The sequence below is a fragment of the Miscanthus floridulus genome, chromosome 9 (assembly GCF_019320115.1).
Source record: "Miscanthus floridulus cultivar M001 chromosome 9, ASM1932011v1, whole genome shotgun sequence".
In the NCBI taxonomy this organism is placed as follows: Eukaryota; Viridiplantae; Streptophyta; class Magnoliopsida; order Poales; family Poaceae; genus Miscanthus; species Miscanthus floridulus.
Window position 1 is genome coordinate 79,073,051 of NC_089588.1, and position 72,089 is coordinate 79,145,139.

The 72,089-nt window shown below is 46.2% G+C and overlaps 2 protein-coding genes across 3 annotated transcripts; one reads left to right on the top strand and one right to left on the bottom strand.

The window, feature by feature from the left end:
* Positions 1 to 2,865: 2,865 nt before the first annotated feature.
* LOC136482220 (bisdemethoxycurcumin synthase-like) lies at positions 2,866 to 4,083 on the bottom strand. The gene has a single exon (XM_066479451.1). It carries the CDS (start codon positions 4,069 to 4,071, stop codon positions 2,866 to 2,868), a length of 1,206 nt encoding a protein of 401 aa, XP_066335548.1. The 5' UTR covers positions 4,072 to 4,083.
* A 26,176-nt stretch (positions 4,084 to 30,259) lies between these two features.
* LOC136482221 (glucan endo-1,3-beta-glucosidase 8-like) lies at positions 30,260 to 32,223 on the top strand. 2 transcript variants are annotated; one of them, XM_066479452.1, is made up of 2 exons: positions 30,260 to 30,794; positions 30,874 to 32,223. In XM_066479452.1, the coding sequence occupies exons 1-2, from the start codon at positions 30,448 to 30,450 to the stop codon at positions 31,994 to 31,996; spliced, it is 1,470 nt and encodes a 489-aa protein (XP_066335549.1). In that variant the 5' UTR covers positions 30,260 to 30,447; the 3' UTR covers positions 31,997 to 32,223. The 2 variants fall into 2 exon arrangements, with proteins under 2 accessions (XP_066335549.1, XP_066335550.1); XM_066479453.1 differs by having other exon boundaries at positions 30,260 to 30,764.
* The last annotated feature ends 39,866 nt before the right edge of the window (positions 32,224 to 72,089 follow it).

A 72,089-nucleotide genomic window follows, 5' to 3' on the forward strand; every position in this document is an offset into this window, starting at 1 on the left:
ATGGGAATGATGCTTATCAGTATCGTATTGCTATGAAGACGGAGATTCTGAATCCGCTAACTCGCGTGGTGGCTTAAAAGAGTGATGGACGGAGGGCTTGTGAAAGGGCCTTTGAGTTTGCTGTCCGGTTTAGCAGTGGCCGCAACCTGGTTGTGGAGTTTCTTGCTGCTGTGGTTTGGCCTCTTGGAACTGACAAAGACATCATTTGATGGGTCGAGGCCCTGTCTGTTGAGATGCATGGCCACCGGAAGTGAATGAAGTAATTGGTCAATAGGCGGTAGCACTAGTAGAGAAACGGCCTTTGATCCCGCCTTGAAATTTGGCTTTAGTTCCGGTATTTTTCGCGTCCGGGACTAGAGAGACCTTTAGTCCCGGTTTGTAGATCCAACCGGGACTAAAGGTCCCTGCCCAACGGCTACTGCGCCAGGCTTTTGCTGGAGGAGACCTTTAGTCCCGGTTGGAGCTACCAACCGGGACTAAAGGTTAACTTTTACTCCCGATTGGTGCCTCCAACTGGGAGTAAAAGTCTACTCCCGGCTGGAGGCTCCGTCCGGGACTATAAAGGGACCTTTAGTCCCGGTTTCTGTCTCCAACCGGGACTAAAGGTACCCTCCTATATAGCCCTGGTTCCTCCCCGGGCTCAGTGTTCTCTTGCTATCGCCGGCCTCTCTTCTTCCTCATCACCGGTCACAAGATTTCTTCCATTCCTTCATCGGTTCTAAAGGTTACCAACTTTATACTCTCGTGTTTCATCTGTAGCTTATTTTATTTTATGGACTAGATATATGTGGTTTTTTTATGGTAGATTTTTTTTATTTGTAAGCCATTTAAGCTCAACATCACTTTAAAGTTTGCGTATTTGGATGAAGGAAGGTTAAAGTAGTTATTCAAAACTAGTATTGAGCTTTTATTTCTAGCATGCATAGCACACTTCATGCTTTAGAGATATAGAGAATTTTAGAGTTTTTTTAATTTTATTTGTTTATAAAATGAGAAATTTATATTATATTAAAAATGAGTATAGAGAGTAGATGGCAACTGCTTCCGGGTCCTCGGCCTCTCATCGGGTTACAAAGCGACTGAGGCCGGACCTTCCTCTCATTGCATGCGGCAAGTGTGAGGAGAAGATTGTGATGGAGTACCGGGTGAGGAAGGAGTGTCCCAACAAGGGCCGTATCTTCTACAAGTGTCCGGATCGCAATGTGAGTTATTTTGTCGCATTTGATGATTATGGTTAATTTATACTTATTTTCATGATGATTGTAATTAAAGTTCTAATTTTTTATTTTAATTTCAGTGGGATGGCACTGGATGTTCAGGCTGGTACTGGGAGGAAGAGTACGTTGAACACGTGCAAAACTCTCTTGCACAGGCGGCTACGGCGGCTGATGAGACAGTGATCCTGCGGAAGAAGCCTATAGATGTTGAACAAACGCATGATCTGTCTGTTTTAGTTGGGATTGGTCGCGAAATCCTTATGCTGCTGAAGTGCATTTTAGCTTTAGTTTTTTTAGTGGTAGTTGCGATTGTCTACATTGTAGCGAGACTTTCATAAATTAATACCTTTTGTGGTGGCATGCATGTCGTATAATTAACTAATTTTGTTCTAGGTTTTAATATGGTATGTATGTCATGTAATGCAGATGAGTCGGCATTGGATGTACAATGCTGATCGCCGCTCACAAGAGTTCATTGAGGGCGTGCATTCTTTCTTACGTGTGGCCGAGGCCAACAAACGCGATGGTTTCATGTGCTGCCCATGTGCCATATGTAAGAATTTGAAGGAATATGCTAGCTCAAGGAGTCTTCATTCACACTTGTTGAAGTCGGGTTTCATGCCAAACTATATTTGTTGGACGAAGCACGGAGAAACCGGGGTTGTAATGGAAGAAGGTGAAGAAGAACAATGGGACGATGACGACATTATTGATGAATATGGTGCCTTCAATGATACTGCAATGGGGGAAGCTGAAGAAGAGGTAGTGGCAGAAGATGAGCCCGCTGATGATCTTGGTCAGACGATTCGTGACGCACAAAGAGAATGCCCTGTCTGTTGAGATGCATGGCCACCGGTAGTGAATGAAGTAATTGGTCAATAGGCGGTAGTGTTCTCTACAGTGCATAGTTTTGATGTATAGCACATCTTGTAAGCATTAATTCACGATATGCCTATCAAGATATATATATGGTTTAGGACAAAAAGGTTGATGTCTAGTATCATTTAATAAAATGCACGTCACATATAATAGCTTCGGTACTCTAGATTCAGCAATCACTGCCGGTTCGAAACCCATCATCACTGCTGGTTCTCGGTTCAAGAAATCAAACTAGCAGTAATAAGATAAGGATCACTACCAGTTCAAGGATAGACCCAATAGTAATATGACAGTGATTACTGTGGGTTCTACCTTCTACCGGACTGTGATATTGCCACGACCCTAGATGGTTTGGTGGCTTGTGGACTCCGTCCTAGCATGCACGAGATTGTGCGGTGCTCCAGAGTGAGATCACATTGTTGAGAGATATTGACCTTATTTTAGCTAGGGCAACCTCTATACCGCAGGTTTTGCTCTTAACAAGAGGAATCAGACCGAGGGACGCAAGAAAAGAGGTGGGAGTGAGGAATGGGCCGATAGGGAAGAAGGAAGTGATGACGAAGTGATAATTTTTTCTCCTTTCAATATTATATTGTACAGGCACAAATACAATTAACACAAATTTTACACACCACCTTATATGGTCCACGAATTAGCCATATGGAGCTTATTTTACTAGGGCAACCTCTATACCGGGTTTATAGTTTATACCATGCATGCTTTATACTCCCTATATAGAAGTTAGTCTTTTTGGTCGATGTTTGAATTGTCAATTTCCCTCCAGTTCCAGGTTGCTAGGGGCGTGGAGCACCATGGTCTCGATTGTGATTCCCGGTCCAAAAGCCATCATCACTCCCCACTCCGGCGCATCCCCTCCCTGCTTGGCTGCTGCTGCCCGACGGCGGCGCAACTCATCGAGCACGAAGATCACTGTGGTGCCACTCATGTTGCCAAACTCGCTGAGCACGTGGCGACTCGCCGCTAGTTTCCCATCCTCCAGACAGAGCACTTCCTCGATGTTGTCCAGGATGGCACGACCGCCGGGATGGATCGCCCAGAAAAGGTCGTTCCATGCGGCGCTGACGCCGAGCGTGCGGAACGCGTCGACAAGGCAGCGTTCCACGTTGCACCGCAGCAGGCGGGGCACCTGGCTGGAGAGGTGGTACACCATTCCGCATTTGCTGTACTGCATGGAGATGGCGTCCTCGGTCTCCGGTATCGTGGTCTGCGACGCGAACGCCATCTCGAACAGCGGGCGCTCGACAGGGGCGACGGGGTCGGCGCCGACGATGACGGCCCCGGCACCGTCACCGAACAGGGTCTGGCCGATGATGTTGTCGATGCAGCCTCCCTCGGGCCCGTAGAAGGCGATGAGCGTGAGCTCGGAGCAGGCGACGAGGACGCGCGCGCCGCGGTTGTTCTCCGCGAGCTCCTTGGCGAGCTGGAGCGACCGCCCCCCGCCGTAGCAGCCGTGAAGGTTGAGGATGGTGCGGGACACCGTGGGGCGGAGGCCCAGCAGGGAGGCCAGGCGGCGGTCGGCGCTCGGGGCACGCGCGCCGGAGTAGGTGCTGAAGATGAGGTGGGTGATATCGGTGGCCGGGCGGCCCCACTCCGCGATGGCCTTGGCGGCCGCTTTCGCAGCCAGCTCCGGGACGGCGGCGGAGGCGATTTCCACGCGCTCGTCCAGGGACGGCCGCGTGGGGTCGATGAAGCCCGGATTGGCGGCCAGAAGCTCCTCGTTGAGGTGCAAGTAGCGCTGCCTGATGCCGGACTTCTTGTTGTTGCAGATCCTGCTGAGCTTGGCCTTGAGGTCGGTGAGGTGCTCGCTGTTGGTGACGCGGAAGTAGTAGTCAGGGTAATCGTCCTGGGCAATGCACGTCGGCGGGTTCGCCGTGCCGATGCCGAGCACGGCGGCCGGCCCATCCGCGCGCTGCGCACGCCTCATCTCGTGGACGGTGGCCGGTGCGCTCCCCATGGACGTCGACGACGACACCTACGTATGTACCAGCAGGTAGCTAGCTGTCGCACTCGCGCTCCCGGGGATGGATGGTTGCGTGCGTCTTGGTGGTTTGGAGAAGCAGGAGGTGCGTTCTATTTATACCATTACAACTGTATTATGTACGACGTGCTGGTCTCGATCACTTCGCAGCGTTCCGCGGACAACGACGTGCGTGCGTGCGTGCGTTTTTATATACAAATTATATAATCGCATGTGGATTACACTAGTATATATATACACACACAATGCAAGAAGTACTTTTTCTTTCTTTTTTTTTCTTTCATCACTTCTCTATTGTATATCTTTTCTGATGATTCTTTTTTATTTGTTTTGATCTGTTTTTGTACACATAAAACAATTGGTAGACGTGCCTGCAATTAGTAATGTATCCCTTGCTGCTCGCTACATATATATTTCATTTTTAACCGTTTATTTGTGATATTGAGATGAGATCCGATCCGTTCACACAACTGTTACACAGCTCAAGCAAAGCTTCCCGTATAAAATACACTAGCACGATGATACGCCTGACAAGTGTCGCATACACACGGCCGGGTTTATATACAAGTATATATATGGTGTATATGTGTGGGTATATATCAATGTACCATATATATTGCTTCGTCTGTGGCTTAATTATTTTTGTTTTTGCATGTGTGCGGTGTTCGACGACCTGTGTGGTATTTAGGTGTTATATAGATGGAACATGGTGTGTGCTCAAAATTTGATCATGCTTTTAAGTGCTGGTTTGTAGCGTAGCATGAACATTTTCCAGTGAATAGACGTTGTTCTTTGGCACAGTCTCAGTATTTCAAAGATGCCCATAGGGATAGAATAGAGTGTGTATGCATGTATTTCTACAGAGTGAGTGAGCGCATTTGTGTTGGAAAAAGCATATATTGAAGTTTCGAGGCAAGAGTAACCATATCTGTTAGAGGTATAGGAAGAAAATACAACAGAACACATTGGTGCTCCATCTTTACAACGAGGAGGACACCGATCAATAACTATATATACTAACAATAGTTTGTCTGTCCTTTTCTTGGATTGGAAACTATGAACGATATTCTCTATTGCTTTGTTGGATTTGATACAAAGAAACAACGGCCACCAATATGTGAGCATGCCCATCCTTGATTGTTCAACCATTATCAGGAACGTCTTCTGCAAACAACAAAGGCGCCTGAAATCAACGAAACAAATGAATTGAGGAAGCGTTCACTTGCAATCCATCTGTTGTAGAAAGCACTGAATTGACACGCAAAAATTAATCGCATGTGCATTACTAGTATATACACAGTAGTACCTCTTTCTTTCTTTCTTTCTTTCTTTTTTCTTTCACTTCTATTGTGTATCTTTTCTGATGATTCTTTTTTATCTGTTTTGCTTGTTTTTGTACACATCTTACTATTACTCATTAGCGGCCCCAAAGAGGCACCACGTTAATTCTCCCCAGACCCGCTAGGAAAAAAAATCCTAGAAATTCTCATAATAATCAGAAACATCTGGCCCTTGATTTGGTAGACTCTAATCATCTTCACCAATAATAGCCATTAGATCTATCATAGTTTTATTAAAAATTGCCCACCACTGTCATTATAAAAAATACATAAACTAACCCCGAATTTTCCATGTAAATGTCCTACCTCCGCCATTACAAAAGATAATTCAAAATACCCCCCTAAACTTGCATCTAAATTACCCACCTTGGCCAGGAAACATAATTTAAAATTAACCCCTATGATTGCGTCTAAATTGCCAAACTTTATCATTATGAAAGATAATTTAATCCTCTAACTTTGTATCCAAGTTACCCGTATCTACCATTATGAAAGATAATTTAAAATAACTCCTAATAATTTTATAAATTATCCACCTTTGTCATTATGAAAGAAAATGCAAAGTAATATTCTAAGTTAGCATTTAACATACCCATATAGGTCATTGCGAAAGATAATATAAGGTTTTACCTTTATATTTGTATGTACCTTAGCTATTATAAAAAAATAAACAAAAATCTCTAAAATCTACATGTAAATAGTAATATATATTATTACAAAAAATCAATATCCATAAAGTACGATACATATATATTTCTAATTTACATACTCCTATAATCATGAAATGAAATAATTATAATGCTAGATTTTACCATGTATATTAAATAAACATGTATACATTAGGATAAATATTTATTTTAACAACTTATGAAACATGGAAAAATATTCACTTAACAAACCACATAGCAATAAAACTTTATATTAGTACTCCATGATTAAAAGTTTTATAAGTTATTTTTTAAATAAGTTTTTATATATTTACTGAAACATTATGTCATATCAAAATTATTAATTTAATTTTATGCATACTATGGTATATAAATAATACTACACATATAATACTATGATATAACAGATCCAACATTTTTAGCGTCGGGATGCAAGCCGAGTTTCAACTTATGTGGAAACAATATTATGAGGGCCTAGAATCTTTTTAATAAAAATACAATTTTTGAATAGAACATAAAGAATACTAGAATTTCTAATTAACATGTGCAAAAATTGCAACAACTTGATTAAAAGTTAAAAGATAAACTATAGATTTACTAAGTCACAAAAAGAATTGTATCAAGAGTTTACTAGATCTACTAAGACTAGATTTCAACCTAATACATATCACACTAGGAAAAAAGATAAATAGTAGAAATTCTAACTAGAGGTACCTACAAGAGCTTGCATGTTAATCATCACAAGACTTGATAGGAAAACAGAAGATAGATCCTAAGAAATTCTCATAAAAATTAGAAACGTCTTACCATTAGTTAGGTATAACCTAATCACCATTGATAATAATAATAGTAATAGCTATTAGATCTATTTTATTTTAAAAATAATTATCCACTTAATTCTGCTGTTGTGTAAAACAATATAAACTGACTCATGACTCTAATTTATACTGCCCACATATGTCATTAAGAAACATGATCTAAAGTAGACATAAATTTGCATTTAAGTACTGACGTCCTCTTCTTACAACTGATAATTTACATAACTCATTTTTTCTCATTATTAGAAAAATTAAATACCCTCTTAAATCTACATCTAAATTATCAACTTCTATTACAAAAAAAAATGTTTAGATAACAAAAGGAGCATATATAAGTTTCTACATTAACCCACCTCTATCAATATTAATATATTAAAATTTGATTAAAGTAAATATATGTGTCGTTCGAACATAAATGAGCAATAAAATATCTATGTTATGTTTTATCATATAAAAATATTTTCTTAACAACTCATATACTAATGATACTAAAGTGTTTAAACCATATAATATATGGATTGTTACTTTAGATATATTTACGTAATTTAACTAAAACTTTTGACATATCTATATTGATAATATAACCATAATTGTAAATATAATTCCTTGATAGGAAAATTCAATCATCTTGAGAAGTGACCTCTGATGGCTATATTTTTTGGGCCATTTAAGAATACTTTAGAGTAAAAAGTCGATCATTATAAGGTATAAGTATTCATGGCTTATGCTATTGTTTTCCTGGCCCTTTAAGAATACTTATCTTAAGCGATATGGTGCATGTTTCAAATAATGACTTATGCTATTGTACTACTTAAGAACATACTCTATGGCCTAAAATTCTTTTTTAAAATATGCAAAAATAAGAGTTAATGAAAGATACAATAACCACAAGAGTTTGAACTTAACTTAAAGAGATAAAAAAAACCATAGCAGTTGATAAGAAAAAAAATTGAAAAATCAAAATTTAGATTCATGGATTCATAAGATACATATTGGAACAAGAGCCACCATGATTAATGATAATGATAAGGTTTCAAAATAATTTCATATTTAAAATATATAGAGGTGTCATGCAAACAAAAAATATGAGTATGGATAAAAAAATATATAGATTAATTCCTTAAAAATAGTAGTTAATAAGTTCATGGTAACTAGATATAGACTATAGAGTATTAGAAAATAAACAAAGAGAAAAAAAATATATAATCCAATATAAGTAATTCTTTATTAGTCGGATGTAACTTGAACCATTACAAATTATAATACGTCTTGAGTTTTCTAAATACATAACTTTTGTTATAAACTTAAATGTACTGTTTAGATACATAGTAAAAACAATATATCTACAAGAGTCAAAACGTCTTCTAATTTATAATGAAGTGATTATTAAATAGTAGCTAATACTTCTATCTCCTAAACTTCACGGGTTGATGGCCTATTAAAACAAATGGCAGACGTGCCTGCAATTAATGTATCTCTTGCCCCACGCTACATATATATTTCGTTTTTAAGCGTTTATTTGTGATATTGAGATCCGATCCGTTCACACAACTGTTACACAGCTCAAGCAAAGCTTCTCGTATAAAATACACTAACACGACGATACGCCTATGTTTCGCATACACACGGCCATGTTTATATACAAGTATATATATGCTGTATATGTGGGTATATATATCAATGTACCATATATATTGCTTCGTCTTGTGGCTTGTTTATTTGTTTTTGCTTGTGTGCGGTGTTCGACGACCTGTGTGGTGTGTTTAGGTGTGGGACGAGTATCACTATATAGATGGAACATGGTGCTCGCAGTATAACTTGATCATGCTGGTAAGAGCTAGTTTGTAGCGCAACAGGAACATTTTGAAGCATTTTTACGAGCAGCTGTAATCCCAGCCGCCACTAAAAATTGGGCTGGCTCGGGAATCATTTTTAGAGGAGGATTTTGATTGGGCTGTCTCTACTAAAAAATGTTTCTGTTACAAAAGATCATTGATGTAGTAGTGTTTGAATGTCCATCTATGTAAATGATTAACAAAGGCAATGGGCCGGGTTACGATGGCCATCTCTGTTAATGTTTTTAATACAGGCGTGCAGCCTAAGGCATGCACCTCTGTTAATACTTTTCATATTCTGTTGACACTCAAAAATGTCCCAAGATGGTTTTGGGCACCATGAACAAGTTATAAACATCATGGACATGTAGAGGTCAAGCGGCACGACAAAATAATGAACAAAACACGCGGAGAAGACGGTGAGCCATGGCAAGCTGCAGCCAGTTGGCTTAGCCGACCCAGTCACCCCCCAATCGGCTTAGCCGACTGCTAGAATCAGCTAAGGCGACCCACCTTCACCACCCGCCAAGCACCTGCCCGAGCCCGCAAAAGTCGGCTTACCCGACTCCCTCTCTAGACTCAGCCGACTCATCCTGGATTCCAAGTCAAGTTTGTTTCCAAATTGATTTTTGGTATGTTTTTGACGTGGGAAACTTGGAGAACGCATTTTGGAGATGTTTCCTACTGGGATAAGACCACCCCTTCTATATATGAGAGATTCATGGCCGATTGAGTTCCCATCTATCCAATCATCAAAAAACACATCTATCAACTCCTATCAGCTCTTTACCCCCTCTCTCAACCCCTCCTGCTGTTCGTTGAGTTTTCTGATGTGATTCAGCACCATCCTAGGCAGCCTTGCTGGTCCTAGAAGACCCTCCATGTGATCCTCCCCAACGGGTCTTCTCGGGAGAAGTTCGGGAGCTTTTCCAGCCAAGAATGGGCTCTACATCGGCCTTATCGGTCGCTAGATCAGTTTGGTCGATTATGTTGTGTTCTTGCTGCGTTGCAGGTTGATCTACAACCTCCTTGGGCATCCAAGGCCCTGCTGGTGTGTTGTCTTGGAGTCATCTTCAACATCAACATACTTTTTTTATGACTCCACTGGGAAAGCGAAGCGAATCAAAAACCAATCTACTAGCAACATGGGAGGCAACGATGGTGCTGCCACCGACAAGGGTGACAAGACCAGCCCCTTCAATGAGGCTAATATGATATTTCCTAAAAATATGGACGAGCTTCCAGATGAGTTGCGCCAAAAGCTTCAGGCCATGCTCGATGCCGATGTCAAGGCTTTCTTAGAGAGTTGCACCAAGAATCGGCACAACAACATCACTCAATTCTGTGAACCCGCCTATGGCGATGCTACTGCTTCCACATCTTCAAGTGCCAAGGAAAAGGGTGCCGAAAAAGCTAAGTACGATGAAGAGGTAAATACTAATTCTTATCCTACCCATGCTAATTTTGCTCAGATGTTGATAGATGAGAGGAAATTGCATCATAATAATCTTCAACATCTTTCTAATCTACTTAATGCATGTATGGATAAGTACGAGGGCAAGACAACCAATTGTGATCAATTGGGTGGCGTGCAACAACCTCAATTAAGTATGCCTTTAGATTTTTATGAGCATCAAACCTCTCATGCGTCTACTAGCCAATTTCAATCGGCCCCTTCGGCGTCTGAAACCAATAAGACCGGTCAACTTGGTGCTAGCACATCTACTCGTACAGCTGCCGGTGCACAAAGTTTGGGTCAATTTCTTCGAACCGTTTATGGAGCATCGGCAAATAGAACTTCGACGGGGCATAACACAGTTTTACCAAACCAACCGAAGTCACCTAGTCAAATTCCTACATTTAATGTTACTCCTAATGCTCCTACTACCGATTTTGATGATGCTTTAAATCGGTTTAAAGAAGAACTGTCTAAATGTCTTGAGAGTAGTTTAGGTGTACAACTTAAATCTAGTAGGAATACATATCAAAAGCCGTACCCTTCTACCTTTGATTTCATGAAAGCACCTGATGGGTGGAGGGTACCAGATTTTCAGAAATTTAGTGGTGATGATAGTAAATCAACAATGGAGCATATTAGTATGTTTCTTGCACAATTGGGTGAAGCTAGTGATTATGACTTTATGAAAGTTTATAATTTTCCTTTGTCTCTTACTAGCACAGCTTTTGCTTGGTTTACTTCATAAATATCTTGTTCTATTGGTTCATGGGCTGAATTAGAAGAAAATTTTCATAATCACTTTTATAATGGTGCTCATGAAACTAGATTGTCTCACCTTGCATCGGTTCATCAAGGGCGTGATGAGTTTGTCCTTGATTTTTCAAACCATTTAGAGGGATTAAGAACTGATGTTTTCATTTAATGATTTCTGAAAGAGATTTAACTGATTTATGCTTTGTTGGTTTATGTCCTAGCATTAGAGAGAAAATTGAGCATTATGAGTTCAACAATGTTAATCAACTCATGCAAAAGGCCGTTTCAATTGAATCATGCCTTAAGGAGTCTCGTGATGCTTACAAGTCTTATCATTAGAATGTGCATGTTATTGATGATCGTTCTGATGATGATAATAAAGAATTTTTAGCTGCTGAAATTAAATGGCCAGTAGAGAATAAATTGCTTACTTGTCCTTCTCTCAAGCCGATTCATAAGAATCAGAATGAGGAAGTTAAATTTACTTTTGATTTCTCTAAATGTGACCGAATCTTTGATGAACTGCTTAAATTTGGATACATTAGAATTAATTATACATTACCTTCAGTTGATGAGTTAAAGAGACGGGCTTATTGCAAATATCATAACTCTTTTTCTCATGCCACTAATGATTGCAATATTTTTCGTCGACAGGTCCAATCGGCCCTTAATGAGGGATGACTGAGTCTTACTGAGATGCAATTTGATAAGTCCCCTTTTCCTATACATATGGCTGAAGCAGTGGACCCCGCTATTTTAATTTGTCCAGAGCAAGCTGATAAAGCTCAAGGCAAAAATGTGATTATCAGCGAACCACGTGTAGCACTTAATGTCTAAAAGAATTCGGGGTGCAAGGTGATGCTTGAAAAGGATGATGATGGCAGGAACGAGCTCAAGATCACTGCTGCATCAACACAATATTTGAGAAGGCAACGGTGGTATGAATCAGTGGCGGCACAATAGAGGCCGGCTAGGCCGACTCCTCCACTCGGCCAAGCCGATTCCAACGTGCAAGGCTAGTCAGCTCAGCCGACCGAGGGGGTTGGCTTAGTCGACTCCATCATAGTGTCAGCCAAGTCGGCTTAGCCGACTCCCCTGATTTCAGCAGCCCTGGCGCCTCTGGTGTTCATGTTTTGCGCACATTTGTTCCACAGTGGCTGGAGATTGGTACCTAGAAGATGATGGTATTTCTTAACGCATACAAAAATAATCTGCAAGCGCACGGAATTACCATTGTAGCATTTCACCTAAAAGTATTTAGGGTATCGTATTTCCATGAGGAACGGATGTGTAAAAGTCTCTTAGCTAGTTCACCTAATGATAACAAGAAGAAGGATAGGTCAGGTAGCGAGGTTTTCTAAGGATAGAGATTCTAAGCTAAGATAGCTTTGCCACTAAAGACTTGCTTCAGGCACCGGATAACACTTGGTCTGCCATGCGTTGCCGACCTATGGCTCTATGCCATACCCTCACAGAAAGCACCAAACCGACCTCCAAACCACCATCTAGGTGCACTAAACCTGGACGACACCCTAGGAACCGACGTGGGTAAGGCGACATCTGCCAACACGAGAAAGATGGGTCCAAGAAACCTAGTGGTGGTGCGGCCACACCGCAACTAGGCCCAAATGGCCCCATCTTTGGTGGTATGCTTCCTCTGGACCTCTAGGTGGGTCTTGCAAAGTTTTGCACCATTTGGAGTTGATTTGATATGGGTTTTGGCCTTTTTTCTCCACCTGACTGGGCCCTGATTTGCCTGGTAAGTGGGCCTTCTCCCCTTGGGCTCATGTCGGGTAATGTTACGCCTTGTTCTTTGTGTACTTTTGACACGTTTCTGGTGTAATCCCGACATGTCCTCCTGCAATTGATGAATCACCAAAACTCATGAAACTTTGTTAGTTATGAGCCCTATTTCTAAGTTTGGTGTTCATTTGGATAGATTTTATATTAATGTTGGCGGATAAATATAGGCGAGGCGGGGCCCCTACATCTCCCTCGACCTCATCATCAAGGTCGTTTGGTGGGGTAGCCCCTCCCTCGTGGACGCTTTCGACGTGTCCGTCGGGGGTACCTACCATAAAACATTCTCGTGAGGGGTGATGGCTCCCCCTGCTAGAGTCAGAGTCGGAGGGAGACTCTGAATCTCCCATGAGAAGGTCGTGGAAAGATTTCACAACATATTTGGTCATCCCCATGAACTCATCATTTGTAGGGGATGGGTGCATGAGCCGTGCCTTGAGGTGGCCAACGGTCCTTGCGGCGTTGCGTAGACCGAACGGGAACGCTGTCGGGGCGCTCCGGATTAGGTATTCTAGGGAGAGTGGTTCCCCCAGCAAGATGCGTCATGACATTGGTGAATGAGAAGGTGAGGCAATGCAGGTCCTCCCGGGACTGTCGGGGTCCCTGGAAGGCGTTGAGCTAGTACTCTAGCCTCCCATAATCGAAGCTAAGGAGCCGGTCGCTCGTAGGGACATAGGCCTCTGGCGCATCCAGCTACAGCTCCTCAAGTATCTTGACGATCGCATCGAGGCCAGCGGAGTGGAGAGGCTAGATGGCAGTGGGAGCCTGCGCCAACTCTCCCTCCATCGTGACGATGAAGTCCAGGTTCCCGAAGTGCATGTGCACACACGGGACCCAACTGACGTCGTGACTAGCCATCCGAGGCCTGCTTTGGATGTCGAGACATGCAAAAAAGCCCCTACCTGGCGTGCCAACTATCGATGTTTCATATCATCAGCTAGTAAATTTGTATCTGGCATGTGGCCGGATGGTGTGCTCAGAGGACACAAGGATTTATACTGGTTCGGGTGGAATATCCCTACGTCCAGTCTGCTGCTACTTATGTTATCGACATTAGTTTGTAGTAGGGGCTACAAACGAGTGAGAGAGGGAGAACTTCCCAAGTCTCTAGTGAAAAGATCGAATGGAGTCGAGTCGTGCTGAGCTTGTTCATTTGTGTGTTCATTTCACCCTGTCCTTTTTCCCCTTGGGGCGTCCTGCTTCCCCTATTATAGGTGAAGGGGAAGGCACAAGTTAGAGAGTGAAAGAAGGAGAAAAGTAAGGGAGAACAAGGCCTCCAGGGCCGTTGGGTCCTTCTTCTCCTTCATTCAGATCCCACCAACGCTGTAGATGGTGATAGGGATGGCTTCATGTCTGTGTCCTATTCACCACTGGTGCCATGCCCTGACGTCATCAGCTAGTCATGGTATTCCATCCTGTCCTGACGGATGGCGTGGCGAACCAACATGCCGGTCAATGGGTGTATGGGGAGTAGGCAGCACAGCAATCACGCACCCATCACTATTGGCGATGTGAACCCCTGGTCATGGCCTGATGTGGCCATGTGTCACGTTGAGACATGCCTGCTTCCCACCTAGTGTTAGAAGTTTGACCCCTGGGGTCGTACCTTCAGACCCGTAGTGGTTGGAGGCAGTATGGATTCCCATCAGGCGAGACGGAGCCCGTGCCCTAGGGGTCGGGCAGGATGGAGCCCATGCCCTTAGGGTCAGGCGACATGGCTCCTGTTCCCTCGAGGTTGGACGACACGGCTCCCATTCCCTCGAGGTCGAGCAAGATAGAGACCATCCCTTTAGGGTCGGTCGAGACTAAAATACATCCTTGATTATCTAGGTGAGTCATCATCCGTGGTCCTTGGATCCCTTCTTCGGGTATCCCTAATACTGATACCCGACAGTAACCCTCGAGCCTACGAAGGAGTAGGATACTCCTTCGTAGGATATTTTGGATGGAAGGACTTTGAGGGCTTCGATCTTCTGCTGCCCGCGGGATGCGTTGGTGGGTTGTGATTCCCTTCTGTTGTGATTGGATTCCTTGGGAATGTGTAGTTGCGGGATTTAGGGGACCGGAAAAGATTTCTCTTGATTCTGATCCCTCCCTTGGATCTGATCGATCCGCCATCGTCATGCGACTATGTATTCAGTTTCCTGGCAAGTCCAACTTCCCTTGAGCCCCCATGCATAGCAAGGGTATGGTCAAGGGGTCAGCTTGTCTTGTGATCGTCCGCCCTCAAGCGTTTTTTTGATAAAACAGAGGGGCTGAGCTGTGCCATGTTTTCCTCAATGGATAAATCATGGAGCTCGGTGAGCTGTTAACGAGTCAGTCTGAGTGGGGCCTCAGCTTCCCATTCATGAGGGTTCGGCATGGATTAGCTGGTGACTGACTCTAGATTCTTGGCGGCCAATCCATATTGTTCTTGGGTCCGTTCGACCGGTCCCAAGGGCTCGTTGCCTTTCTTCGAGGAAAAACCTTGGACTGGGAACCGACCAAGACTCGAACGCAGGCTGGGATGCCTATGGCACTCGTGCACCCGGGTACTGGCCTCTAGCAGGCCCATCCCTTTCCACCCCTCACTCTAAAGGTGCCTTAGAATAGTTGTGAACCGGTCAGTGGGCCAACCTTCGAACTCCTAGGCCTGAATGGGCCATGGGAGCATTTTTAGCTCTGTATCCTTCCTTACCTATGGCGGTTCTCGGCCATCAAATGGGGCGAACTATCATCCGGCGCATCCTTTGAGGGAGCGGCCAGAGGTGGCGTGCGCATGTTTCTGAAAGAGGTGATGTGACGTTGTGCGACGGGCGCTTAGATTTAGGCAGATAGTTCGCCTCTCACTTCACCTGCCTTACAAATAGCGGCCTCCTCCTTCATCTTTTAGCACACTAATCCACAACCTTGCCTTCTCCACCGTCATTTGGATTTGCTGCCCTTGCTAATCCACTACCAGTGCCCTACATCCATAGCCTTCGCTTCACCGCCACCGCCTTCGCCTTCCATGGAGTCGTGGTACCGCTCCGACGTCCCCCATGCATGCATGGAGGGCCTCGTCAAGCATGGTCTTCTTTGTGGGAGGACCAACGCGATGGAGTGGCTGGTTCCTAGTGGCGAGGATGTGCCAAAGGCACCCGATGGTTACATTGTCTCCTTCGCGCCCTTCCACGAGCGTGGGTTCACAATCCCCCCTCATCTGTTCTTTTGGGGACTACTGCACCACTAGCAGATCCAGCTACAGCACCTCAACCCCAACGGGATCCAGCATGTCGTGGCCTTCATTGTGATGTGTGAGGGATACCTAAGGATCGAACCCCACTTCGAACTGTGGAGGTACTTCTTCTCCGTCTCCCTGCTTAAGAAGAAGGATAGAGGTAGGGAAATCCCCATGCCGATGTGATGTGTGAGCATCCACCTCCGAGGGCAGCAGGTGGCCAAGTACATGCCCTGCTAGCTGTCCAGATCCAACAAGGGGTGGCATGCGCAGTGGTTCTACCTAAAGAACGACCCCGTTGCATGCCCCCTTGCTGGTCTTCACTGGGCGCCTGATCAAATAGGGGCCGCCGACGTGGCCGTGGGGACCACCCATCAAGGAAAAGAAGAGGATGCACGACCTCCTCAAGACCGTCGCATCCTAGAGGAGCTATGGCCTTCGTGGGCCTAGTGTAATTGGGGCATACCACGTGAGGAGGGTGGCGCCGCTGATGGTGCATGCCCTCCCATTGTATGGGATGACGCCCGACGCGAAGCTCGATGGAACGGCGCTCGCCCAGGGGCCGCTCCATGATAGTGAGATTGTGCAGCACATCAAGGCGGTGATGGATGAGTCCGACGCCATGTTCCCAATCCCGAGACATCCTATGATCCGGTCAGAGCTAGGCTTCATCGAGCTACTAGTGGGGTTGGGCTTTCGGGATTGCATCATGCCGCTGCTAGAGCACGCGGCCATGAGGGCGGTGAACCACACTGCAGATGAGCAAAAGAAGAAGGATATTGAGACAAGGAGGTGAGGCAGTAGGAGAAGTAGTGGGCGAGGCTACACCGAGGAAAGCAGCGGCAGGGTTCGAAGGAGGAAGAGGAAGAAGAAGAAGATGGTGATGGTTCCGGGTCACCCATTCAATGGGATGAGCTGGGCAGCAGCGACGAGGATCCATCTCTTCCGCAAGCGAGGCCTTTCCCATGGCATGCACTAGGCTAGGAGGGGGAGGACGTACCCCCAGAGTCAGTGGGGACCGGCCGCTCTGCTCCAACCGGACCCTTTGAGCAGAGGGAGGGCTCTAAGTGGTAACATGCCGACGAGGAGCAGCCAGGGTCGGGCGGGCCGGCCCCAAAACATCATTGTCCGGTGGCGTCAGGGTGAGTCAAGAGTTTTTTCGTCCTTTTATTCTAACGAACCCTTGGAGGATGTGGGACTCTCCTGAGGCTTACGCTGAAGAAGAGCCTCCTCCGGCAGACGCGCCAGGAGCCGGTTGGCGCCACACCAGAGGTGAGCTGGAGTGGCGCTGGGGCGGCCATGTCATCGACTAGGGAGGCACAACCGATGGCTGCGTCCATGGGAGAGTAGATGGAGGAGGCCACGTCTAGGGAGCCCGTGGTGGGCGTGGCATGGCCGAGTGTGGCTCTGATGTCGCAGGCGAAGGTGACATAGCCAGAGCCGTCATCCGTGCAGTTGGCCGCACCTACGGCAGAGTAGACTTAAGAGGGTGCACCCGAGGCATCCTTAGCAGATGTGGCAATGGGGTAGGCCTCTGCATCCATGTCACCTGCCCCCTCTACTACTAGAGGGTCCGCTCTAGAGGAGTTGTTGCCGCAAGAGGGGTCGGCGCCATTGGAGATCAGCATGGAGCCATCCTGGTCTCTAGTCCAGGTTGTTGCCCTTGATGACGTAGCGGAGGAGAGGGAATGGGGTGCATCCACACAGAGGTTGGGACCGCAGATCATGCCCTGACCACCGTGTTGAGCTCGCTGCACGATATTGTCACCCCGGTTGCCCAGGTAGGATATGACCATGCTTTCGACCCTCATTTTCCCTTTCTACGCCTCTAAGTATTGTCCCCTCTGCAGTCCCTTATGGTCCACAGCCAGGAGAAGTCCCAATTCCTCACTGAGGAGGGAGGGCAAAGTGAGGGGCTGGCTACATAGCTCGCTGCCACCCGTCAGGAGGTGGCTGAGCTTGCCCCCACTGCCCAAGAGCTAGCCGACGTCCGAGTATAGGAGAAGGATGCTCACGATGATGCCCGTGAGGCCGAGGAGAAGCTCATGACCCTGCTCAAGAGGACGCGCACGGAAGCCGTGGAGGCCAAGCGGCTACGGAAGGAGCAGGATGATTTGCTCTAGGCCATAGAGGGGCTCTGCACGGAGCATGACTTGGCTCGCCAGGAACGCCCCGACGCCTAGTAGCAGATCGACCTCCTCGAGGGTGACCTTGAGGCGGAGAGGGACCTAAAGGTTGCTGTCGAGGGCGTGTCCACCAGGCTTGCCACTGAGGTCGATCAACGCTAGGAAGAGGTCCGGTGCCTAGAGGCCGAGGTGACCCGGCAGCACAATGAGGTGCGTAGGCTTTGGGTGGACATGGACAGTAAGCCTCCGGTTTCCCTTGTTGTCTTTCTCTCTGGAATCAATGGTTAGCCTTTTGACATGGTTGGTATGTGACTTGGATAGGTCTTGACAATAAGCTTTGGGAGGAGGTGATGAAGAGTCATGGCATAGAGAAGGAGCTCGATGAGGTGATGGCCTCCCTCCTAAAGGAGAGTGACGAGCACAATGCCCTATGCGTCGCTGTTCAGCTAGTCTTCGATGACCTCAAACTGGCCCCAGAGGTAGAGACGAGCTCGTACATGGTTCGCGCAGTCTAGATTATGGATCGAGCATGTGAGATCGTGAGGGAGGCGCTTCACTTCAGCATTCACCGATCATTCACGATCGCTCGTTCTCACTATGAGAACATCAATCTAGCGACGATGAGCCAAGGGTTCATGGCCGTCTACACCGATGCTGAGCTAGAGGACATCGAGAAGGAGGTGGCCCCTCTAGCATAGGACTTATCTACCAAGATAGAGGATGAGATTATCCCCCTAGAAATTAGTTAGTCAGATAGGCTAGGCGGCGAACTTGTAATAAGTGGACAAGTTCTTAACTTTTGTTATGGCCAAACAGACTTTTGGCTCTTCTCCCCTTTTTTATATAATAAGGTTAATTCATTCTGATCCTTTCCATTGTTAAGATGGTAAAGCCCGAGGTGCGGGTGAAAAAACTCTGATCACGCTGGTGAGCAAAAACGTCGTAGCCACTGGGGCATAGGTTTCTTGCAGTCCGACCAGTTTTACTCAGCGTTTATTTCTGCAATCCTTGCTTCTAGATCTTAACGTAAGAGAGGGTCGAGTGCAGAGAACATTTTTAGGTACATATACTCTTATCAGCCCCTGAGTGATGCCCGACCCCTTACCATTGTTGGTGTCGGGTATCACTTAAAGATCAAGGAGACGATTGCCAAACCGATAAGTATGCACATAGATTAGGGGTAAAAGCGACGTAGTTGCTCGATGTTCCAGGTGTTGACGAAGACCTCGCCATTGACGGTCTTGAACTTGTTGGTGCCCGGTTAGAGCACCTCTGCGATGACGTATGGTCCCTCCCACGGTGGAGAGAGCATGTGGCGGCTCTTGTTGCTCTGGATGAGGTGGAGCACCAGGTCCCTGACGTTGAAGGCCTAACCCCACACCCGACAGCTGTGGTACCGGCGCAACGCTTGCTGGTACTTGGCCGAGCGGAGGAGGGCAACGTCACACGCTTCATCAAGCTAATCCATGGCATCCTCGAGGGATGCCTCGACTCCCTGCTCGTTGTATGCCTTGACCCTCAGTGCTCCATAGTCGAGGGCGGTCAGGAGGATAGCCTCGAACCATAGACCATGCAAAAGGGAGTGTAGCCAGTGGCCCAGCTGGGGGTCGTCCTTAGGCTCTAGAGCACCGCGGGGAGCTCCGTGACCCATCATCCACCAAACTTGTTCAACCAGTTGAAAATCCTAGGCTTCAGGCCTTGTAGGACCTTGTCATTCGTGTGCTTGACCTACCCATTCATGTAGGGGTGCGCCACAGTGGCCCAATCGATGCGGATGTGGTATTCATCATAGAATCGGAGGAACTTTTTCTCGGTGAACTGCGTGTCGTTGTCCATGATAATGGAGTTTGGGACTCCAAAGTGATGGACGATGTCAAGGAAGAACAACATGACTTGCTCAGACTTGATCATGGAGATCGATCGAGCCTCTATCCACTTTGTAAACTTGTCTACGATGACAAGCAAGTGTGTATAGCTCCCGTGCGCTCTGTTAAGAGGTCCGACCATGTCGAGCCCCCAAACTGTGAATGACCATGTGATTGGGATCATTTGGAGTGCTTGGCCCAGCAGGTGGGTCTACCGAGCGTAGTACTGACACCCTTCGTAGGTGCACACAATTTGTTCAATGTTGGCTACTGCGGTCGGCCAGTAGAAGCCCTATCAAAATGCATTCCCGACCAGGGTCCTAGGTGCGGCATGGTGCACGTAGACCCCACCGTTGATAGCTCTTAGCAACTGCTTCCCTTGTTCGATGGGGATGCAGCGCTATAGGATCCCGGTGTGGATTCACTTATAGAGCTTGCCCTCAATAACGATGAAGGACTTGGCGCGAGCCGTCGAGCCTCCGTTTTGTCCATCGGTAGTCCCTCACGGAGGAGGTAGTCGAGGTAAGTCATCCTCCTTTTGGCTAGAGGGTTGGGCTTTGCCACAGGATCTTTGTCAAGCTCTATGACTTTGGGGTCAGAAGGAGCCGACGATCGGTTAGCACCCTAGTCTAGGGTAGTCGGCCCATCACCGATCTATTCTAGCTCATTGTAGAAGACCGAGGGCTTGTACTAATCGCTAGCGAAGATGCCCATCGGCACTGGCTCTCAGCCCGATGCCATCTTTGTCAGCATGTCGGCTGCTTCGTTTAGCCACCTCAGGATGTGATTGAGCTCGAGACCGTCAAACTTGTCCTCCAGCTGGCGGACTACTTGGCAATACGCAGCCATCTTGGCATTGTGGTAGTTTGACTCCTTCATGCTTGGTCGATGACCAGCTGGGAGTCACCCCGGACATTAAGACGCCGGATGCCCAACTCGATGGCGATGCATAGGCCATTGATGAGTGCCTCATACTCGGCCACATTATTGGAGGTGGGGAAATGGATGCAAACCGTGTACCTCATGCGTACCCCAAGGGGCGAAACAAGGATGAGCCCCATGCCGGCGCCTTTCTTCATCAACGATCCATCAAAGTACATCATCTAGTACTCTTGGTTGAGGGCTGCTGGCGGCATTTGGATCTCATTCCATTCCACAACGAAATCAGCCAGCACTTCAGACTTGATGGCCGTCCGAGGGGCATATGAAATGCTCTGTCTCATCAGCTCGAGTGCCCACTTCACGATTCATCTTGTGGCATCCTAGTTTTGGATGACCTCACCGAGAGGGAAGGACATCATGACCATCACTAGGTGCAACTCAAAGTAGTGATGCAACTTCCTCTTAGCGATAAGGACGGCATATAGGAGTTTCTAGATTTGGGAGTAGCGAGTCTTGGAATCGGCCAAGATCTCACTAACGAAGTACATGGGATGCTATACTTTCAGGTTGTGTCCCCCTTCTTTTGGCTCTACCACCAGGGTGGCACTGACCACTTGCGTGGTGGCCGTAATGTAGAGCAGAAGCGGTTCCCCATCAACTAGGGGCATCAGGACTGGGGCCTTTGTGAGGAGCTGCTTAACCTTGTCAAGTGCCTCCTGGGCCTCAGGCATCCATTCGAAATGGTTGGCTTTCTTTAGAAGCCGATAGAGGGGGAGACCTCGTTCACCGAGGAGTGAGATAAAGTGACTGAGCACGGCGAGGCACCATGCAACTCGTTGTACTCCTTTATGTTCTGAATCGGGCCCATCCTTGTGATGGCCGAGATCTTCTCCGGGTTGGCTTCGATGCCACGCTCGGAGGCAATAAAACCCAGCAGCATACCCCTTGTGACCCTGAAAATGCACTTCTCAAGGGTGAGCTTAATGCCGTTTGCTCAGAGTTTCACGAAGGTCTGCTCTAGGTCGGCCACAACTCGGTCAGCCTATTTGGACTTTACCACGATGTCATCTATGTAGGCCTCAATGGTCCGCCCAATGAGATCCCTGAAACACTTGAGCATGTAGAGTTGGTATGTAGTCCCATGTTCTTCAGACCGAACGGCATCGTGATGTAGTAGAATGATCCAAATGGGGTGATGAAAGACATTGCGAGCTGGTCGAACTCTTTCATCGTGATTTGATGGTACCCAAAGTATACATTAAGGAAGCAAAGGGTTTCACACACTGAGGTCGAGTTGACACGCTTTGTTGAGCCCCATGTAATCAACACATATTCTCCATTTTCCACTCTTTTTTCTTACAAGAATGGGATTGGCTAACCACTCATGGTGATACACCTCCTTGATGAATCCGGCCGCCAAAAGCTTCGCAATCTCCTCACCGATGGCCTTGCATTTCTCCTCATCGAAGCGATGCAGGCTTAGTTTCATAGGCTTGGAGCCTGGCCTAATCTTCAAGGCATGCTCGGCAACTTCTCTTGGAATGCCTGGCATGTCTAAGGGTCTCCATGCAAAGATGTCTCTATTGGCACGGAGGAAGTCAACAAGCGCGGTTTCAATTTTGGAGGAAAGTGTGGTGCCGATGCACGCCACTTTGTCCTCAGAGCCGCTGGGGTCTATGAGGACCTCCTTGGTGCCCTCCAAGGTCTCGAAAGACCCGGCTGACTGCTTGGGGTTAGGCACTTCTTCGATGATCTCCTCCCTGATGGTTGTGAGCTCTTTGGAGGCGACAATCGCCACAGCGTGTTCGCAGCACTCGACGTCGCACTCGTAGGTGCACTGGAAGGAGGTGTCGATGGTGATGACCCCGCATAGACCCGGCATCTTCAACTTCAAATAGGTGTAGTAGGATGGCATGGTAGGTCCCATGGAACCCGACCACCTCAAAGGTAAGGGTCTCCGTCCTGTAATTGGTTAGATTCCCAAAGGTGACGGGCAGATCAATCAGCATGAGCGGCACAACCTGCTTTCCAGGCAAGATGCTGTGGAAAGGCGCCTCGGTCGAATGGATGCTTGACTGGTCAATGCCCATGGCGTCGAGCGTCTCAGCGTACATGATGTTGAGGCCGTTGCCTCCATCCATCAGTACCTTGGTGAGTCGCTTTGTGCCGACGATTGGGTCGACCACGAGCGGGTATCTTCTAGGTTGCGGGACGCTTTCTGGGTGGTCGGTCCAATCAAAGGTATTGACCTCGCAGCGCGCAAGCTTCTAGCGGCGCTTGGAGTAGTATGCCACTGACCCTCCAAAGATCATAAGGCAGCCATCCGGCATCGGAAAGCCACCGTCCTTCCCCTCGGCATCGTCTGCCATCGGCTTGGGTTCCTTCCTATGCTCCCCCTTATTGGAGCCACCGGACAGGAACCGCTTCATGTGGGCGAAGTCTTTGTATAGGTGCTTGATGGGGAAGGAATGGTTTAGACATGGCCCTTCGAGCAGCTTCTTGAAGTGGTCTAGGGTACCCTCAGCGGGCTTTCGACCCCCCTTGAGGTTGATAGCGGCCACGAGCGAGCCCTCGCGCAGCGGCTTGTTCTTCTTCTTGTTGGGGAGGTTGGAGGCGCCTTTGTTGGCATCCTCGTCCCGCTTTGCCTTGCCCTTGGGGTGGTAGAAAATCGCTCCGACTGCCTCCTCGCCCAAGGCATGCCTGGTGGTGATGTCAAGGAGCTCCTTGGTGATTCGCGGGCCGTTGCGTCCCAGCTTGTGAACCAGGGACTCACAGGTGGTCCTGGACTGGAAGGCTCCTATAACGTCGATGTCAGCGATGTTGGTCAGCTCATTGCACTGTCGGGAGAAGCACCGGATGTACTCACAAAGCATTTCCTTAGACTTCTATTGGTAGTTTTTGAGATCCCATGGGATTCCAGGATGCATGTAGGTGCCCTGGAAGTTTCCCACGAAAATTTCCTTTAGGTACGCCCAACCTTGAATCTGGTTGGGTGGAAGGTGCTCCAACTATGTTTGTGCCAAATTGGCCAGGAACAATGGAAGGTTGCGGATAATGAAACTGTCATTATCCGCTCCACCGTCTTGGCAAGCAAGCCAGTAATCTTTGAGCCACAGTCCAAGGTTCATTTCCCTAGAGTAATTTAGGATGTTGGTCGACGGTCAGTACTGTAGTGGGAAGGCAGCGTTCAGGATGTGTTAGCCAAAGGCCTAAGGTCCCGGCAGGTCAGGACTCAGGCTCTGGTCCTCACCGCTATTATGATAGCCGTGATGAGGGTGGTAGCCACAGCCGACTTCCTCTCTCTCACCACTTTGTCCACGTCTACAGACATCGAGGGTGTTATGAGCGTCATGGTGGAGGCCGAGACATTCATGCACTAGGGCTGTGGCATGCCCCCTACTGGCTGGCGTTGAGCTCGCATCCCGAGGGCGTGCGTTGACTGTCGTCGAGCTCGCGTCGCCGAGATAGCGAGCTTTTGGCCTGCTGCACCGCCGCGCGCTCGAGCAGCGTGCGGATCTCATGATAGGCCCAACAATCCTCGGGTGTCATGGGCTCCGGGAGTCCTCAGAGCAAGACCACCACGGCAGCGATGTTCTGGGTTGCCCGGGCGAAGTGTGGGAGGGCTCCATCATCTTCGATGATCCTCCGGTTCATATCGCGGGCCATGGCATGTGCACGCCTACCGCCTCCGTGGCACTCGATTTCTTGCTCGAGCTCCGTGTGCTCCTACTCTAGCTAGAGTCACGCATCCTCGATTTCCCTATGCCATGTCATCAGCTGCTCCACCCGTAGGCGAGGCAGGGCCCCTGCATCTCCCTCGACCTCATTGTCAAGGTCGTTTGGCGGAGTAGCCCCTCTCTCGTGGATGCTTTCGACGCGTCCCTTAGGGGTACCTGCCATAAAACATTCTCATGAGGGTGATGGTGCCCCTGCTAGAGTTAGAGTCAGAGGGTGACTCTGAATCTCCCGTGAGAAGGTCATGGAAAGATTCCGCGATGTATTCAGTCATCCCCATGAACTCATCATTCGTAGGGGATGGGTGCATGCGCTGCGCCATGAGGTGGTCAATGGTCCTTGCGGCGTTACACAGATCAAACAAGAACGCTGTCGGGGTGCCCCAGTTGTGGTATTCTAGGAAGAGCGGTTCCTCCCCGGCAAGTTGCGTCATGACATTGGCGAACGAGAAGGTGAGGCAACATAGGTCCTTCCGGGATGATCGGGGTCCTAGGAAGGCGTTGAGCTGGTGCTCTAGCCTCCCATAATCGAAGCCGAGGAGCCGGATGCTCTCGGGGACATGGGCCTCCGGTACGTGCAGCTGCAGCTCCTCATGCGCCTCGACGATCACGTCGAGGCCGGCAGAGTGGATAGACTGGACGGCGGCGGGAGACTATGCCAACTCTCCCTCCATCATGACGATGAAGTCCAGGTTCCTAAAGTACATGTGCATGCTCGAGACCCAGCTGACGCCATGACTAGCCATCCGAGGCCTGATGTGGATGTCGAGACGTGCAAAAAATCCCCTACCTAGTGCGCCAACTGTCGGTGTTTTAGATCATCGGCTAGTAAATTTGTATCCGCGCGTCTAGCCTGAATGGTGTGCTCGGAGGACACAAGGATTTATACAGGTTCGAGCGGAATGTCCTTACGTCCAGTCTGCTGATGCTCATGTTACCGACACTAGTTTGTAGTAGGGGTTACAAATGGGCAAGAGAGGGATAAGTTCCCAAGTCTCTGGTGAAAAGATCAAATGGAGTCAAGTCTTGCTGAGCTCTTTCAGCTATGTGTTCATTTTGCCCTGTCCTTTTTTCCCCTTGGGGCATCCTACTTCCCCTTTTATAGGTGAAGGGGAAGGCACAGGTTATAGAGGGAAAGAAGGAGAAAATTGAGGGAGAACAAGGCCTCCAGGTCCGCCGGGTCCTTCTTCTCCTTCATGCGGTTCCCGCCGATGCTGTAGATGGTGACGGGGATGGCTCCACGTCGATGGCCTATTCACCACTAGTGCCATGCCGTGACGTCATCAGCTAGTCGTGGTATCCCATCCCGTCCTGGTGGACGGCGTGGCGAACCGATGTGCTGGTCAGTGGCCATACGAGGAGTAGGCAGCACAACGATCACGCACCCATCACTGTTAGCGATTGGAACCCCCGGGCGTGGTCTGATGTGGCCATGGGTCATGTCGAGATGTTCCTGCTTCCCGCCTAGTGTTAGAAGTTTGACCCCGGGGTCGTACCTTCTAACCCATACTGGTTGGAGGCGGTATGGGTCCCCATCGGGCAAGACGGAGCCCGCGCCCTAGGGATCGGGCGGGACGGAGCCTGTGCCCTCAGGGTTGGGCAACACGGCTCCCGTTCCCTCGAGGTCGGGCGACATGGGGCCCATGCCTGAGGGGTCAGGCGAGACAAAGCCCGTGCCCTCAGGGTCGGATGGGATGGCTCCCGTACCCTCGAGGTCAGGTCACATGGGGCCCACTCCCTCAGGGTTGGGTGAGACAGAGACCATCCCTTCAGGGTCGGTCGAGTCTAAAATACGTCCTTGATTATCTAGGCGTGTCATCATCCACGGTCCTTGGATCCCTTCTTCAAGTATCCCTAATACCGATTCCTGACACGCACAGAATTACCATTATAGCATTTTAGCCGTAAGTAATCAGGGTATCAGATTTCCACCGAAGATAAACACAAACCTTATACTCCAAGTAGTATTTCAAACATAGAGGTACAGGTGTAGAAGAGCCAATGATTCCCGGCATTCCTTCCGCTAAGTGTACAAGTGGCCCCGAGTACACTAGTGGAGGTCGCCGACAACTCCTGTACTTCTCCACTCTTACTGTCTCACTCCCTACACTAGAACTAGGTAGAATCTAAGATAAGAGTGTGACTCTTCTTCTCTTCTTGCTATGTTGTTCTCTATTGTGTTATGTTTCTTCCTTGATGATGATGAGGAGGAGGGGAGAGGATTCCTTTTATAGGTGGAGAGGAGGGGTTCATTGGAAAATGCTTAATCCCCTCATAGAAAGCACCAAACCGACCTCCAAACCACCATCTAGGTGCACTGAACCTGGACGACACCCTGGGAACCGACATGGGTAAGGCGACATCTGCCAACACACGAATGATGGGCCCAAGAAGCCCAGTGGTGGTGCGGCCGCACCCCAACTAGGGAATGGCCCCATATTTGGTGGGATGCTTCCTTTGGGCCTCTAGGTGGTTCCTACAAAGTTTTGCACCATTTGGAGTTGATTTGATATGGGTTTTGGCCTTTTTTCTCCACCTGACTGGGCCCTGATTTGCCTAGTAAGTGGGCCTTCTCCCCTTGGGCTCATATCGGGTGATGTTACGCCTTGTTCTTTGTGTACTTTTGACACGTTTCTCGTGTTATCCCGACATGTCCTCCTGCAATTGATGAATCACCAAAACTTGTGGAACTTTGTTAGTTATCAGCCCTATTTCTAAGTTTGGTGTTCATATGGATAGATTTTATATAAATGTTGGCGGTTAAAAGTTTGAGTTAAGGACCGCCAATAGAAGACCAATAAAAAGAAGAACCAAGGAGAGATTGTGAAGAAGCAATGCACCTTTGACAGGCTCATGAGCAAGTATAAGCAACAAAAGGCTGATTCCAAGAATCGACCGTTTAAAAAAGAGAGTCTACTCCGCCCAAGCGAGAAGATGACAAGTCTAAGCAATTGACAGTAGTCCAACCAGCAGCTCCACTTCAGAGAGTTGCTCCTCATGTATCTCGCCGGGGTCCCTCGATTCCACCTCCCATTACACCACAATGGGGTCCCTATGGAGTTTGGGTGCCATATCCTCCGGCGGCGCCTATCCATCATCAACAAAGGTGGGGAGAGCCTGCTGGTCATATTCCAAAACCTTCCATCTTTAGCCGATTGAACAATGGTCAATCGAGCTCTAGCAGTGTAGGTCAAGACCACGTGATCACCTCTAGGACTTTGACTCCACGAGAATCGGGAAAGGCACCAATAAAGCAAGTTTATGTGCCTAAGAAGGTTGAGGTTCCATCGTTTCCCCACCAAGAGCTAGGCCTCAATCGGTGATCACAATCGGCTCCATGGAAGCTCCCATCACTAATCATCATGGGTAGATTGTGATTGAAAATCCTCTAGCACCTAAGCAAGATGAAACTCCTAAAGATGTTGCTGGATTAAAGAAGAAGAAGAAGCGCCGAGGGAGATTCCAAGTATAGGCAACCCATATAGTGTCCTCATGGATTGAATAAGACTCAACGACATAAATTGCAGTGTGCTTGGCACAAGCAATAGAAGAGGCAAAAGCTTGCCAAGATGGAGGGTGAAATCTTCAATCCCATGCACCCCGAAATCCCTCCAGAAGGTCAGATTCTACTGTTGGCCAGTCGTCTCAGCCAACTTCAAAGTCAGCTAAGATGACTCCTATCCTAGACTAATCAGCTAGGCCGACTCTTGAGTCGGCTAAGCCGACTGCCCCTGCTCTTGCCGCCCTAGGTGCTCCAGAGTCGGCTAAGCCGACTCCCCTTGCTGTTGCTACTCTGGAAGACCGAGAATCAGCTGAGCCAACTCCCACTGTACTGGGTGCCTCCGAGGTGTCCTCCGATGATTTCACTTCCACCATTGCTGCCTTTGTTGGCATGGAGGTCCCTGAGGTTCCCGATGAGGAGATGGTTGATTATGAGGCCACTCCGGATAGGGTGGAGGTCAATGTGGTTTACATGTCCATCGATTACTACATTCTCGGAGATGATTCGGCGGCGATGGAGTTTAACTTTGCAATGGAGAGTGCTATATTTGAAAAACCAGATGACTCCGTCAACCATCTCAAGCCTCTACATGTGAAGGGCCATATCAATGGCACTCCAGTTCATAATATGTTGGTGGACAGTGGGGCAATTGTAAACTTAATGCCATGTCCGCTTTACAAGAAGCTCGCTGCACTAATGAGGAGCTGATCAAGACCAACAAGATGATCAGCAGTGTTGGAGGAGGCGCTCCTATTTCGGCCAGAGGAGTTGCTAACATGGAGCTCACCATTGGAAGCAAGACTTTGGCCACGGCGTTCTTCGTCGCCGATGTGCAAGGTAGCTATAACTTAATACTTGGGCATGATTGGATCCATGCCAATTGCTGTGTACCATCTAGCTTGCACCAATTTCTTATCCAATGGGTGGGAGATGCTGTTGAGGTTGTGCCTTCAGATTCATCAGCTGACGTTGCTACAGCCGATGCTCCTACACTCAGGGGCACGATGCTATTGCCTGCTTGTCTGGTAGAGATCTTTCTATCTATGAATTAATTAGTGTTACCAAACTAGGCGTTGTTCCTATATCTCTGAAGCCGATAGATAATCGGCTCAATATCATCGTGTAATCATTTATTGTAATGGATGCCAACGTTGAATGGTTAAACATCGTGTTGAACAATAAATGCAATGCCTTGTCTATGGAAAGACAGTGCAGTTTCATTTTATTCTTAACTATGGAAACGTATATAATAAATGTAATGCCTTGTTTTTATCTCTCCGTTCATGTCAAGTGATTTTGAAGTTTGTTTTTCCTGACATTCTCTAGGGTACCATTAGTTTATCCAATGTCTTATCGTGTTAGCTAAAGAACTTTCATTGTTAAGTGCTATGGAAACAGCTTTGACAAAGCACAATTAGCTAAGTACTTTAAATTTTGATATAATTAACTTTGAACTTAATGTGTCCCGTAGTGTAAGCACGAGCAATATACTGGTGTTTTTTAGAAACTGGAAAACTCTTGTAGCCTCTACAGCCACGCCCACAGTCAAGTCTTACAACGTTGTTAGCTTATTTGCTGAAAAAAATAAAAGGGGCAGAGCACACATAAATATAGAAGGAAAACATATGTAAAGTCTGTTATCTACTTTTGCAACACATAAATGAACATACATTAACCTATGCCTTAGAAAAGCATAAAACAACCCCGTCCATTCTTTTTCCATGTTTTGAACAAAGGTCCACACACATGACATGCAAAATGTACTACTAAAACAATCATCATGAAAGATATATCTGTAAGTATTCTGCAGAAATTTATAATTATACTATTACCAGCGATTTACTATATTCAGCCACTCCAAGCATAATCACAGATACAAATCTCATGCTACAAATACGGGGCAGTTGTCCAATTGCTTGACTGGACTGTTCTTTCTCAATCAAGCATATGAGTTTCTTCTTACTTTTCGTAGTGCATCCCTCATTCACGCACTACTTCGATTCATGCAAAACGCCTCCAGTCACTGTTCTGCGCACGTACCCCTGGGCATTAACCGCCTCTCCTCCATCCCGGCCTCTCGATCGTCCCTAACCTCCGTCCTCCCACTTAACCCCCCGGCCCAAACCTCCACCATTATTGCTCCCGCCAATCAATGCCCCAGCGGCGATCTGCTTTGCTAAAAAGCTGCAGTTGTTAAGTTTCACCTGCAAAAAGGGAGGTCGGTCGGATCCATTCAACTCGTAACAGTACTCCGTCCTGCGCTGTCGTCGGCGTGGCGACCGATCCATCGACCTGCTTGCTCCTTTTAAGCCCGCGAGGCTCCGGGCGTTTCTTGCTCGTGGACACGGAGGAGCACGAGAGGTTCCATGATATGGCGGCGCCGGCGCCGCGTGTCCTTCTCGCCAGCTGGTTCGCGGTGGCTGCCGTCACGGCGGCCGCGGCGGGCGTGGACGCGCTCGGGGTGAACTGGGGCACCATGTCCACGCGCGGGCTCCCGCCCAAGGTGATGGCGCGCCTGCTCACGGACAACGGCTTCCGGAAGGTGAAGATCTTCGACGCCGACGAGCGGACCATGAAGGCCCTCGCCGGGACGGGCATCGAGACCATGGTCGCCGTGCCCAACGACATGCTCGCCGCCGTCGCCGACTACGACCGGGCCCGGCAGTGGGTCAAGGACAACGTCACCAAGTACGCTTTCGACGGCGGCGTCAACATCAAGTGCGTAACTGCGTATATACTCCCACCGTTGATCATCCGTTTCTCTTCTGAGATGCTCGTGATCTGACCAACCTGCTAGGTTCGTGGCCGTCGGCAACGAGCCGTTCCTCAAGGCGTACAACGGCTCGTTCGACCACGTGACGGTCCCGGCGCTCAAGAACATCCAGCGCGCGCTGGACGAGGCCGGGCACGGGGCGGCGGTCAAGGCGACGGTCCCCGTGAACGCGGACGTGTACGACTCGCCGGCGAGCGACCCGGTGCCGTCGGCGGGGAGGTTCCGCGGCGACGTGGCGGGGCTCATGACGGCCATGGTCCGCTTCCTCAACCGCAGCGGCGCGCCGCTCACCGTCAACATCTACCCGTTCCTCAGCCTGTACGGGAACGCCGACTTCCCGCTGGACTACGCCTTCTTCGACGGCGGCGGCGCGGCGAAGCCGGTGGTCGACGGTCGGGTCACCTACACCAACGTGTTCGATGCCAACTTCGACACGCTGGTGTCGGCGCTGAGGAGGGTCGGCTTCGGCCGCCTCCCAGTCATGATCGGCGAGGTCGGCTGGCCGACGGACGGCGACAGGCACGCCACGGCGGCGCTCGCGGAGCGCTTCTACGCGGGGCTCCTCAAGCGCCTCGCGGCGAGGCGAGGCACGCCGCTCCGGCCCGGCGGGCGCATCGAGGTGTACCTGTTCGGGCTCATCGACGAGGACGCCAAGAGCGTGGCGCCGGGCAACTTCGAGCGCCACTGGGGCATCTTCACCTTCGACGGGCGGCCAAAATTCCCGCTGGACCTGCGCGGCGACGGGCGGCCGACGATGCCCGTCCCGGCCAGAGGCGTCGAGTACCTGCCCCGGCGGTGGTGCGTGCTGAACCCCATCAGCGCCGGGGACGCCATGGACGGCCGGCTTGCGGACAACGTCGGGTACGCGTGCTCCCGCGCCGACTGCACGGCGCTAGGCTACGGCTGCAGCTGCGGCGCGCTGGACGCGCGCGGGAACGCGTCGTACGCGTTCAACGCCTACTACCAGGCGCAGGGGCAGGTGGAGTCGGCGTGCGACTTCCAGGGGCTCGCCGTCGTCGTCGACGAGGACGCGTCGCAGGGTGCCTGCAACTTCAGCGTGCAGCTCGTCGGGTCAGGGGCGCCGGTGGCCGCCGCGGTCACCACGGTGGCGGGCGTACTGGTGCCTCTGTTTCTTGTGTTGCTTTGAGCTGACGCGAGGTGTGGTGGCCTGAATCTGGATGATTGTAGATTTGTAGGTAAGGCGACGCCATTACAGCGTGTACTAGGTACTTTCATGTTTTAATTGACCATCACGTGGGACGAGTCATGAGCGTTAAGTTCGTAAGGGCTGTTTGGTCACCCCTCCTATCTCACTTTTAATCACTAAAATGTCAAACACCCTCACTAAGGCCTTATTCAAATTTAGCATGTAAAGTTTTTGGTGTCACATCGAGTATTACATGGAAGTGTCGCATGGGATGTTGGGATACTAATAAAAAAACAAATTACATAATCCGTGAGTAAACCGCGAGACAAATTTATTAAGCATAATTAATTTATCATTAGCACAGGTGTTACTGTAGCACCACATTGTCAAATTATGGACTAATTAGGCTTAAAAGATTCATCTCGCAAAATAGTCGCAATCTATGCAATTAATTATTTTTTAGTCTATATTTAATACTCTATGTATGTGTCAAAACATTCGATGAGATATGATCTAAACTTTTGGGAGGAACTAGACAAGGCTTAAAAGGGGTCACTAAAGTTTAGTGGCTTTAGTCACCAAGGGATAGCTAAAAGTGGTCTGAGGTAACTTTACTTTCTTTCTCTCTCCTATTCTTTTCACTTTTAGTCTACTTTTAGTACATGAATCCAAATATAAGGTCACTAAACTTTAGTGGAGCCACTGAACTTTAGAGGGTTACTAATGAAACCAAACATATCCTAAGTCAGAAAAATCTAGGCTAAGCATGTACCACGAGAAGTTATAAGGACACTAGCTGGCTACTGATTTGTGTACGTCTTTTCAAAAAGACTAGTAAACGTGTCCATTAGCAACGAGATAAAAAGCTATAAAATATTTATAAGAAACGATGAGGAAAATGATACTCTCCTCGTCCACAAAAAAATGCAATTTTCGTTTTTTGTGAAGCCAAACAGTTTGAACTTTGACTGAATTTATAAAAAAAATACTAATATTTTTTATACAAAATAAGTATCATTCGATTAGTTATATAATATATTTTTATAATAAATTTTGAGGTACATAAATGCTAATAATATTTACAATTAACTTGGTTATACTTGAGCAAATTTGACCGTCTAGGACCCTATAGTTGTATTCTTCTGTGGACGGAGGAAGTACATGTCTATTTTTCACATAGCAACCCTCGTCAAGATTGCAGAGATACATTAATTTACACTATTGGAGAATAAACTAATCAAGATTTTAGTTTCCTGGTTAGTTGGACTTATCGGCTGATCTAGGTTTTATGGCCTATATGTGACTGCTCTGCTCCATCAGCTGCACTTTGGGGTTGCGGTTTCACACCGGAGACGATGGACCTTTTTGACATACAAGACTAAACCCAACTCTAAGTCTAGTATGCCCCTATATAATGTTTGATGTACATGTACACTCCACCTGTTCAAAAAACAATGCAATTCTCACTTCACGAGAGTCAAATAGTTTCAAGTTTGACCAAATCAATACGAAAAATTCCTAACATTTATGATATCAGATAAATATAAATTAGTTATAAAATATATTTTCAGAGTAATAAAGCCATTCGAAGTTATAATTTTTGATATTATGTTCTAAACGTGGTTACATTTAAGAAAGTTTGATTTATCCTAAAATTATAATTGCATTCTTTTTTTGGAAGGAGGTATTTATGAGAGTTGATGTTTTTTTTTTACCAATTGGAATGATGTAAAATTTTACGATTACAATTAATTTAGTCAAGAAAACAAAAAAAACAAATTCTTTTATTAAAAATATCCAGACAATAGACCATCCTTACTTTAGGATATAACATGGCTAACAGAAAAAGTGCGTGCAATGTTTTGATGAGTAGCTATTTTTTTCAGCGCCAAATTCTCTAAGTCCTTTTTATATTTTGCTTGAAGTTGTGCAAAATAAACAAATACTTCCTCCATTTCAAATTAGAAGACGTTTTCGTTTTGCTTGATATATTGCTTTTAATATGTATCTAAACGTACATAGCGTATATATCTAAGTGCGTTGCAAAGCTATGAATCTAAAAAGACAAAAGCATTTTATAATTTGAAATTGAGGGACTATAGATGAGACAAAGAGGAAAAGAGACCAACAACACACCAGTCGTCGGATTTCCATAGCTGCAGCAAATACCATGACACTTTTACATCTTACATGGTTTGATTGAATATTAATTGAAACTGGTAGAGATTTTTTTATATTATAACAGGTAGAGAATTAAAAACAGGCTGACGTGAATATATAATATATAATTGAAAGCAACGTGGAATAAAACATCATCAGTGAATAAAAGTCTAGAACTGCACGCACTACGGGATAGAGTCGTTTCGTCGAGTGCCAGGGGCACTCGGCAATGGCCCAAAAATACTTGGCAACTGCTTTGCCGAGTGTAACATTCGGCATACAATATACGGCATCTTTTTATCGGCAAACAGCTATTTGCCGAGTGATTTCTGTCAGGCACTCGGCAAAGCCTTTGCCGAGTGCCGAAAAAGCACTCGGCAAAGATTTACACTCGGCAAAATGAAAATACGAAAAAGAACCCAAAAATAATAGTAATTTTTTTTTCGGGGGAGGCCGCCACCAGCCAGTGCCCGCCCGTCTACATCGAAGTTGGTGCATTTTTTGCGCTAAATTCATGGCTCACGCGGCCAGCGGGATTCAAACTCACGACATCTCCCTCGCATGTCTGCTGCTCTACCACTACACTACACTATCACTTGTGTCTACTTTCCGTTATCTATCCTCATATATTATACTAAATCAAGAGTAAATTACTTATTTGAGGCCCTAAACGAATTCAAATCAAAAAGTGGTCAACTATAAAGTTTCATAACTTTTCGACATCTACAATTTTCATTTAGGAAGTTTTTCCATCTGAGGTCGTTTGAAAAATTTGACTTTCAAATTTTAGAGATTCAAACGTAGTTTTGCATGATAAGATGATTTCAAATCAAAAAGTTATCAACTACATAGTGTCATAACTTCTGGAGATCTACAATTTTCATTTAGGAAGTTTTTCCATCCGAGGTGTTTTGAAAAATTCAAATTTTAAATTTTTTAAATTCAAACATCGTTTTTGCATGACAAGATGATTTCAAATCAAAATGTTGCCAACTACAAAATTTCATAACTTCTCAAAATCTAGAAAGTTTATTTTGGTCATTTGTTCATCCGACATAGTGGTAGTAACATTATTCACAAATCTTATATATCTCTCTTCTACTTTCATGAAACTAATATGAGAGATGTAGATTTTATGAACAACGTTATTGTCGTTTTGTCAAATGAAGAAATGACCAAAATAAAATTTGTATATCTTGAGAAGTTAAACAACTTTGTATTTGAAATTTTTTTTCATTTGAATTCATTTAGGGCCTCAAAAATTGCTTTGAAAAACTGATTTGCTGAGGGCCAAAAAAATACACACGGCAAAATGTATCTTTGTCGAGTGCCAAAACAAAGGCACTCGGCAAAATACATCTTTGCCGAGTGCCAGAAAAAGGCACTCGGCAAAGACGCATTTTGCCGTGTGGCGAAAAATAGCACTCGGCAAAATAAATATTTGCCGAGTGCTAGAAAAAAGGCACTCGGCAAAGACGCATTTTGCTGTGTGCCGAAAAATAGCACTCGGTAAAATACATATTTGCCGAGTGCCAGAAAAAGGCACTCGACAAAGACGTATTTTGTCGAGTGTTTTTTTTGTCGAGTGTATTTTATTTGGCACTCGGCAAAGACCGTCTTTGTCGAGTGCCCGATAAAATACACTCAGCAAAGCCTCCAGCACTTGGCAAAGTGCCGGTTTCCGGTAGTGACGCAACGGTGTCTCTGGACCTTGAATTGCGTACGTAGCACTAGTGGCAAGAATCGATGGGTCGAGAACGAGGTCCGTCATCTGCACTTCTACTGGTATCCAATGTCACAGTGTGACATTAGCAGAACCGTCCAATTTATAAGAGCTCAAGTATAATAGCAGCCCGTAAGCGGTCGCACTGTCATACATGAACCCATATAAATTCGGTGGTCCGTCGAGTACCACAAAGGTCTCGATTCAACCAACATACAACCAAGATCATACATGATTCAACATGCATATCACACGTTACATAAAGTTCACAAATACAGTTCCATACATCATAGTACAATTAAAAGTTATTACAAACCAAGTTTAGGTAAATAGTAGCGGAAGCAATTAAAGTTTGAAACCAACATCTCATATCATTGTTCAAATACTGTGCCAGCTTAGGATCACAACCACAAAAGCATAATAGAGGGATTAATGAGAGACGCCTTGCCGAGGGCCCTACTCCTCGTCCATAGCGGGATAGAAGCAGTTCTTACAGTAGCCATGATAGACTGTACCATCTGCAATAAGTGGGAAATAAACCCTAAGTACGAGAAGGTACTCAGCTAGACTTACCCGTCATAAACCAAAAATAAGTAACTCCAAGGATCATGTAAGACTTTATAAGTAGAGCTAGCTTAACAACATTTTGCATAAAAGCCACTAGTTGGGCTATACATTTTATAATTCAGTAACCAAATTGATTACAGTTATTCATCTCTAGATTAGCAACTAACATGTGCCAAACATGTGATATATCATTTAGTAGCATATAATAGTAACCATAGCCGGTGTAATATTTTTCATGTTCATCACAACCATCACATTCCATAGTTCAATTGCTACGATGAAGGGGCTCCATCAAGTTTCTCACTATCTGGGAGAGACGACGATTCGAATCGATTGCAACTAGCTGGGCGGTTATTCCTAACACAAACCCAGGTCTACTAGCCATGGTAGCCTTAGGTCACCTTTCGTACAACTCAGGTCCACATTTCGCGGGTTCGATCAGCGCTGCACAACCAGGGACAACCAGCTGCTACAACGACCAGGACTACCCTGCCCTTGGGCTCACGTCTGGCTCCCCGCACATCCTTACTACCATCCAGAGTTTGCACTTTGATAGAATGAGGCCTGGCCTGAGTTGAGCTACTCGGCTTCGCGGTCAGAACGAGTTATCCGGCCAGCTAAGTGAGAGGCATGTGTTCAAAATGACAAGAGGGCCTCCAACGATGCGGTCCTTAATCTACACAGACGAAATCACATGAGTCAACCTACACATAGACTCTGCCCGACCTCCAGTTACATTACCCCATGGTTCTTTTCCACGAAAGCAAATATAGCCAACCGTGCTTCGATATCCACCTATATCTCATAGGTGATAGGAAATCACCTGACTTCTACCGGTCTAAGCATGGCTAAGCATATATTCGATCCTAGACCTACAAAGGGTTAAAGATATATTTATCTGAACATGGTAGTTCTATGCATCAAGTGTTTCCAATTCAACTCTTATAACCTAATGCATCAAACATAAAGGACTCAAGTGATATTTTGTAAAACATGGGAGGCTTAAAATGCTCTGGGGCTTGTCTTTCAGAAAGGAAGTAGGTCGGTGGTCAGGGCACTCCGGAAGTTCATCAATGGTCAGCTCCTTTCCTTCAAGAGCTGTGGTTTGGGGTGTCCCTTGATTGTCCTCCGCCTCTTCATCGAATTCTAGTAGGGTTACTCCTTCGGGCGATCCTATATGGATGAGCACGAATAAGATATTATAGGTAATGACATGGATGATATGATATGATAAAATGGGCGTAATCATAAGTGTTCTTAACAGTAAGGTATTAGGGTGATAACAAGATTAACTTCTTTTACTGAGTAGGTGCATATCTCATTTCACTACTGCAGAATATTTATTCGTGTCGGGCATTTTGGGTTTCCCGCAGCGGGCAAACCGGTCCGCCGCCGCCGAAAGGCCATGGTAAATAGTGGCTTCCCGCGGTGGACAACTTTGCCCACCTCGGTTAATCGTTCAGGAAAAATAAAAAAAAATAAAAAAGCCCACACGGGCTTGGATCCGGGCCGCACTGAACCTAGATCCCGCCGCCGCCGTCGATCCACCACCGTCGATTGGATCCACCACAGCTCCAACCCGCCGCACCGCCGGAGGGAGAGGAAGGGCTGGGGTGGGCGCCACGCCCACCGGATCAAAGCCATCGTCGATTGGATGGGAGGGAGACGATGCCCCTCCGTGGATCCGTGCCGTCGCGGCAGGTTGGGGCCGCCCCTCCGTGGATCCATGCCATCGCGGCGGGTTGGCGCCGCCCCGCCGTGGATCCACGCTGGACGGGCCACGCCACTGCTCGCCACTGTGCGCGGAGGAGCACCCATCGCCGCTGCTCGCCACCGTCGTCGGGGATCTGCAAGGGTGCGAGTGTGAGAGGGACAAGATCCACCATTGATCTAAAAGAGAAGAAAGAGGGATCCACACCTTGCGCCGGATCCGCCGCCACCGCCGCCATGGCCTCCATGCCGGTGTCGGGGCCTCCACGCTGGCCGGAGGAGGGAGAGGAAGGGGCGCCGTCGGGGCCTCCACCACCGCCGTCGGGGCGGCCTGACCTGGAGCGCGTGGGGAGGAAGAGAGTGGGGAGGAAGAGAGGCCGACTGCGCCTAAGTATACCTATATATACGTGTAGACGAATATCGGGCCAGCTTGGGCCTGATGGGCCTAGGCCTTTTCCGTGGCGGGCTTTTAACGTTGTCGGCCACGGTAAATTGATTTACCGTGGCGGACACCTTACGATGTCCGCCACGGTAAATAGGGTATTTACCGTGGCGGGCATCTTAATATGTTCGCCACGGTAAATCGATTTACCATGGCAGACACCTTACGATGTCCACCACGGTAAATAGGGTATTTACCATGGCGGACATATTAAGATGCCCGCCACGATAAATCGATTTACTATGGCGGGCAAAAGTGTCCGCTGTGGTAAATAAAAAATGCCCGCCGCGGTAAATCGTGGGATTTACCGCAGCGGGCAAAAATAGGTGCCTGCCACGGAGTGCAAAAGTGCAACGCTGCGCATATTCGTTTGTGTAGTAGTGTTTCTAGTAATTAAACAAACACCTATTTATATATTTTCTGGCCTACAAGACAGTTGCCACTTGTTCTAACTATAACTGGAGTTTTATATATCAAAATAATATGGTTGTGGACATTCTGGAGAGCTTATGAAATTGCCTACAACTTTGTTTTAATTATCTTAATGTGATTCAGTAGTTATCTAGGTCAAACAATTCAATCTTTCAGATCTATCCAGAAAGCAAGTATTTCTGATAGCAGACTTCTAACAGCCATAATTCTTAAACCATAAGATCTATGACTATAAAACTTTAATATAAGGTAGATAAGTAAGTTATCTACAACTTTTTTATTAACAAGTTTTACAGAAAAGATAACTATCATTATGAAATCATCACCACAACAGAAACTATATATGCAGCCATCTAGTTGAATTATAAAGCAATAATTAACTAGTTGCCTATAAACAAATACTTCTAGGCCTCACTAACAGTATCAACAAATTATATGAATCACACACACCACAGAGTAAATCCTTCCAGTGCTCAATAAATTCCTAGAAAATTACAGTAGTCTACACATGACCCTAATAGTCTACTGTAAAAATTTCATGCCATTTGGATAAGTATAGCTACCTATACAAAAATGTCAAGTTATATATGTTTATTTTAGCAAAAATAGTTTAGCATAGTGAAAAGTGTCAAGCAACAGATTCAATATTTTTCTTACTTTCCTCCTAGCATAAAAATACTATGTAAAAATTCATATGATCATATGTTATGTATTTTTACCCCATTTAATTTCACTAAAAATGAGACAATATCAACACAAGACCAGCAAAATTAGAATCATAATTTTATCACCTTCCTAGATCAAGTTATGCAATTTACAAGATAGAAACTGTTTTAAAAGCACTAATCTTGCTCAATTTCATTCTCCTAGAAAAATACCCTAAACAGTATATTTCATATTTTTATCAAATAGTACACTTTAATATGAATCCAACAAAATTTGGTTCACCCCATTTGGATACTCCTAGCTCAAGATATAATTTTTGCAAGTTTGCTACAAAATCTATGAAAATAAATAAAGAAAATCAAATTCACTTGGGCGCTACAGTTGGGTGCACCCAGTCCATACACCCCACTGTGACTGATGCGCGGGCCCTGGAAGTCAACCGACCCCACACGTTAGTGAGACTGAGGTAGGGCGGCGCTTTGACCGGAGAGAACTCGTCGACGGTGAGGTCACCACCGTTGTGTTCCCTATTCCCACGCGCATCTACGGGTGCCCATGGTTGGCCCAGAGTCTCACTGGAGCTAGCTCGATGGCGGCGATGGCGGCGACACGCGGTGGCGGACTCGTCACCTCCGGCGACGGCATGGCCAGGTGAGCGTGGCTACGATATCTACTAACCCTAGCGAAGCTCTACGGCACGGATCGAGTCACAGCGAAGTGGCGGTGAGGCTTGGCCATGTGCATGGTGACACGGCGGCACGAGCGCAATGGTGGCACAACAGTGTTATGCTCCAACGAGGCCGGCATCGGCCTTAGGCACTTGCCTTGAGTTAGACCTAGCTCTAACCTAACCCTAACGAGAGGAACACATGAGTGAGACAGCTCGGTGGAGCACGACCACGGCGAGCGTGAGCTCGGCGGTGCTCCGGCTATGGCGTGGCTACGACGAACTCGCCCTTAGGCGTTTACCTTGGCTTGATTGGCATGGCTAACTTGTCGGGAAGGTGGAGGAGGTGATGGCAGAGCGGTGCATGCGAGCAATCGGAGAATGGCATGGTGGCGGTAGCGAGCAAGCATGGTGGAGCTCGGCGGCAATGGTGACGGCGCTCGGTTTCGCTCTAGCGCGGTGAGAGCGGAAGCGAGAGCGAGGCAGAGAGAGTGAGCACGAGTGACAGAGAGCAGGAGGGAGCAGTGCCCTTCTCTACCCGTGCTGGCCTAACTGGTGGGGCCATCACCGATGGATGACCACCACGCGGCGGACGCGGCCTGGCGTGGTCAGCCACGACGCTGGCTAAGTGTCGATTCAGTCTGTCTGACAACGCTACTTTGAGCTCCTAAATCTCCTAATCCGTGGTGATTTAGCAAAAACTTCTTTAATAGAAATTGTAGATCTATGTGAGTACTACAACTTAGCTTTAATGATCATGGTCTAATTTGAACTAGTTTTGAAACTACATTGCTTCAAAGTATGCTACTTGAAACTGTAAATCAGTTTAGGATTAGTTTTGAAACTAGATTGCTTCAAAGTTACAAATAACATTAAGTTAGACACTGAATTAGGTCATGACCCTTAAATAAAGTTTGTTACCCATGACAAGAACTACAACTTTTATTTAGGTCACATAGCCATGCAAGCTCTCTAAACTACTGTTCAACTTTAGTCAAACTAGCATCATGAAAATGGCATTTCAAAGTAAACCAACACTTAGAAGCAAAATTGGTTCATGTCATGAATACAAAAATTGTTCCATTTACCATCCTAGATGTGTCTATGGTGTTTTCGTGACCTCACAACCATTTAATACATTGGTCATACATGATTACAAGCATATGCATATATATAATCAACATCACATGTGATAATGTATAAAGAATGAAATAAAATTTCTTATGCTCATGCTCATGAATGAATGGATGATGCTTGTGCTCATGAAATCCAATTGTCAAATCCAATGCTTAACACTGGGGTGTTATAGTGACCTTAGAGTAAATCGAATTATTACTCTTATCTTCTGTCCCAGACCGCCTGCGACTACGAGACTATGGGCATGATTGGTTGCTCCAGGAAGGGGATGCCGGATGGAGGGCCGGTCCTGGCGGGTTGGAGGCAGGCTGAAACCATGCACCTAGGTGTGTTTGTGCAACTTTGGGAGTGATACTGGATGACATTTAGCTTGTTTGGTTGCTAGCTTGCACCGATTTAAGGAATGAGCTGGTCCTGCTAGTTGTGTTTGGTTTGGCGCATGGCATAAGGTGTGAACACCCATGTATCACTTTGGTGAGGTTACCACCATTTTCATCTGAACAAGCATGACAACACAAACATTGCCTCAGATCAATTTGTATCATCACCAAGTAAGACCTTGGAGCATAAGAGATATTACAAAATAATACATTAGTCAAACCAACTATTAGTCAGCAACAAATGGGTCCTAGCAGGGGTGGAGGACTGGGTAGGTCAAGGTAAGGTGGGAGCCATGTCACCGACCTGGCTACTGTTATGCCAAAGACATAGAAGACTGATAGAAGAGGTGGATCCTGATGAAGCTGGACAAGAAAGAGCGTGGCGTGTGAAGAAGCCCAACAAGTATTCGGGTCATGAATGGGAGTAAGCCGGCCCAGTTAAGCCCATGTAACGGGCAGACATCGCATGCCTTGTAAAGGAAGAGAGGAGAGAAGAAATCTAATTTTTGAACTCTGTATCGAACCTAGCCAGAGGTTGTGGCGACGACGGCGCCGTGCATGTAGCCGACGACCGAGTGACTCTGCCGGAATCCTACTGGAACCCTACCACTACCACTATCTCCCTGATTCTTGTGACAAACTGGTATCAGATCTCGAATCCTGGCGTTCCACTCTTACTGCACCTGTAGCCAGATGTCGATGGCCTCACCCGAGGAATAGTTGGGACAAATCCTGGCTATGCTAACCCAGAACTCGAAGGGGATCGCCGATCTCCAGCAATCCATGGAGCAAGTGAAGTCTGTGAAGGCGGATTTCGAGCTGTGGAAGCTGGAAGTGAACAACCGCGTTGCCGAGCTCGACCACGCGGTGAACTACATTGGCGAGCGTATGGAGCAACTGTTTGGGGATTAGTCGAAGCACACGATCTCTGACGATGGATCTCAGATCGAGCACCTCGACCCGGATCCCAAAGCTGACGCGGGGAAGAAGGTGGCGGGCTCCGCTCATCTGGAGCCTCACTAGTCCGAGGCATCACCTAGGCAATTTGGCCACCGCTATGAAACCCAGCACCGGAGCACCGGATTTGGAAAGGTGTACACCGTTCCAGATCCGCCTCCAGTCACAGGTGCGAAAAACTTACACTCTAGCTCTGCTATTCCTCATATGGTTGAAGCTCATAGGCACCGTGACCGTAGTTTCGATGATTACCTCCCTTCTGGTGCTCTGTCTGACTATGATTTCCCAAAATTTGATGGTTCCAACCCCAGATCTTGGTTTCAGAGGGCCAAAACCTATTTCGATGTCTTTGGAATAGATCTTAGCAAGTGGGTGAAGATAGCTATCATGCACTTCGTAGGCTCTGCTGATTTTTGGATTCACACCATGAAAACCCAAATAGCCTCTATGTCTTGGGATGTTTTTACCACCTCTGTGTGCTATAGGTTTGATGAGGATGAGCATAACCATCTGGTTAGAACCTTTTTCCACATCAAGCAGAGCACCACTGTTACTGAGTACATAGAGCAATTCAGTGACATCTTGCACCAATTACTTGTCCGTGATCCAATCCTTCCTTCCTCTGTTATAACCAACCGTTTTGTTGATGGGCTTAAGAAAGAAATTCGTGCAGTTATTATGGTTCATAGGCCAAAGGATCTGGATATCGCTAGTTCTTTGGCTCTCTTGCACGAAGAGGCACTCATGGATTCCTCTGTCAGAGACATGAAGAAGTGGGACCACTCTGATACTACCAAGAGGTATTTTGGAAGTGGATCCAAGTCAAATGAGTACTAAAGGCAACATCGTGGTTATTCTCCTATGAAGCCTGGGATGCATACTCAAAATGACAAGAAGGGAACTGAGCAGAACGAGGTAAAAGCCTCTGAAGACAAGCTGAGCACAACGAAATCTTATAGGAGAGCTAAAGGACTTTGTTTCAAGCAGTGGCGGCGCCAGGGGTATGCCCCTGTATGCCAAGGCACATCCAAGATTTGAGAGAATAAATTAATAAGTATATACATCTTTATACATATCTTCATACATTAACGTTTCTGGCTCATAGGCCCAATAGAACATATGTTTCTGGCAATCTAGCAGCCCACAAAAGCAACAAAGCCCAGAATACACATTGTCGCTTGCGTTGCCCCTGCCAGGCGCCCCTTTCCCTGCCCGTGCTCGCTGCTCCACGCCGCAGCACACAGCCACACACGGCAGCACGACGCCCACCATGCGCCACCTCCGGACCTCCCCCACTCCAGTCTCCAGCGACCGGTGCCGACGGGCGGCACCTCGCGTCCTTCCGTCCTCGCCATCTCCCCCACTCCAGCCAACTCACCCCTTTCCCCTTCCCCTCCCCCTCGTCACTCGCCCCCAGAGTCCCAGCACGAAGGAGCCGGCCACCGGCGGTGGCCGGACGGCACCTCCCCATCTGCAGCACCGAGCACCCTCTGGGCTCCGGCGACCGGCCCTCCTCCTCTGCTCAGCAGCTTCAAGCAGGGTGAGCATAGCAGATGCAGAGCACCCTAGATTCACTCCTCAGTGAACTGTTGAAAATTTGTTTTTCTAATTCTTTTTATTGTATTCTTCGTTCTTATAATGTAGATGAAGAAGAAGGGTGTTTGCATATTTGCATTGTGGGAGAAAGCTGCAAAGGCAAAAAATAAACTCCACATCCGCATCAAATGCTCGTTCTGTTGAGATTGAGAGTAATATTTCTTAATTATTTATGTTTCAAACTTGTACTTTGGTTATTACTATGGATTTGTTTAAATGTTATGACTATTATAACTTATCGTCAATCATATTGCATATTTGCTTCGAAATTTTATACATTTGGCATACCCAACCGCAAATTCCTGGCTCCGCCACTGACTGTGGGTGGCCCTGGGTATCAATTGTGAGGGGCTCTTGTGCTCATCCCCGAGGTTGATCATGAAGAGCAACTCTAGTGGAATCAAGGCTTGTGGAGCGCCTTGTTGATCGATCGGCTCATTGGCAAGAACCCATATTGGGTTCAAGCTTGAGGGCTTGTGGAGGAGTAGAGATCCTTGAACTGCCTCAATGGGGAGTATGTTGCCAGCGACCAACTAAACCTCATACAATATTACTCATGTCTACTTGTTCCCCTTGGTTTGCATCCCTACACTTGCTCCTTTACTTTGTGTATCATGTGCTTGTGTAGTTGTTTAGCTGGCTTGTTTGTTGCCTTGTGCTTGTTCCAATTGCTAACTTGGTCGAGTAATTATTCTTGTCTAACTCTAGTTGAGTAGCTTAGTTGCTCCATCTTGTTTACCTTTTGGTAGTTCTAGCTAGTGTAGCTGAGTAGATCTAGTCCTTGCTCGACTAGTTGTTTGGCTTTTGCCTATGCTCCTTAGCATGTACTCCCTCCATTCTGTTTTATAATGCACAGGTTAGAATGGCATGATGTCCTAAATTATAGTTTCACTATTCATTTACTTTACATTATATGGTTTATGCTAATAAACCTATGATTATTAGATATTACAATTGCTTACGAATCTAATGTAGCAAGTTTGTATTATAATAGTTAAACATTGTTAGCTAAATTATTAGTTAGAGTTTTTGAAGTTTAAATCTTGATATCCATGTGCGCCTTATAAAATGGAATGGAGGTAGTAGTTCCTAGTGCTTAGTGCATTGCTTGTTGCTTGGGCACTTTGTTAACTAGATGTGTCTAGGAGGCTTGCATTAGTTATTAGGCTAGGTTCATAGTGCTTACTAGGGTCACCTTTTGTAGTAAACTATTGCCTAGTTTTAATTGTGCCTTGAAGGAATTTTTAGTCTATTCACCCCCTCTAGCCATCTTATGGTCCTTTCAACAGGGCTGTTGTGAATCACATGGGGCATGCTCGTATGCGGTGGTGACACTTTGGCGAAACTGCAAGGCCAAGGGTGCCGCTACCTAGGCCCGGTGGCTGCCGGCGGTATCTGGTGCGGCTAGGAGTGTGCTCGGCGTGTGTCGGCTAGGTGGCTGCAGGCATTGGTGGTGGCTCGCACAGTGCAATGGCAGCACGCATCTCAAAGCTTTCATTAGTGGTTCACTCACATGTCAAGTCCATCTAATTTAGTTTCGTGATTTTGCGCGATTTGAAATGATATCAGAAATAACAGCTACTAGCGCTTGTGCAGTGGATGAGTTGCAGGACGACATTGGGCAACCACCAGATTCTGATCTAGAGGCTATTTGATATTGGATGACAATGGATCAGGCGGTTTGAAGCATGTTATTATCAAGTTTGGGAGAGTGAAGATTGAAATCCTGTTTTTTGGTCTCGCAAAAAAATGAAGCTGAGAATTTTCAAAGTTTGGCCACATTTGAAATATATGCAAATTCTATTAATTAAATGTCAAAATTTATCAAACTTTGGTCTAATTAAAAATATATTCAAATTCTATTAAGTAGATGTCATATTTATCAAACTTTGCTCTAATTAAAAATATATGCAAATTATATCATATGGTGTTTCCAAAATGTTTTTTTTCAAGAACGCGCCTTTGCATGTATTTCATTAAGAGAAGTTTGGACCATACAACACACACGAACCATCCCGAACAAGATGATCACCCAAGGGAGCGAGAGGGAGGAAGCACTCGGGGTACTACTACAGAATTGGACATCACTGTCGGATTTTAAGAAACCGATAGTGATAGCCTATCACTGTCGGTTTTTGGCTAAAACCGGCAATAATAGGACCAAATGACACTGATATTCGGGTCTTCACTGTCGGTTCATATCACTGTCCGTTTTAGCCGAGAACCGGCAGTGATATTGGGTCATCACTGCCGGTTTTTGTCAAGAACCAACATTGATAGTATCACTGTCGGTTCATGGCTTGAACCGACAGTGATATGCTGCAAGAAAACTTCATAAATTTCTTATATGATATCCGATGAAGACGAACTTTATATAAAATTGTAGTACTCAACGAGATCTACAACTATGTAGTTCAAACTTTTTTAATTTGAGATCGTTTGGATGTCGAAATATTTTCATTTGAAATCATCTATCTAACAAAAATTACGTTTGATTTCTAAAATTTAAAATTTAAATTTTTCAAACGACCTCAGATAGAGAAACACCCAAAATAAAAGTTGTAGATCTCGAAAAGGTATGCAACTTTGTAGTTGACAGCTTTTCATTTGAAATCATTTACTACTCCAAAATGTTGTTTGAAATTAAATTTTGAATTTATTGAAGAACTCTGATTTTTGTTTTTAATCTCTAGCAAAAAAATAAGTAACTAGTCTTTCTCCCTCGTACTAACTTCAAATTTGATGATTTTTTTTCTAAAAATTTCTAAAATCATGCTCTATGAATTTATTGTGGTCTTACGGTATTATTTTATCCATCTTTTCATGTGACTGTGTTTTATCTATTTGAATTTTGAATTTAAAAAAAATTGCAACTTCAAACATCATTTTGGAACACTAAATGAATTCTGCTAAAAAAGTCATGAACATAGAAGTTGTATAACTTATTAATATCTATAACTTTTATTTTGGTCATTTCTTCATCCGATAAAGTGATAATAACATTGTTCACAAATGTTATATTTGTGAACAACGTTACTACCACCATGTCGGATAAATAAATGATTAAAATAAAAGTTGTAGATCTCAGAAAGTTATAAAACTCTATAGTTGACCACTTTTTGATTTGAAATCATCTTGTCAAGGAAAACTACGTTCGAATTTCTAAAATTTGAAATTCAAATTTTGTAAATAACCTTAGATGGAGAAACTACCGAAATAAAAGTTGTAGATACCAAAAAGTTATGAAACTTTGTCATTGACAACTTTTTGATTTGAATTCATCTTATCAAGGAAAACTACGTTTGAATTTTCAAAAATTCTAAATTTGAATTTTTTAAACGACCTCGGATGGTCAAATAGCAAAAATGAAAGATGTAGATCTCAAAAGGTTATGAAACTTTATAATTGACAACTTTTTGATCTGAAATCATCTTACCATAGAAAACTACGTTTGAATTTCTCAAATTTGAAATTTAAATTTTGTAAACGACATCGGATGGAGAAACTACCAAAATGAAAGTTGTATATCTCAAAAAGTTATAAAACTTTGTAGTTGGTAACTTTTTCATTTGAATTCGTTTAGGGTCCTAAATACTAATTTTAAAATCAGATGAACATAAAATGACTAGGACGAAAATCTTATTTGGACACAGACAACTTGTAGGTGGAGTGGTTAGGTGTTGAAGATGCAAAGCAAGAGGTCCGGGGTTTGAGCGAAGGTGGCTGCGAACCACGCGTTTTTTTGAAAAATCATGACTTGCGACCGTGTGGCTGTCCAGTGGGACCTCTCCCAGAATTAAATTTTATTTTTCTATTTTTTTCATAAGAACCGATAGTGATGTCAATCCCACGACACTGCCGGTTCAAAATCTGGCAGTTAAGGAGTTTTTTGAACTGGCAATGATGTCTAAGATCTGAGTTAGTGGGGCCTATTTCATAGTGAGACTTAGCGACTAAAGCTGAAAGGCCTCAACTTGTTAAGCTGACCGCGATAGCAACACTGACAACGCCGAGTAGCGTGCACTGATCTCGGCGTTCCCCTCTTCAAACACCACGTTCGCGAGGACGTCCACCGTGGTAGGAACGCGATTGAAGACTCGGCTGTACCACTACTACAGGAAAGCACGGTAGGGGCGGCTGGTAAGCCTACGTCGGACTAATTATTTAGATATATATACTAGAATATTGGTTTCTCCACTTTTTTTATTACAATAAACAATTTTAATTATAACAACAATTAATATTTTACCCACTATCCTTCACGCAAAATTAATCCCATTTTGTCACACAAAAATTAATAAGAATGTAATTAGTAAAAAAAAAAGCCAAACCCTAGTTCTAGATCTAGATGTAGATCAGACATCCATAAAACTAACTAATAGTTCACTAAAATCATGGAAGATCGACTAAATAAGGATACAATCTTATTCCCCTAACTAATTAATCCTAGTACCTTCAAAACTTTGGTCCAATTTGCTTCATAAATGGCTAAAGCACCATATAAGAGAGAGAAAAATAAAACTCTAATTAAGCACTAACCTACCATTAAAACTTTAAAAAAATGTTTAGAATAGCATTTTCTTAGCTTCTACAACTTCTCCACCAAAGGAATTCAAATTAAAATCTCCCCCTTAAAAGAACAATTTTTGAGAAGTGCCCAAGGCCTTCCTTACTTCCTCTCTCTAGTTATAGTAACTGACCCGAAAAGGGAGAAGGGGGGCTGCGGCCTTTTATGTGCAGGATTAGTAGTGGCTCCAGAGTTTGCCACTACTACATAAACGAATTGTAGCAACGCCTCCTTTTTTACAGTATGGGCGGCTCACTCACCAGCCACCCCTAATTTGGTGAGTGATCCGCCCATACTGAAAAAAGGAGGCGTTGCTACAATTCGTTTATGTAGTAGTGGCAAACTCTCGAGCCATCCGTACACATGCATGGAAGCATGGAAGATGTCGTGCACAAAAGCAAGCAAACAAAGTTGATGGTCATATGATCCACAGTACCATTGCAAGAAGCAAACAAGCTAATCAAAGGAATTGAGGCCTGTATGCACGTACAAGACCAAGCAGGCACGTACATATTTACATGCGTTTCTATCAACCAACAAGCAAGCAATAAGGAGTCCGAATGGTCTAACTGTGGATAATCCTACTTTGGCTTGCAATGGCCAAGTTGCCGTCGAGCCACAAACGAGCCGTTAGGCTGCATGCAAGCCGTCCGAGCAGAAAAAGAGCCACGTACGAGCCATCAGCACACACATAACTACACAGAATCTTTCACGCATCGTTTCCAAAATAGCCTCGAAGGCGGGCGGCCCGGTTGCCCGCCTCGATTATTCGAGGTAGGGCAGCCGGACGAGCAACCATCTTGGTTAATACTTATTCGAGGCGAGCACTATAACGTAACCGCCTCGGTTAATGCTTATTAATCGAGGCGGTTATCCTAATGCAACCTCTTAAGTTGCCCGTCTCGGTTAATGGTTACAATAAAAAATAATTCATAACTTTTTCAAATGAACTTGGATGAAGACAAACTTTATATTAAAATTATAGTTCTTGATGAGATCTACAACTTTACAGTTGAAAAGTTTTGAATTGACACGGTTTAGGATCCCAAAATATTGTTTTAAGTGTGTAGGTTTTGAAATTTGAAATTTAAAATTATCAAACGATCTTGATGTTGATATGGTCTATACAAAAGTTATAGTTCTCAATAGAATCTACAACTTTGTAGTTGAAAAGTTTTTAATTTGAAGATGTTTAGAGTCTCAAATATGTGCTCGAAAGTTATAGATTTTGAAATTTAAAATTTCGAATTCCTAAACAATCTCAAATGTTCACATAGTTAATACCAAAGTTCTAGTGGCCGACCTGATCTATATGTTTGATGCTGTGAAGATTTTTATTTAAAGTCACCTAGAGTCTCAAATATATGTTTGAAATTCACATGTTCTAAGACTCAATTTTTTGAATTTTTTTAAACTATCGAGATACATCCTATACCAAAGTTATAGTACTTCATAAGATTTAAAACTTTGTAGTTGAAAGTTTTTTCATTGGAGTTCATTTAGTAGCTAAAATATCCAATATAATATTATAGAATATTAATAAAAAAAGATAGCATATTATATATAGACATGAATGATTTTGTGGTGCAGTGGTAGAGACATTGTAGTGTTGAGTGCAAGGTCGTGGGTTCGATTTTCCAAAGTCACAAGTTTTTTAGTTTTTTTAGTTTTCTGGAGAACATTAACCGATGCGGGCATGGTAACGCAACTGCCTCGGTTAATGGGATTAACGGAGGCGGTTGGCTTAAAATGCCCGCCTTGGTTAAGGCCATAATTAACCGTGACCTTTCTGTCAAGACAGTTGCAAAAACTGCCTCGATTAACCCTTTTTACCCGTCACGGTTAACATTTTCTGTAGCAGTGACAGTGGCTCATGCCTTCAACTCGTCGTCCTTGCTAACCTTTGAGAAGTATACAATAGGCTATCCGGTCATTGCTTCCTACTAATAGGCACACAACCAAGTGTTGTGCACGTCTTCAGACTTGTAGCCATGCTGCTACTCTACGTCTGTTATAAAGATCCGTCGGCCATTGAGCCAACACACATCTCTGCGACTAATGCCCGTCGCACCACGACATGTAGCCATCGAGCTACTCCATGCCAACCCGGACTAATGTGTTCCGGCTCCACACTCAAGCTGTGAATCAAGGAGGACTAACTCATCCTTCACGACTCCTAAGTCGGTCGCGACGCGGTCAACTAAATTCCCTTACTCAAAGTGCTTAACGATGCACTCGGACTGACTTGTTCTTCACAACTCCTAAGTCGGTCGAGACACGGTCAATTTCGTCCACCACTCAAGTGTTTATGAAGGACCGGAAACGGCGACCAGAGGGGGGGTGAATGGGAGCCTCAAATTTCTTTCGAAATCTTCGACCACTGTCCCAATATCAATCCCCAAAAACCATACACGAAAGACTTGATGACCACGACCCTAGAGAAGGGTGGATGCTCCCTTAGAACACAGCGGGTCACCACAGAGCAAACGGACCACAGATCGAAGCCCAAACGAGCAAACTCCCAAAATAAAATAGCACTGCTCCTGCAAATATCGGACACGTCCGGTATTATATCGGACACGTCCGGTATTTTCGGACACGTCCGGTATGATCTTTGACACGTCCGGGATTTTCAGCAGCAAGCTGACCAAAAGTGAAAAACCCAAAACCCCATCAAACGGTGTCCAAAAATCATGAAATTTTAACCATAGCTCTTTAGACACCAAGGGAAGGTCTCCACAAAGTTTCAGCTCAAAACTCCAAAGTGAGAAATATCGGACACGTCCGGTATGATCTCGGACACGTCCGGTATGAACGAGCAGTTTCTCGGGAAAAATCAAATCAAGCCATAACTTGATCAAATCAACTCCAAATGACTTGAAACTTTGCACAAGGGTTCACAAGCGAGTAGAAAGGCAACCTCTAAAAGATCATAGCCCGAGACAAACTCTAACTCCGTGAATCGAAGGAATTGAAGAAAACCCCAAAAAATAGGTCAAGAACTAAAATTGCCCGGATCTGCGATCTCGTGAGGAATTAGTGGATTTCCTTCGGTGGAAAGCTTCTACTCATGTCACTGATCGATCCAAGGCAACAAGAACGAACCAAAACCATCCCAAATCGAAGAAACGAGAGGGGAAACAAGAAGGGACAAAAGGAGCTCGTGAAGAACACCAAAATCACATCAAGAACACAACTAAATCATGAATCCCGGAGGGCATACGGTGGTTATGGCCACCGATTCCTTCAACACCAAGTCACAATTTGAGTTGTGGACCTCTCTCATACATGGAAGCAAACTAGAGGAAGAAACCCTAAAGGAGAAAATGAAAACTGGAGGAGGTGAGGGAGATGGGGGCTCCCTCATCCTATTTAACAGGGCTATTACACATTCCCAGTTTTGCCCCTGGATACAAATGAGTTGAACCGCTAAGCCCAAGGGCGTTGTTGTCCAACCCGGTGTAATCTTGATCCGACGGCCACCGCGCCTTCTCATCAGTAGCTTCGCCTCGACGCGAACTCCCCGATGCCGCCACGTGCCGTCCGTCCCTCCTCGGAACCTCCGCCCGGGTTTTGAGGCCCAAACCCGTAAACCGTCCATCCGATGGTTTTGAGGTCCAAACCATCAAACCGTCCGCGAGTAGCGTACTCCATACGCGTCCCCCGCCATCCGACGCGTGTCACCGCCGTCCTCGACCGGCCGGCCCGCCAAGTCCTCCTGAGCCTCGCTCGACTCACGCGTCCGCCATCTTGACCCGGTCAACACCGTCACTCCATGTCTTCTTGCACTTGTCGATGTCCCAAGTGTCAGCCACCGCGGCTAGTCACCCGGCCTCTGGGTCCCTCGGTCCAAGCCTCACGTCCGTCCTTGACCTTCACCTCGCCGTCGACCACCGCATTCGAGCTCCACACCTGCACAACACAAGCCAAAAGACATGTCGCACACATAACTTTCGCCATGGTAGGGTTAGTCACCACTCAACCTACTTCGTGGATCACATTGACAATCACTCATCATAAAACGAACACACAAGGGTACTTGTCAACCTTGTGTTCGCAGTTTAATAATACACTCAATATTCGACCCGTCCCAAGTCAATCAGGACGCGATCAACTCTAGTTAATTTGTGTATTTACTTTCCACAAGAGCCACGAGACGAGCTGCACGAGCGAATCAAAGGCCCTGGATGCTGAGTTTGCGACCATCTTCCATGATTTTTTTGCCCAACTTGTCTCACATCAACTCTAGTTAATTTGTGTAATTACTTTGTCATTTTTGGTCAAGAATAAATGTTCCAGCGAGACGTTACATTTGTGGAATTAATGGTTGAAACATAAATGCCAAGTGGTGCAACGACTAGCACTGAGACTATTATATTCGTGGAAGCGTCTCCACAATTCATCAGCCGGACGGGCGACACAGACCAGACCCATGAGTTCGTACGTGCTACCATAAACTAGAGATTGCATGGATGGTCCACCAGCGTTAGGTACCCAAAAAAGTGCGAGCCTACTACTTCCAGCAATCCCTATAACTAAATATATGCACACACGTAGCAAAACGGAGCTGAAACTTTTCATCTGCCAGTACGTATATGTTGAGTAGTAGAATGCACAAAGATATTGGGAAACGAGAAAACCCCTGAAGCGTGAACATTACAGTACATGTAGGATCCTAACTGGGAGCAGCGACAAGCAGCTGTTTGTCCAAAGTTTGAACAGTACTACACAATAATAATTACTACCACGTAGAATGGGGTGGTAGGACTGGTAAACTGGCAAACGATTCCTACGACGAGCCTGCCGTCGTGCCAGCGGCCCCCGCCGAGCGGATGCCGCTAGAGAAGGAGCTGCCGGAGACACCAGGGTCGATGCCCGTCGAGGCAACGATGCCAGCAGATGGTGGCGTCGCCAACTTGCTGTACATGTGTAACGAGAGCGCTGGCAGCTTCCACTGCTCGGACTGCAGGACCTGCAAGGCCTCCGCGATGGATGGGCGCTGCCCGGGGTCACGGTGCGCGCACCAGAGCCCCACGAGCAGAGCGCGCTCCATCAGCGGCATCCAGGACGCGGCCGACGCCCTGGCAGTACAGGGTCTATACCCACTTGAGCAGCGAGAAAGATGGATCCTTGCGGTCCACAGGTGGCCGGCCGGAGACGATCTCCAGCAGGACGACGCCGAAGCTGTAGATGTCTGACTCGGTGCTCCGGTGGTCCGTGTTGACGAACTACGGATCGATGTACCCATGGTGCCCTTGACGAGGTCCGTCGTCTGTGGGCCGGTGCCATGGTGGCTGAGGCGGGCGAGACCGAAGTCTCCCAGCTTGGCGTTGTAGGACGAGTCAAGCATGATATTGCTCGGTTTTATGTCACCGTGCACAACACGTTGATCCCAGTCCCGATGGAGGTAGTGCAGTGCTGATCCCAATCCCAGAATAATCTTGTACCTATAGTATTTGATTTATAGACCACGAAGTTAATTAATTTGTAGCTTTAATAACACCAAATGCATTCATACATGATCTTCCTACTATTAATTATGAACCACCTTACATATTAATAATCACAAGACACGCTTAAAAAATGATAAATCCTACAAATCCTCACAAAATTATGAAACATCAATCCATTAGTCTTACAGCATGTACTCAGTCTGTATACATAATTTTTACTGTGTATTTAGACATAGTACATATATTCTACATGGTAATGTGATGCAAAGCGGGAAAAACTACAAAAATAGAAGATGGATTTGATGATACTAGCTTGCAAAATTGACAAAGCAGAAAAAGAATATGAAGTATCCAATGGGTTTTGTGTTCGCAAAAATACAGAGAGAAATTATGCGTAGACATAAGTAAATTTGATTACTTGTTGGAGTTAAATATTATTTCTTCTAATGTTCTAACCCCGTTCAGGAGTACGGGTTTGATAGAATAGTGAAGGAAAAAAGATATAACTATAACCGAGTAATAATGTTTTTGAAAGGATGCATATTGTACCTACCTCTCGGGCCAATTTAAAACCTTGTCAGTGCTATAGATGTGCTTGTCAAGGCTCCCTTCACCACTGGAAACACCATTTTTCCTGTGTGCCAAAAAACTATCAAGAAAGCGGGAAAAACCGTCAGAAAAATTAATTCTGTTGGGAGCACGACAGGCATATCCCATCAAGGATAGGTTGACAGAGAAATAGAATTTACCTGTGAGCCTCCCGACAGAAATATTTTCCTGACAGTATTTCTTTGACGGATGCGTGACAAAAAAATTTAACGTCAGTGGGTCCAGTACGTTGTCAGCAACCGTCAGGTTAATTGATTTTCCTGTAGGCTTATTGGGATATTGCTAATTTCTTTGTGGGTTTTAGTAATTTTTGTTGTCAGTCAACTCTCATGGAAATAAACATAATTCTATGGGATGGGAAGCTATTTTCTATCGGTTTTCCATCAATGAAATACTGAATTTCTGTTAGTTCAACCAAATTTTACTGATGGTTTCCCTTCAAGGAAATCGCAATTTTTTTTCTCAAATCACCACCAGAGAAATTAGTAGATGACAGGAAAATATCACAATTACATGTTATGTTCCAGATGCACCAAACAATATATTATATGCATAGCACAATAATCAAGCATATATATTAGAAGTTCCATAAAAGCTTGCAAAGTATTCAATATGGGCCAACATACCAAAGGTTCTGCCCTCACAAATTACATCTAAAATTCTACTACTAGCACCATATGCTGCTCCTAATTTATACATGTACAGCCATGTCACCAACCACGACATCCTAGTTTTAGCCAAGTCCATCTAACATTCAATTACTACTAAGTTAACCATCCACGGCCATACATGTTCAAAAGATAAAAGACAGCCACCAGCTTATTTTGTTCAATGGACAAAAGTCACTTTGACAACTCATGTGCTATTTCTGCCAATAGCAACCTTACCATATATATCCCAAATCACAGAAGTCATCGATGTATGATCCAGCATTGTTGCCCCCATTGTTGTCGTCATTGTCCTCTTCATCCCTATCCTCTTCGTCCCCTTCGTCCTCTTCATACATGTCCTCTTCATTCATGTCCTCCTCCGTGTCCTCTCCTTCCATGTAGCTGCCATCCATGTCCTCTTCGTCCTCTCCATCCATGTCCTCACCATCCAAGTCCTCACCAACATGGGATGAACTAGTGGGCAGCTGCAAAATGATAATACCATGTAAATATCAATTGGATTTTAGGACCGATAAACATTAATTAATTGTCTTATACATGATTTCCTTTTACACCAGCACCATACATGAAGCATATACAAGTGAATAGTGGCCCTGACGAGAAATAAAATGAATTGGCATTCCATGAATTCTGGAGCTGAAAGAATTATTTAGACATGCACAAGATTTCAAAGTCTATTTCATCATCTACTAGCTATGTCAAACCTTCAGATTCCCATGGGACTAAATTATAAATTCCTTGGTGGAGGTGGCAAGTTTCAGTACAGCTAGAAGTACAGCTTACCATGAGGTTAAAATTAAGATGGAAAGTTGGAAACTACAATAACCATCAACATGAGGCCACTCCCTCACTGCTGCACTGTGTGTTGTCATTCTGGCATTAAAACATATCAGTTGTCTACTTCAAATGGTTTAGACCAGCTGGTTTTTGTGATAATTAATACCGATTTCATAGGTACAAGTATCAAGTTAATGTACTTACATTTGCTTGTAGAGCTGCAAGGCGCCTTTTATGATTTTCTGGAACCTCCTGATCCAATTTGCGAGAAAGATGCTACATCCAAACAAGTATAGTAGTTCAAAAATAAACTACTAGGAGTATGCTTTCTTTAATCAATATAAAACAGATTTATTGTGTGCATAAAACATCCCTAGTTAATACTGAAACACCAAAGTTACTCCATGAACATTAACCATATAGTAGAAACAACTGATTTTTAGGATTTCTATTCATAATGCTTATCATGTTATTGATAAAAAAATAAAGCAACACTTATCTTAATCAAGACAACAGTGAAGCACCAATTCTAATAACAGCTATTTAGCTGTATATCAAATTAGTAGTGCATTTGTTAGATGCCTTCAAGTTGCTGCTCAACATACATCCACATAAAATCAGCCCAATGTATGAATGAATCAAACTACAAACCCCCTAATCTACCAATGAAACAAGCCCCGAGATGGCACCACTGCTCTCTCTGCCCTTCCAGAACCATTGCTATCCCTTTCCTCCAAGAACCACTAAGTTACTCCCTGCATTAATCATGTGTGACATGAATAAAACAAAAAAAACAGATCTACTACCTGCAGATATAGCAAATGCCTTCACAGCTTGGATTGAGGTTGTCTCAACTGTGAATCTCGTCCTCCCTAGCAAGATGGATCTTCAGGGGAGAGGGAGGGCTCAGGCTCGATGATGGAGACACCGGACGTCGGCTGGTTACTGATAGCGTGGGGAGGTCAGGCGGGGGAGGTGGACGGCGCCCCACATCTACCGGCCATACAAGCCGTCGGTCGGAGCATGAAGAAGCCATCGGCGTGGGGCCTCCGACTCCATCTGCAGGCAGCCGGCGGCAGCTGAGAGCGTGGGGGCGGCGGCAGCAGCAGAGAGGCTGGGGCTGGGGCGGCGGCGGCGGTTGAGGAGGGGGCGGCGGCGGTCTCACCATTGGGACGCGTTTTTTTTACGAGAGAATAGAGGCGCGTAGAGGAAGCTGAACTGCACGTGTGGGAGAAGAGGAGGTCGGGAAGATAAGGTAAGGGGTTTTTTTTTTTGGTTTCCAAAGTCCAGCGCCAATACTCGCGGCAAAACGTGCGCCAATGAATTTTTTCGGCGCCAAAACGCCCGAGCAGCTAACTTTCATGGCGTCGAAGGATAAGCCAATTAACCTGTGTGTCATTCGACAGAAAAAATATAAAGCACACAAGGATATTAATTTAATTACCCTGTGAGCCAATTTTTTTTCTGTGTGGTCCATACAAACCGACAGTTTTATTCATATTTTTCTGTGTGCCAAGAGAACCGGCAGATTAAATAGAATTTTTCTATGAGTAGTTTTACGCTCGTCAAAAAATTACATGGCACACAGGAATAATAGTGTTTCCAGTAGTGCTTGGGGCGTGAGCTCGTAGACGAGTTGAACAACCTACAGTAATGCACAAACACACGTATGCCAGTAAAATACTTATAATTTGGAACCGATGGATTGAGTTGAATAATCTACAGTAACGCACAAACATGTAAGCACAAACACATATACTTGTAAAATACTTATAATTTGGAATGGATGGATTGATTTGAACAACCTACAGTACACACAATAGGATGTTTGGATCCAGAGACTAAACTTTAGTCTCTATCGTATCGGATATTTGGATACTAATTAGAGTATTAAACATAGACTAATTACAAAACTAATTACATAGATGGAGGCTAATTTACAAGACGAATCTATTAAGTCTAATTAGTACATTATTTGACAATGTGGTGCTACAGTAATGTATGCTAACGATATATTAATTAAGCTTAATAGATTCGTCTCGCGAATTAGCCACGGCTTCTGCAATTAGTTTTAGAATTAGCTCATGTTTAATCCTCCTAATTAGCATTTAAATATCCAATGTGATAAGGACTAAACTCTAGTCCCTACATCCAAACACCCCCTAAGCTAGTAAAATACTTATAATTAATATGTTAGTAAAATACTTATAATTTGGAACGGACACATAAAAATCCAACTACTCCGTTAATAACTTAAGATAACGTAGCTACCACAGGAGATAAAAACGCACTGACAATTAATATAAAAATGGGATAAATACTGATATACAAAATCAAGCAATCATACTAGAGCTGCGCATTTCTTTACTGTTGAGATGCTTAAGGTTGGTGACGATAATCCTAGATATACGGGGGTTCCACTTCCACTGCTATTGACCCTAGCTAGGCTGCTCTGGATCCGTGGATCTAGTGCGCATCCGTCCATCCACCATGCCCGGCGCCGGCGGGGCCAGCTCCGGCGAGCGGAGCGCGCACTACCGGACTCCCGGCCTTTGCCGAGAGCCCGAAGCTCTTGGCAAAGACGAGTTGACGCTCGGCAAACTATTTGCCGAGAGCAGCTCTCGGCAAAGAGCCATCGGCAAAACATCTACCAACAAAGTATTCTTTGCCGAGAGCACCTCTCGGCAAAATATTTACCGAGAGTAATTTCAAGGCTCTCGGTAAACTATAGCTCTCGGCAAACTGGCGCGCCCCAGTAACGACTTACCAACCGCTAACGGTGTGACAGCGTCTTTGCCGAGAGCGACCGTCGGCAAAGAACTTCTTTGCCGAGAGCGACCGTCGGCAAAGAATTGTTAAAAAAAAGATCTGCGGCCGAGGTGGTTTAAAAAAAAATAGGTTTGCCGAGAGCCAACCACCAGGCTCTCGGCAAAGAGTCCAGAGAGCATTTTTTTTATTTTTGTTTATATTTCCAGCTTCAACAACACATATTTCACAAATATAACACATCATCCACATCACATATATCACAAATATGTCATCCACATCACATATATCACAAATATGTCATCCACATCACATGTCTCACATTATAATCCATCTAAACATCTCAAATCCAACAACACATGTTCATCTCAAAGTGCTAAGTTCATCTCACACAAGTTCATGTCACAAAGTGCTAATACATGATGAAGAACAACAGGCTCACCCCCAAGGCTCCCACCCTCCCGACGACGGCCGCTGCTGTGGCGGAAGGTGTGGATACGGCTGGTACCCTGACCCTCCCGACGACTGCTGATGCGGCGGAAGTTGTGGATACGGTTGGTGCCACGACCCTCCCGACGGCGGCTGCTCAGGCACATCATTCGAACCCGCCGATTGATTCTGCACAAAGGAGAAGAAAAATTAGTAATTATAGTAATACTAAGGCATGCAATTGTAATCTAAATGTAGACAAGTCAAAATTTGTAGAACTAGGTATAAAATTGTAATCTAAGCCTAGACACATCAAAATTTCGGCAGCACCTCCCCTGTATGGTGGGGTTTCCAAAACCTGCAAGAAAACAAACGGCACGATGGCCGCCCACCACATATCAACGGCACGATGGCCGGCACACATATATATCAACGGCACGAAGGCCTCCCATCACATATCAACGGCACAATGGCCGACATGCATAGTAAAGAGCTTTTGTTAGAGAAGTTGAACTCACGTATGAGTAAGGTGGGTATGGGTAAGGCGGTGGAGGAGTGAACAGCTCTAGTGGCGCTAGACGACCCATCGTGACGCCAAGACTTGCCACGTACTGAGCCAAGGCGTCAAACCTCGCCCGCTCGGCCTCCCACCTCTGTCGCTCGGCCTCCCGCTCCCTCTGTCGCTCTTCCTCCACCCTAGCCTTATGCTCCTCGAGCGCATGCACCTGGGCCTATAATTTTTCACCGCATTGTTACAAGCAATTTCGAGGAATGTAAAACCAATGATCGACGAATAAAATAGAAATAACATGTAGTGCTGCCACACGATGCGTCGAAGTGTCCTGCCTTGGGCGTATGGGCACGCTACCGCTCGTGCTGCTTGTCCGGACCTGTGAGAGAGTGGGAGTGGTGTGCGGGTCAAGCGTGCTGTTGCCGATGAGGTACCGCCCATGCTTCTTGCCTCCTCCCACCCTCATGACGATGTCGCCGTCAATGTCCGCGGTGTGCGGATCCCAGTCTGCCCCATGGACTCCCCTTGCCGCCTCGGTGTACTGACTAATGCGCTCAGGGATGCTCTCATTGGTGAACAACTCGGCTGGGTCGTCCGGGTTCCAGTTGATGTTGTCTGTCGCCTTGCCCTTGTGGGCCAGAACCCATGACTTGAGCTCTCCGCATGGCTAGTTTTCATGTGCAGCTGACTACGAGAAAAACAACAAGACGATTATAAATCATGCAGGAATAAACGTTTGAAAGAATAAATGAAGCTACACCAAGTCAGGTACCCATCTAGCCCCGAATTCGTGGATGTTAAGGTTGCCCTGGTGGTGTGATACACCTGGCATCAGCAAACGTCGTTCCCGGAGGACGGTGTGGTTATCCGCCCAATTGCCACTCACCCACCTGTCGACCATCATCTGCCAGGCCCACGTTTTATTAGCGCACCAGCCAGGAGGCACCTATATGACATCAAATACATTGACAGATATAAGAACAATTCAAGCCTACCCAATCTCAGAAGAAATGAATATTGATGTTGTATATTTACCTTCAGGTACTGCTCTTTGGTCAGATGCATTAATCTTGCATCTTCTTTCTTTACCTTCCGAAGCTCGTAGACGGCACAGTAATCGATGATGGCCTGGAGCCGCGCCTCGTAATGCATGTCTGAGATGCGACCTCTAAAAGATTTGGCCAACGCCTTGGCCGCCCTCGCCTCGTAGCCATCGGCACATTTGAAGAAGTCTTGCATATAGAAAAGATGTATCAATACACTGGTTCAAGAAACTCTAGCGAATGCAATGTATTGAGCAAAGTAGTGGGAGGAAGACTTACCCAAAACTCACACATAACCCGCTCCGCCACGCTTTCGTACGTGCGGCCCGTCTCGTCCTCCGCATCAGGGGCGGCGACGTAGTGCTCGTACGTGTAGGCCGGCTCCAGAGCTTTGGCGTAGCAAACCAAGCCTGGGAAGTGTTCCCTACAGAGAAGACCCAGGATGCCATTGGGCAACCTTTTGTGAGCACTTGGGTCCACAACCTTCCAAGACCTACGTAAGTGATTAAGAAAAACTGTTAGTTTCCATTGTGATTCTATCATATGTAGGAGCGAAAAAATGTAAAAGTTACGTACTTTTGCCCAACGGGTCGAATGACCAGGCGTAGAGCCTCAGGTATCGGCCGCTCAGGTAGGCTCGCCGGACCTCGTTGGTAGACACCTGAGGTTCCGGTGGAACTGGAACCTCCTACCTCAGCCTCCTACTCGTCCTCCCGCTCCTCCTGCTCGTCCAGCTAGTCGGCCTCCTGCTCGGCCTGCAGCTCGTCCTCTCCCTGCTGAGCCTGCTCGTCCACCTGCTCTTCCTCCCGCTCCTCCTCGGGCTCTGGTGGTGCTGCTGCTGTAGGCTGAGGCGGTGGCACCCTAGGCCTCCTCCCGGCCGCCCTCCTCCTCGTCCCCTGAGGTGGTGCCGACCCCCCAGCTTCACCTGAGGGCCCTGGTGTATTGCCCCCTGTGTCGTAAAGCGACCTGACCGCCCGCAAAGCTCTGCGGCCCGCCATCTTTGCACAATCACCTACAAGACATAAACAATAAGATTGGATTAGATGGATCATAAACAAGACATTATTATAAAGAGATGCAAAATAAATAAAGCATAATTAAAAAATAACATAATATTACATGTATTAGAAATAATCATCCCCATCGGGATTAGCTGGATCATAGCTCTCATCATCACTATCAGCCATGTCAAAATGTTCAACACTTTCCAAAGGAGCAACTATGTCATCATTGCCATTGCCAATATGTAATCCTTCAAGTAACGCCAAGTCCTTTGCATTTTCCACCTCATCCCCCTCGTCCACATCAACATCCATTTCATTGTCTACTTCCATTTCCATAGCTCCGGTTAAGTCAATCTCAAAAGTCCCTTGTAGACCCTCTTCTTGATAGAACTCTCCATCATATGTGTTTGGGTCGAAGTTGTAGTCTTCGGCGTTTTGGGAAGGTGCTTTACCGTGCGGCGATACCTTGTGCACAATATCCCAACCCTGAAGACGAGGGTCCCTTTGGCACGAGTAGGGGAGATAATAAACTTGTGTGGCCTGTTGAGCCACAATATAGACATCCTTTCCACCATAGACGGAATCCTATCGAATTTCTACTAGCCCAAGGGAAGGACTTCGTCTCGTTTCTTGAGGATCAAACCAATGACATTTGAATACAACCGGGTTAAGAGGTTTGTGACCACGAAACCTAAGTTCGTATATTTCTTCAATTCTTCCATAATACTCGGCCCCATCAAGGCTGCCAGTAAAAACTCCGGAATTCGTGGTTCTTCGATTGGGCCGGCTCTGCTCGTGTCTTGTTGTGTGAAATCGGTATCCATTCACATCATAACTAGAAAATGACTTGACCCTATGTTCAAAGCCATTGGCAACCTGTCTCAACTCTGGATTCATAGTCAAATCGGTTTGGCTCTGCAAGGTCAAGGAGGATAGATCGTTAAATTGGAATGTACAAGCAACTGGGAATATCAATCGGCGAACGAGCTAAATTGCATAGTACCTTTTGTTTGAACCAAGAAATAAAATCAGAGATTCCATTTCCCGCACCCTGATGAAGAATGGTGTCACGTTCTTGCGGGGTAGGTTCCCTTGATAGATGCCAGTTCTCATTAATAAACTCCCTGTAACAACGAGAAACAAGGAGGTTGGATGTAGAATGTTGATGGCATATTTAATTAACAAGTTCGTTCAAGAAGCCACTTACTGCATGTACGGCTCCATTTCGGTAAGATTGGTGAACACATATATAATGATTGTGAGCCACTCTTCGTTTTTCAACAACAATGAGGTCGCATCACTCGCACTTCCAAGTTGCCCTTGGAAAAGGCTGAGTTTTGATTCATTTTCACTAGCATTGTAACGAGGGGGTCGATTATGCACGCTAGGAAGCTTGTCACCATAGTATGCTTGTGTGAAGTTAGTAACCTCCTCTAGAACGAATGCCTCCGCCATGGAAGCCTTGATTTTGCATTTGTTTCTGCATTTCTTCCGAAGAACCTTTAGACATCTCTCGATTGGATAGCACCAACGGGCCTGCACGCCCCCCCCCCCATTCGTGCCTCATATGGGAGGTGCAGAATCAAATGCTGCATCGGGTTGAAGAAGCCAGGTGGAAAGATCATCTCCAACTTACAGAGCAACACAGGTGCTATTTTTTCCAATTCTGCAACCATGCTACGAGATAACTCCTTGGCACAAAGCTGGCGGAAGAAATAGCTCAACTCGGCTAGCGTCTTCCACACATGCTCAGGGACATAGCCTCGGAGCATCGCCGGAAGAAGACACTCAATCCATATGTGATAGTCATGACTCTTCAGGCCATTGATTCGCAAGGTAGATAAGTTCGCTCCCCTCCTCAGATTCGCTGCATACCCATCAAGGAACATTAATGTTTTGAACCATTCTAATACTTCTCTCTTTTGTTCCAGTTTCAATCTGTAATCGGCCTTAGGCCTTGTCCATTTCTTGCCGCTTCTAGGAGGTTGCATGTGTTGCTTTGGTCTATCACATATCGTTGCCAGGTCCAGTCTCGCCTTTACATTGTCCTTCGTCTTATCCTTAATGTCCATGATCGTTGCCCAAAGCGCCTCAGCAACATTCTTCTCGGTGTGCATTACATCAATGTTGTGTGGAAGAAGGTCGTTATAGTAGGGGAGCATCATCAAGGGCGACTTATGGGTCCACATATGCTCCTCACCATATCCCATGAACCTACCATCTTTTTCATTGATCCGGAGAGCATCTATCTGATCATGAACCTCGGCACCGGTCATCATCTGTGGTGCGGGGTCTGTAACCATGACACCTTTAGTAAAGTTCTTGATGTCTTGTCTGAATGGATGCTCAGCAGGGAGGAATTGTCGATGTTTGTCGAACATAGAATATTTGCCGCCCTTCTGCAGCCAATTGAACTGCAGAGCTGCCTTGCACAAGGGGCATGGAAACTTCCCGTGAACACACCAAGCGCTGAATATCCCATATGCTAGGAAGTCATGCATGGAGTATTGATACCAAACATGCATGTTGAAGTTTGTCTTTGTAGCTCGATCGTATGTCCATACACCATGGTCCCAAGCATGGACCAGTTCATCAAACAAAGGCTCCATGAACACACCCATGTTATTCCCAGGGTGTTCTGGAATTATCAACGACAAGAACACATTCTGTCGTTGGAAGGAGACGCCTGGGGGGAGATTGAGAAGGATAACAAACACGGGCCAACAAGTGTATGGGACAGCCATCATTCCATAAGGATTGAACCCATCTGTTGCCAGTGCAACACGCACATTACGTGCCTCCCCACTTTTGTTATGATGAATGTTATCAAAGTGATGCCATGCTTCACCATCGGCTGGATGTACCATCTTCTCAGGACTGTATCTTTTTCCATTTTTGTGCCATATCATCTGTTTCGCGGACTCCTCTGTCATGAATAGTCGTTGGATCCTCGGTATGAATGGAAGGTACCGTAGGATTTTCATGGGGTACAGACTCTGCCTCTTCTCACCATCACCAGAGTCTACCTCCAGATACCTAGAGGATTTACACTTTGGACAGTACTTTGCATCCGCGTGTGCTTTTCTAAAGAGGACGCAGCCCTTCGGACAAGCATGTATCTGCTCATACGGCATCTTAAGTGCACGAAGGACCTTCTGCGATTCGTACATGTTTTGTGGCAGAAGGTGACTGGGCGGAAGGATGGAGCCAATAACTGTCAACATTTCATCAAAGTTCTCTCGACTGAGGTTGAACTGGGACTTTAAGGCCATTAAGCGCGAAATGCCATCAAGCTTTGAAATCTGTGTGTGGCCATGAAGGGGTTTCCCTGCCGCAGACAACATGTTGTAATATGCCTTTGCGCTTGCCTCTGGCTCCTCCTCCTGCTGCCTACGTCCGTCAGCAAAGTGTGCTTCATGAAAGTCATCTAACCAAGCTGCTACCCAGCATCAACATTGTAATCCTCGACACGTGGTCTCACCACCTCCTCTCTCACACGATCGGCTTCACCGTGGTGGGTCCACTGGGTATAGTTTTTCGTAAATCCATGCCTAGCCAGATGTGAAGTCATCACCTCCTTTGCCTACCTCTTTCTGTTCTTACAGTTGATGCAGGGACAAAAAACGGCACGCGCTTCGAGAGCCTGGTCAAATACTTGCTTGATGAAAGCCTCGGTCTTGTCGACCCATTCTCTGGTAATCTCATGGGCGCTCCGGCGGCCCGAGTACATCCACTCATGGTCATCCATCCTCTAACATATATATCACCAAGTAATAAATATAACCATGGACTTGCATCTACACATCGTTCCTACCATCTAATAGGTAAGGATAGGTCCTAATCCCACCCGAGGATGCGTAGATGGTGTTAGTTCCCATGGTCTGGTCCTATCCGAAACATAATTTCGGCAGCACCTCCCCGCTGTTCTCCAAATACACGTCCCGACAGGGAGATTGTGTATCCGAAGAACAACAGGAAGGTACTGTCGAAACTCTGTCTCGGATCGGAGCAGACCATGGAAACTAACACCATCTGCGCATCCTCGGGCTGTCCAAAAAAATATGGACAATTCGAAACAGATACGGTTATTGATATGCAAAGATCTGCATATTTCTAACTGTATCTCTTTCGAACGGGAGACACCTAACTGGGTTACGTGGAGATACATGACCAGGACAAAGAAAGAGTGGTTATACCTTAGGTGGACGGTATACTTGCCGACGGCCGGTGTTTGCCGAGAGCCGCGCTCGGCAAACATTTTCTTTGCCGAGAGCCTGCGTTTTTGCTCTCGGCAAAAATCTCGGATCTCGGCAAAGGACGTTTTTCCGGTAGTGAATCTTCATGAAGCAAATATACCGTCCAAATGAGAAGTATGTTGGTGAAACAATTATGTGCAAATGCAGACTTGACAATGACAGTGCTGGTTTCAAGTTTGCATTGCCAGTACTTGTAGGCTGCATTATAAAATAAAGCTACGATCTTAGCATGTCTAGGAACAGCAGCAAGCAATACATGCTAAGCTGCAAAATGCATGTCACTGGAGTGTCTAAACAGTGCCAAATCTAGTTGGATGGAAGAACCTCTGAGCTTCATTGGATGTTATGCATGTCAACACATACTAAAGATCACAACTAACTTTCATGTATGCTATATTGCTAGGGTAATAGTCTAATGCCAGAGACTTATGGAATACAAACCAAGATGAAGGAAAAGATCTTTTTTCTACACAATAGGATGCTTTTAAGAAGCCTATAGTAGGTCATTCAGTAGAGCGCATCATTAAACAAATATCTGCAGTAGAGCGCCTAATTATAAAATCCAACTCTTTAAGATATCACAGCACTGTTTCATAACATACTTGATAAGCTAGCTTTTAGTGTTCACCCCCTTGTAGCATTCAGCTTTTCTTTTCACATAAGACAATTTGAGGCTAAATGATTAAAAGAATGTAAATTTTCAGAAAGACAAATTTGACACATAATTGTACTTTCATTTCATAAGAACTAATTTGCTCGAGCATTTTTGTAGAGTGAAGAATAACCCAAGTAAAAGATTCCATAAGGTCTACAAATCACCCCGTGCATCATCATAGTACTCGAATACGGCATCACACTGGAACGTGAGTGATGTTCATATTCAGATACTATAAAAAGCCATCATTGAAGAAATTATTTGTTTATATATCCGATACATTTGTGCAGTCCAGAAGTAATTTCAACAGGCTACGGAAGCAGCTGATGGTCGTCCAAGGGAGAATACCGTACCGTGTCAAGGTCGGAGGCAGCAAAGCTGGGAAGGCCCAGGCCCTCCCCGTCCCCACCGCCGCCGCCGAGGCTCCGCCCTGCAGTTGCGATGACGTACGATCACGGGCGAGCAACAAACCCAAAACCCAAATGGAGCCCATACTAGTGGTGCGTGCGATCGAGGACCTACCTGGTCGGGCGTCAAAGCCCAGGCGAGCCTGCGGAGCGCCGCGGCGAGGATCGAGCCATCGGCGAGAGCGGCCCGTAGGTCGTCGTCGGACGCGTGCGGCGGGGGCAGAGGCAGGCTGGAGCCCGCCAAAATCGACCGCAGCCACGCAACCAGGCGAGCCTGCGGAGCGCCACGGCGAGGATCGAGCCGTCGGCGAGAGCGGCCCGTAGGTCGTCGTCGGACGCGTGCGGCAGGGGCAGAGGCAGGCTGGAGCCCGCCAGAATCGACCGCAGCCACGCAACCAGGCGAGCCTGCGGAGCGCCGCGGCGAGGATCGAGCCGTCGGCGAGAGCGGCCCGTAGGTCATCGTCGGACGCGTGCGGCGGGGGCAGAGGCAGGCTGGAGCCCGCCAGAATCGACCGCAGCCACGCAACCACGCAACGGCGGGGGCAGAGGCTCGGGGCGGCGGCGGTGTGTGTGCGTGCGTGAAGACAGAGAGATTAGGCGCCGAACCGGTTAAATATGTGAAGCCACTTTGCCGAGAGCCAGATCTGGGAGGCTCTCGGCAAACCTTACACCTTTGCCGAGAGCCCCCAGATCCGGCTCTCGGTAAAGTTATTTTTTTTTTCAAATTTCGTTCGAATTTTTTAACTAGCTAACTGCACAAAAAAATATTAAAAAAAATAAAAATTATTATTTGCCGAGCGTAGCTCTCGGCAAACTGAACAAAAATGATATTTCTAAAATAAATAAATATTTCCCGAGAGCAGCTCTCGGCAAACCTATTCGCCGAGAGCCAGCTCTCGGCAAACCATTGATCCAGGCCAGGTAAAAAAAAAGAAATCTGCGCCGAGAGTGGGCCCAGTTGCTCTCGGCAAAGAGCCTTTGCCGAGAGCAATCCCTTGAAGCTCTCGGCAAATAATATCCAAAAAAATTAATAAACAGCAAACGGCTCCAGAAAAATACGAAATTTTGCCGTGTTACAACTTATGCTTTGTAATGGCTATACAAAAAGTTTGGAACTCCAAAACTAATTCGACCGTGACATTGTTTGAAAATCCTAGTGGATCCTTCTCAACTTTATGAAACTTATTCGGAGATGTCTCAGATTGTAAGAATCATACGCAACCACTTGTGCGAAACATTTTCAATTTTTTACCACAGCCTCCAAGTGTGATACCATGACTTCATTGCAAATATCACAATTTTCCGACTTCGTTTCCTTTTTTAAGAATTTTTAAATCGTTGGGCGACTTATGTTCGTGGTCTTCGATTCGTAAAATAAAAGGCGAAAAAAACGTCAACAAGATGTTATTTGCCCTCAATAATGCATAAATAGCATGAATATCATTTTCTACTTAATTTTTTCCCGTGTTTAAATCAATCGCTGTTCAAATTTTAATCGATTAAAAAAACTCCTTGAAATGCAATTAATTAATTATATATAGCAAATAATTACAAAAATACACAAAATTTTAATATTGAGTACAACCTGTAGTATGTCTATAGAGAAAAAAGTTTGGAGCATATGAAAGAAAAAATAATTTAATTGGAGAGAGTTAGGAGAAGAAAAACACATGCACATGAAATATAGAAACCACATTTGCCGAGAGCCTGGGAGGGGCTCTCGGCAAATGTTTGCTGAGAGCGGCGCTCGGCAAATATGTTTGCCGAGAGCAGTAACGGAGGGGCTCTCGGCAAAGCGGTGATGCCGTCAGGGCAAGTCACGGCTATGGGCCCGCGGCAATGTTTTGCCGAGAGCCTGATTTTGCCGAGAGCGTGGCCTACGGCAAACGACCGTTTTGCCGACGGGCATTTTTTGCCGAGCGCGGCTCTCGGTAAAATGGCCCACTTCGCCGAGAGCTTTTGCTTGCCGAGAGGCAGGCCCACGGCGATCCTATCACTTGCTGACGGCCGGTGTTTGCCGAGAGCCGCGCTCGGCAAACGTTTTCTTTGCCGAGAGCCCGTGTTTTTGCTCTCGGCAAAAATCTCGGATCTCGGCAAAGGACGTTTTTCCGGTAGTGGCGTGGAAGGCGGCCAGCATCGTGTTCTGCATCGCGACAGTGGCCCTGTCTCTGGCGTCAGCGATCATGACAGCGACCTCGACGCAGTGCATGTACCGGGAGGATGGCAGCCCCGACGGCACCGTCTCGTACAGCGACTACGGATCCTTGAAGTAAGTAATAGCATTGCGTGGCCTCCATGTCCAGGCATGCATGCTTCTGTCCATCTCCGTTGTCCGGCCGTCCATGCGGGTGGGCAGCAAGAAGACGCGTGCCATGTCCGTCCTGTGTCTTGCTATGCATGCAGGTACTCGGCGCTCGCCAACCTGCCGACGGCGCTGCTTCAGGGCGTGGCCATCTACCAGGAAGTGGCAGGGTGGCCAAGACCGTTGAACTCATCGACAAGCTGGTGCTGGCCCTCACGTCGACGTCCGCGCCGCTGCTGTTTGCCATCGACGACATCACGTCCTGCGGGCCACCTCGCGCCGGCGGGAGCCGAGGGCAGCTCAGACCCAGAGGCTTCATCCGAAGAAGCTCCACATGGCGTCGTTCGTCAACATTGGCACGTTAGCCTCGGCCGCAGGCGCCGGGTACACCACGAGAGTCGCGAAGATCGTCGAGGAAGCGCCAGCGCATCCAACACAGCCGCTACCATCTCTGATGTCGCCACCGCCACCATCACCGATGCCGCAGCCGTCGCCGCCACCAACGCCCCGATCTCCGCAACCGCCTTCACCATCGCCACCATCACCTCCACCACAGCCTCCGTCGCCACCACCGCCATGGTCACCGCCCCCATCGTGACAGCCGCCATGCCCACCACCGCCGCCACCACCCCCATCTCTGCAACCGCCTTCACCATCGCCGCTACCACCACCTCCACCACCTCGCTACCGCCGCCGCCATGGTCACCACCGCCACCACTGCCACCCCCATCTCCGCAACTACCTTCACCATGGTCACCCCCACCTCCACCGCCGCCACCATTTTCACCACTGCCATGCTCGCCACTGCCTCCACCACCAGCATGCTTGCCTCCGCCGCCGCCACCACCACTGCCATCCAGTTGTCTTATTATGTTGTTTTTATTCTTGTTACTTTCCCGTATTTCTCGACGTGAAGGTTGTTAATAATGCATATTTGCTTTCACAAGGACCGTGCCGGTGGGTTGCAACGGAAAAATCATGGCATTGCCTTCCCAATTATGGTCTATTTTTTTGCCGTCCTCAATCAGTCAATCACGGCATTGCCTTCCATATTAATTTTCATTTTCATTCCTCAAGCACGGCATTACCTTCCATTCTAGGTTTCTTTCCTTTAATTGCGTCGGTAGGGAAGCGATTATATGGAAAGTTTTTGGTGCTGCCGGGTGGACCTATGTTGAGGGGTGTTTGGTCCTGCCGGGTAGACGTTGACAATCCATATGTTTTAGTTATATATATATATATATATATATTTCGTCATACCTGTTCAACGAGATGCAGGTACTAGCTAGTTGCTTGATGCAATAATATCTAGGAAAATGTTTTAATTTTTAGAGAGAGAAATATATTGTGGAAATAGTTGACGACACACTCCAGCACTTGTCCGATCCCCTGCGGCAGCGAGAGCGATCTTGTCGGCTCCGGTGGCCTGGAGCTCACCTTTGACTCTGCCGTGTCCACTGGGGACACAGTACTGCCGTTTAATTTGATCTTGCTGGCCTGGACCGCTGGGCTCGGCGAGATAAAAACAGAGGCTCTGTTATACACTTATTTTTTACGGAAAGAAAAAGACAAGACATCCAAATGTCAAATTATTAATTTAATGCTTGTCACGGTCACTCACTCGTACATGCATGCTCCACCACTCATCTGTGCACATGCATGCGCTTCCTTGAGAGGGAGAGAGAAATGAAGCAGTGTTGGCATACGTGCAGGATCATGCTGCACCGCGATAAACTACGGGAAAGAAAGACGCTAGCGAGCGTGGGAGGTGGGATGACCAGATGCTCATGCTGGCGGGTGAGCAGGCCCACCTCCTGGGCTTCTTTTTTTCTCCCACGCGTGCGTGCTTAGGTGGTGCCTCCGTTCAGGTAGTTTTTCACATGCCGATGGCCCATCATATGTCCTCTCTCGTCCATGTCCCAAGGTCCCACTTTTACCCTTTTTCATCTTTGGAAAAAAGCGTTATGCAGCTACAAACAGACAAAATGGCGCTTCATTGTCCAGTCTTAGTTAATTTGTAGCCCATTAATTAAAGGATTTTATGATTAAACGTGGAAGTTTCTATAGTTCAAATGATCCAAACTTTTATATAACCATAAGTTTCATTTTTCAAACAAATTTACATTGTATAAGCAAATTTCAATGAACAAGCAAGACTTGTCCTTGCAATACAAAGTTTTTTGCAGGTTATAAGGACTTTCAAAAC

Bases quoted from the DNA above. Each gene is read 5' to 3' on its own strand.
- LOC136482220 (XM_066479451.1), bottom strand. From the start codon at position 4,071: ATGGGGAGCGCACCGGCCACCGTCCACGAGATGAGGCGTGCGCAGCGC.
- LOC136482221 (XM_066479452.1), top strand. From the start codon at position 30,448: ATGGCGGCGCCGGCGCCGCGTGTCCTTCTCGCCAGCTGGTTCGCGGTG. The intron at 30,795-30,873 runs GTGCGTAACTGC...CCAACCTGCTAG, and splicing joins GACGGCGGCGTCAACATCAA to GTTCGTGGCCGTCGGCAACG.